The sequence below is a fragment of the Schistocerca americana genome, chromosome 2 (genome assembly GCF_021461395.2).
Source record: "Schistocerca americana isolate TAMUIC-IGC-003095 chromosome 2, iqSchAmer2.1, whole genome shotgun sequence".
Lineage (NCBI taxonomy): Eukaryota > Metazoa > Arthropoda > Insecta > Orthoptera > Acrididae > Schistocerca > Schistocerca americana.
This window is the reverse complement of record NC_060120.1, coordinates 916,937,244-917,009,332: the sequence shown is the minus strand read 5'-3', so window position 1 is coordinate 917,009,332 and position 72,089 is coordinate 916,937,244.

Here is a 72,089-nt window from a genome sequence, read left to right as displayed (position 1 = left end):
TGTTAAAGACTGCGATGGAGCTCCGTATGCCACGGCAAACTGGCTGACACTGACGGCGGCGGTGCACAAATGCTGCGCAGCTAGCGCCATTCGACGGCCAACACCGCGGTTCCTGGTGTGTCCGCTGTGCCGTGCGTGTGATCATTGCTTGTACAGCCCTCTCGCAGTGTCCGGAGCAAGTATGGTGGGTCTGACACACCGGTGTCAATGTGTTCTTTTTTTCATTTCCAGGAGTGTAGATATATACCTGGTCAACGTTGGGTACTCAGCTAGTGTTTAATAAAGCGAGGACTGTCACAACTAAATTCAGTAACTGTAGGTATAGACAACGTAATATAACGAATAAATAAATTGCCTGGACTAGTGTATACAATATGCACAGCTAGCCATTAAAATTGAAACACTGTGGAGGCGGTATGTAACGGACATCAAATTCGCATGAAGTGTACAACACGTCTGAATATGCAAATTATTAGAATTCCAGTGCATCTGTATTAATGAAGAGTATTGTCATGGAAGGAAGCAAAAAGCATCATCTTTCTCATTCATAGCCAACCGAATTTTAATTGGTTGCGCATGTTATGCTGCTTGCACGTGAAGGAATTCTGCAGCAACATGACCACTGCCTATTGAAGTTCAGGAGCCCCATGCTCCACTCCATTCAGAATCTGAAGGTCACCACACGACTAGCGCCCGAGAGGATGTGTAGGATCATACAGGCATGTCTGGAAATGGACTTGTTTCAGCATCACAAATGCTCACAGGACAGTATAACGACGATTGAAACACCAAGGACTGTCAGCATGACGACTACTGTCGCGGCTTTCTTTGATATGGAAGCTCAGAAAGGTTTAGTAACAGTGGCGCAGCCTTTGAAAACACTGGACACAGAGTGGCACCGCATTCTTTTTTCAGGTGAGTTCCAATTCTGTGTGCAGTATGATGATGGGTGTATACAGTTGTGGAGGCTTCATTGCTAGATTCCATTCGTCATCACAGTTCAGTCCCAGCATCGGGTGTGACGGTAAATGCGTTCGCAATGTGATCACCTAAGGTTTACAAAGTAGGTAATTTGGACAGCAGACAGAACATTCATGACTTGTTAATACTGGTAGTTTTGTCCTATCTTTGAGCTTTCTGTGGTGTTACCTTTCAACAATATAACACATGGCTGTGTGTGCACTATGATGTCCTGACCTCGCTAGATACAGAGGATTTTCGACTGCTCCTCTAACCACCTGGTTCTTAAGACATCTCACCAACTGAAAACATTTTGTTACGGATTACCAACGTACAGGAACGCCACCATTTTTCAGCCCTATGATTAACCAACTATGACACAGGTATGAAGCAGCTTGGAATGACGTGCACGTTTCTGTCAAGCAAGCCGGTTTAAAGCTGTTGTGGTACCAGACGTGGCAATTCAGTGTACTACATTTTGGACCCTATGTGACCACCACATCACTTACAAATTTAAAGGAGTACTCTCCTGACTGTATTGTTAATATATATAAGGAAAATTTCAGTATTTGCGCCGGCCGAAGTGGCCGTGCGGTTAAAGGCGCTGCAGTCTGGAACCGCAAGACCGCTACGGTCGCAGGTTCGAATCCTGCCTCGGGCATGGATGTGTGTGATGTCCTTAGGTTAGTTAGGTTTAACTAGTTCTAAGTTCTAGGGGACTAATGACCTCAGCAGTTGAGTCCCATAGTACTCAGAGCCATTCAGTATTTGCAATCCTCGCTGAATTTGCAGTTTCTATGGCTAGTGTGTAGAATGGCAGATGCCCTGGACGTAGAAAGCTGTCTCCCATCACCGTCATCGATTATTTTAATACTAGCTGAAGAACCCGACATTGCGCAGGTATTCATTTTGCCAAGGAAAACAAAAAATAAAATAACCGAGATCAACCAGAAAAGTAGTGCGCCTCATTCTATCCGTGCAAACCAAATTGACATTCGGTACGTTAGCTGATGAGAGTGCAGCTCGGTTTGTATGAATATTGTCTACACACAGATTGTGTACTGTCGTAGCAGTCCTAGTGGAAATATTCAGTCACGCAGGAGTAGCAGTTCAAGGCGGATTGACTAGGCAGGCTGTACTGAATCTATCAGCGGGCTGCTGTTTGTCCACATCTGCCCCTAAACAGCCGGTATCAGCACCAGACTTCAGCTGGATAAGACCACCTCTCTGCTACGGTCTGGACTAAAATGCCTAGAATCGCTTCCCTCGACTCTCCACTCTCTGCTTTAAAAAAATTCTACATGTTGGGGACGACTCAAAGCTGTTGCCAATGTGGTGAATGGGAATATATGCTTTTTGCACAAAAACAGGGGATAGTTGCAGAAACTTCTCACTCTTGATGTATTACATGCACATTGGTGCTGGCCTCGGGCAGTTCTCCTCGACTGGTCGTGCTCTTCTCTCCAAGTGAGGAGCAGGGAGACGGTCTGATTGGATAACGAAAGGTTTGGAGCAAAATCAATCACTCTGGCATATTGCTGCCATGGAATCCAGGCTGTTGATGTACACGCAATAAAGGCAAAAATGATAAACTCTGGGGATGTATTTGACGACAGGGTGTCAACCGGCCGGTGTGGCCGAGCGGTTCTAGGCGCTTCAGTGTGGAACCGCGCGACCGCTACGGTCGCAGGTTCGAATCCTGTCTCTGGCATGGATGTGTGTGATGTCCTTAGGTTAGTTAGGTTTAAGCAGTTCTAAGTTCTAGGGGACTGATGACCTCAGATGCTAAGTCCCATAGTGCTCAGAGCCATTTGAATCCTTTGACACGGTGCCTCCTGCCCTCGGCAGATCCAGTACGCTTGCTTCTCCCACAATAGCATAAAGTAGGCATTGACCTCAGATCCACAAAAAACTGCCCGTTTCCTGTGGAGTCGTGCCTCTCCTAATGAGATTCTCTGAGTAACTTCTGCCAACAAAAGGTCCCTGAGACCACACCGGTAGTGAACTGTCCCAGCACAAAAAAGCAAACATTTTCTCTCAAGCACACAGGCTCAGTATTCATCATGTAATAACCATGAGGTTGTAGCAGATAATAAACAATTTCATATAGCAATATGTGACAGTAATCTCACAACCTTGAAGGACGACTCCACTGACCATTGCTCCTGCTGCGACACGTCAGCGCCCATAATGTATTACGGGACTCAAACTCCACTTGTCCCATGGATCTAGTTTTGGAGAGCCTCACATTGTCTCACAAGATGTGCATCGTCAAAAAGGGCACTTACATTCATTTCAGCATTGATAATGGCTCATCCTTAGCCATTGACCTCTCTTTCTGCTCTCCACCTGTCACAAATTCCTCTGAGGGGGCCGGCCGGTGTGGCCGTGCGGTTCTAAGCGCGTCAGTTTGGAACCGCGTGACCGCTACGGTCGCAGGTTCGAATCCTGCCTCGGGCATGGATGTGTGTGATGTCCTTAGGTTAGTTAGGTTTAAGTAGTTCTAAGTTCTAGGGGACTGATGACCTCAGTAGTTAAGTCCCATAGTGCTCAGAGCCATTTGAACCATTTGAACCTCTGAGGGGGATGTTAATGATCTCCTAAACGATAGTTTGTAAATGATTAATGTAGAAACACAATACAGCCGCTTTCCATCCTTCTTGTCGGTACACACGACTCAGCCCTTGTGTAACTTGGGTCGCATGCGTCATGTCCCGCGCGGTCTCATAACAGCGTTCTGCCAGTTTAGCCAAGTTCGTTGCCTTGTCATCTCCCTCTTATGGCACCTACATTTTTTCCGATTTCTTCCGTTTTTCGTTGTAACTGAGATATGCCCTTATTTTATAAGTTGCTTTTCGGACCCAATTATTTTAATTTAGACCACCGCTTTACAGCGAGTTACATATACTTTTTGGTTTGAGATGAACTGTGGGACTTGGCTATAACTGTTTCTCCTGTATGATATAAAGTATAATGTAAGCACACTATTCTTAGCGGCCTTATGTGATTATGAACGCTTTTTAAAAATTAAGTTTTGTTTAGAAATTGCATATTCCGAAGACTAAATATATTAATCCCCCAATGTACAGATCACCTGATGATGCATTTTAAGAATGCGAAACTGGTCGTTACCTTCCAATAAAGGGCTTTAGCAGCCGAGCGGAAGGCTTTTTATTCCAAATCGTGCTACTGCGTCGACCCATGACCCAATACAGTACAGCATGCTGCGAAATTAGCAGATAGAATAAAAACAAAATCCTTCTAGAATGTTTTAATTAGATATTGCAGACAGGACACTTTTCTAACTCCTGGAGGGAGGTAGAAACCTCTTCTTACACCTATAAAGGACGCGGAAGTGCCCAGATAGTTACAAAGGCCGCCGTAGCTAGCCTGTAGGAAGACCTTCAAGCGAATGGTCAACCGCCGTCTAATGTTAGATATCAGGTTCTCAGTGAGAATTCAGGAGATGTCGACCCAATGCCAACAATCTAACCCTGCTATAGGTGGGTATCTAGCAGGCTTTCTACGTAGACGCCGTTGCATAGGGATCGTGGGATAGTTTTTTACATCAGTGAATCACAATACTCTAAGGCAACTCTATCGTTTGGGCTTTCGTGATCACCTACCCATATTCATTCGATCCTTTTAATTAGAAATCTGTTCTAGGTACCTAGTTGGTGATGTCCTGTCAAATAGTATTGAGCAGGAGAATGGTGTTCCCTAGGGAAGTGTTCCACGTGTTACCCTCTTTGGTGTAGTCATAAGCAGTACAAATTCTACAGTAAGGAAGCCTGTGCAATCATCCTTATTTGTGAGTGGTTTTGCAGTTGTTTGCTCTTCTTCAAATCCTGCAACAGTGATGCCAGTTACAACTTACAGTTAAGAAGTTGGAGGAGAAGGCTACAAAGATTAGTGTGTGTGTGTGTGTGTGTTGTCAATTTTAACCATTCCACTTCCCAGACATCCTACATTTTAAAGATTAGGTGTGGTTTCTGGGCCTTATTTTTAATTCATAACATTTGTACCTGTAGGATCTGAAGGCAAGCATACCAAAAGCACAGGGTATGTCAGTGTCTTAGCCATGGGTCTTGGGGAACAGACAAGGTGCGTCTGCACTAGTTTCATAAGACTTTCGCGGGATCCCGGCTAGACTGTGAGTGTACAGTGTACCGGTCGTACGTGACTTTAATTGATACTAAACACCATGGGGGGTATGAGACTGACTACGGTTCAAATGGTTCAAATGGCTCTGAGCACTATGGGACTTAACATCTTAGGTCATCAGTCCCCTAGAACGTAGAACTACTTAAACCCAACTAACCTAAGGACATCACACACATCCATGCCCGAGGCAGGATTCGAACCTGCGACCGTAGCAGTCCCGCGGTTCCGGACTGCAGCGCCTAGAACCGCACGGCCACCGAGGCCGGCTGACTGACTACGGGTGTTCAGGGGTACAGTCCTTAGCCAGTCATCGTGTTGAGGCTGAAGAACTGCCGGTAACCATCTGGCGATAACTCCTTGTGGTACTTTAAGCTTATAAGATCCTAGCAGTTCCAAATTCACCACACCATTGCTCTTCCGGTTATGGAATACCTATTTTCAAATAGACCAAGAGCAACGAAATCGTCTGTGCTGAGAAACTCTCCTTTGAGCGCCCGTATGCTCCAACGAAACCAATTGGTATCCACGTGAACTATGAAGTAGAGTACAAGCCCAAATCCGGAGTTGAAACCTATTGTTACTGTGGTTATTGCATAGATCCAGACCGTGACGTGAACAACTACTCAATTAAACTCAGAAACTGAGTGCAGAGTGATATTTATTATGACATCAATATATTTGTCTGGTAGGTTAACAAAATCCTCATAACAAAACCTTCATAATCAAGATAATACGATCAGGTTCCGGAGAAGAAACAATTTATGAGAAATACGCCACTACAGAAAGACAAGTTTATGATTTCAGCTCCACTTAAATTCAAAGGAAACACTACACGAGTTCCCTAAGACTTATAAGTTATCCCACATTTCACAATGAGAATAACAACCTCGTGATACTAATAGAACATATATGGATCCAAAACGAGCTCTGCTCAGAATTATTACAGCATAAATTTTAGTGTGAACCTTTCATGTACTCCAGGTTGTTCTATATTCACGCATCTCTGTCTTATGATTTTCTAAAGAGGGCCTCCACCCTCTTAGCGGCGAGGGGGGGGGGGGGATACGGGGTGTTGCGGCAGGAATGGCATCCGGCCACCCCTTCGACTAACATTGCCAAATCCGATTAACCATGCCGACCCTGCCTAACTGCGGGAAAAGGCACAAGCGAAAGAAAGAAAGAAAGGAAGGAAGAGGCTGCAATGCTGTGTGTTTTTAATACAATATTTCACATTTTAAATGAACACCTGCAACTATATCGCTTTATTCGCAGATGCTTCTAAACAGGGGGACTGTCTGGGCTGATCTGTAGTTCTCCCTGACCGTGTTCACAAGATGTATCACCTTAAGATTTCACTGTGTTCAGTGCAATATTATACGCGATCTTCAGGGCACTAGAAATGGAGTTCCTCGTCTGTTCCGGCTCCGTGAATGCCCTTCACTCTCAACACATGTACTCAGCAGATAAAGCAGTCCAGCATACCTGTGACTACACAGCCTGGGGAAGGTGGTGGCAGGGTACTTGGGTTTTAACACAAACGGAATAGCAGATGCAGCGACCAAGAAGGCGTCATCAGATAGTTCGGCGTGCCGTCGAACACCAAGCTATCTGTTTAGGTACAGAGTCTTGAGTATAAGGGAAGAAGAATGGCTGCGGGTGATGTAAAATAAGCTGTGTATGTTGAGGTCAACAGCTCGGTCAGAGCGTATCTCCTTGCAGCCATACAGATTCTTCTTAGTCGCCTACACATTGGACACATCTGTAGCATGCTTGGCTTCTTCGTCAACCAAGGGGACACTCCACAGTGGCGTAGAGGTCACGACGCGCCACGTTTTAGTTGTTTCATGTTCATACAAGAGGGCAGCAGTTGATTTACCTACAGATTTGCCATCCATTTTTCACTGACAATGAGACGAATGTGGTGTATGACTTTTAAAATACTGTGAAATGTTCGCTTTGTTTCCGAAAATTTTCGGAAGTAATTTTCAATGTACGAGGGCAGTTCAATAAGTAATGCAACACATTTTTTTTCTGAAACAGGGGTTGTTTTATTCAGCATTGAAATACACCAGGTTATTCCCCAATCTTTTAGCTACACAACACTATTTTTCAACGTAATCTCCATTCAATGCTACGGCCTTACGCCTCCTTGAAATGAGGGCCTGTATGCCTGCACGGTACCATTCCCCTGGTCGATGTCGGAGCCAACGTCGTACTGCATCAATAACTTCTTCATCATCCGCGTAGTGCCTCCCATGGATTGCGTCCTTCATTGGGCCAAACATATGGAAATCCGACGGTGCGAGATCGGGGCTGTAGGGTGCATGAGGAAGAACAGTCCACTGAAGTTTTGTGAGCTCCTCTCGGGTGCGAAGACTTGTGTGAGGTCTTGCGTTGTCATGAAGAAGGAGAAGTTCGTTCAGATTTTTGTGCCTACGAACACGCTGAAGTCGTTTCTTCAATTTCTGAAGAGTAGCACAATACACTTCAGAGTTGATCGTTTGACCATGGGGAAGGACATCGAACAGAATAACCCCTACAGCGTCCCAGAAGACTGTAACCATGACTTTACCGGCTGAGGGTATGGCTTTAAACTTTTTCTTGGTAGGGGAGTGGGTGTGGCGCCACTCCATTGATTGCCGTTTTGTTTCAGGTTCGAAGTGATGAACCCATGTTTCATCGCCTGTAACAATCTTTGACAAGAAATTGTCACCCTCAGCCACATGACGAGCAAGCAATTCCGCACAGATGGTTCTCCTTTGCTCTTTATGGTGTTCAGTTAGACAACGAGGGACCCAGCGGGAACAAACCTTTGAATATCCCAACTGGTGAACAATTGTGACAGCACTACCAACAGAGATGTCAAGTTGAGCACTGAGTTGTTTGATGGTGATCCGTCGATCATCTCGAACGAGTGTGTTCGCACGCTCCGCCATTGCAGGAGTCACAGCTGCGCACGGCCGGCCCGCACGCGGGAGATCAGACAGTCTTGCTTGACCTTGCGGCGATGATGACACACGCTTTGCCCAACGACTCACCGTGCTTTTGTCCACTGCCAGATCACCGTAGACATTCTGCAAGCGCCTATGAATATCTGAGATGCCCTGGTTTTCCGCCAAAAGAAACTCGATCACTGCCCGTTGTTTGCAACGCACATCCGTTACAGACGCCATTTTAATAGCTCCGTACAGCGCTGCCACCTGTCGGGAGTCAATGAAACTATACGAGACGAAGCGGGAATGTTTGAAAATATTCCACAAGAAATTTCCGGTTTTTTCAACCAAAATTGGCCGAGAAAAAAAATGTGTTGCACTACTTATTGAACTGCCCTCGTATTATCTAGGTGGTCTTTTTTTGTAAGATTACCTCATTTGATCAAAGTTACCGCATCTTAAAGGATGAGTGGTGGTGTGTTCGGAGATTGAAAGAATGGCTGCAATTTTATGTTATAATAAGATTTACATGTTTCATGATTTAGAGGTTCTAACCATAATCGTTTCTACTAATTTTAGTATATGGTATATGACTTTTAAAATACTGTTAAATGTTCGCCTTCTTTCTGAAAATTTTAGGATGTAAATTTTAATATATTTTTCGTCGCCTACGCATTGGACTCATCTGTAGGACACTTGGTTTCTTCCTTAACCACATTTGCACAAATGGATAGACTTTTCCTTGCATTTCAGCTGAGACTGCACAGATGCGACTTTTAAAATACTGTTAAATGTTCGCCTTCTTTCTGAAAATTTTAGGATGTAAATTTTAATATATTTTTCGTCGCCTACGCATTGGACTCATCTGTAGGACACTTGGTTTCTTCCTTAACCACATTTGCACAAATGGATAGACTTTTCCTTGCATTTCAGCTGAGACTGCACAGATGCATCAACAGGACTGGCCCCACGTATATCAAACGCTTCTCATTCTCTCTGTATTAGCATCGTCATTTGTATATATTTGCACAACAATTGACGCACTTTATATGCACAATGCTTCATAAATACCAATGTGTTAATAGTAATTTTATTTCAACGTATGATGAAATAACGGCAGCTTTTCAATAAATAATACGAATTAGTAATACATGACTGCGAGTTTCACTGACCGTCCATTGGGACATCAAGATTTACAGCTCCTGGGATGCAGCAACAATTACCTCAGCGCAGTGGAATATGAGCTACATGCATAAGTGCCCGCAAGAGTGTGCGAGAAGGGAGGGGGGGGGGGAGACTTGTTATTCATTACATAAATCTCTCGAATTTTTAGCAATAATTGTCTGAGACTCTAAACAGATTTGCATGGCTAACCGCGACGAGAAAACCTACAGCCTTAGCAATCATGAAGTGCATTGTCCAGTTAGATTTAATATGACCGGGACGTTCTGGAAGAGAGTCTGTGAGGCTCTGGAAGGTACAGACAGGGATGTGGAGCCATGCCGACTCCATTGTCGTGGCCAGCTGCGCTAGGCTGAGGATCCATAGTGCGAACATCCCGATGCTGGTGATTGCACAGAGTCTCGATTGGATTTAAATCTAGGGAGTTCGGTGGCCATGAGAGAACAGTAAACTCAACTTGGTGCTGTTCTGTCCATTTACAAACCCTGCGAGCTGTGTGAAACGGTATATTGTCCTGATGGCAGATGCTTTAGTGCCGAGGAAAAACAAAATATGTAAAAAGGTAGGGAATGCGCCAGACCATAACGCTCCACCCTGGGTTCTTCCAACGACTGTCGCAGGGTGTTTTCTCATAGATGATTCATACCAATGGAGAATAAACCGTGATTCTTGTGGAAAGGCCATCTGTCGCCATTCAGTGATCGTCCAGTTGCGTTATTGGTGTGCAATTTTCAGCCTTCGTCGGTGACGAACGGCAGTTATCATGGGTGAGTGAACCAGGCACCTGGTGCAAAGGTCCATACACAGCAATTTCCGCTGATCAGTCGTTGACTAACACTGTTGGCAGTCCCTTGGTTCAATACGATGGTCGATTGCTCAACAGTTGCACGTCTATTTCCCCATACACATCTTCAGAACCGTCGTTCACACAGTCATCTGTGGCTCATGGTGCACCACAGTTACCTATGGCCCACGGTGCACCACAGATGCCTCGGCGCCGATTTTGGATGGCGCCATTTTGCCATGCATGATGTGCTTTAACTATGGCGGCCTGCGAACAGTTCAAAAATCGCTTCGTTTCCGCATTACGACAACGATTGTACAGAATGAGATTTTCACTCTGCAGCAGAGTGTGCGCTGATATGAAACTTCCTGGCAGATTAAAACTGTGTGCCGGACCGAGACTCGAAATCGGGACCTTTGCCTTTCGCGGGCAAGTGCTGTACCAACTGAGCTTCTTTCAGGTGTGCTAGTCCTGCATGGTTCGCAGGAGAGCTTCTGTAAAGTTTGGAAGGTAGGATACGAGGTACTGGCGGAAGTAAAGCTGTGAGGACGGGGCGTCAGTCGTGCTTGGGTAGCTCAGTTGGTAGAGCACTTGCCCGCGAAAGGCAAAGATCCAGAGTTCGAGTCTCGGTCCGGCACACTTTTAATCTGCCAGGAAGTTTGATATCAGCGCACACTCCGCTGCAGAGTGAAAACTCATTCTGGAAACATTCCCTAGGCTGTGGCTAAGCCATGTCTCCGCAATATCCTTTCATTCAGGAGTGCTAGTCCTGCATGGTTCGCAGGAGAGCTTCTGTAAAGTTTGGAAGGTAGGATACGAGGTACTGGCGGAAGTAAAGTTGTGAGGACGCGGCGTGAGTAGTGATTGTGTAAGGTCAGTTGGTAGAGCACTTGCCCCCGAAAGGCAAAGGTTCCGAGTCTCGGTCCGGCAAACAGTTTTAATCTGCCAGGAAGTTTCAACGATTGTACAGTTCCCTCCCCTCTCCTTCCCCCCGACATGCTGTATGTACTCTCCACTTCTAGTGCTGACATCTGCCGTCTTGTGAGTGGTCATTGATCATTGACGTTGAACATAAGTAGTGGTCTCATTAGTGACTGGATCGTGTATTTTTCTTATCTTAATGATAGTCTGTAATGGAAATACATGAACCGTGCAAGGGTAAGTTTTTACACAGTAACTGCAATCAGTCAAGTATAGTCCAAAACAAATATATTATCTGTAAATAAAGTGAATCCTATGTATTTTATATACATCTCTGCAGCTGGAGCAACTAATCCTTTCATACATTAAAACTGGATAAGTTAAATTCCTTCGTTATTGATAATATTGATTAACATCTAATAGCTCCCCAACATGGGCTGCCTAACTGCACACCATAAGTCTAAAAACGTTTAGAGATAGAACGTCTGGTTTTTTACTGTTTAATAATTCTGGAATTTAAAAGAGCTTTGGAGGACTTACGGTCAAATAAGGCAGAAGGGATAGATAACATTCCAACAGAATTTCTAAAATCATTGGGGGAAGTGACAACAAAACGACTATTCACGTTGGTGTGTAGAATATATGAGTCTGGCGATATACCATCTGACTTTCGGAAAAGCATCATCCACACAATTCCGAAGACGGCAAGAGCTGACAAGTGCGAGAATTATCGCACAATCAGCTTAACAGCTCATGCATCGAAGCTGCTTACAAGAATAATATACAGAAGAATGGAAAAGAAAATTGAGAATGAGCTAGGTGACGATCAGTTTGGCTTTAGGAAAAGTAAAGGGACGAGAGAGGCAATTCTGACGTTACGGCTAATAATGGAAGCAAGCCTAAAGAAAAATCAAGACACTTTCATAGGATTTGTCGACCTGGAAAAAGCGTTCGACAATATAAAATCTGTTCGAGATTCTGAAAAAAGTAGGGGTAAGCTATAGGGAGAGACGGGTCATATACAATATGTACAACAACCAGGAGGGAATAATAAGAGTGGACGATCAAGAACGCAGTGCTCGTATTAAGAAGGGTGTAAGACAAGGCTGTAACCTTTCGCCCCTACTCTTCAATCTGTACATCGAGGAAGCAATGATGGAAATAAAAGAAAGGTTCAGGAGTGGAATTAAAATACAAGGTGAAAGGATATCAATTATACGATTTGCTGATGACATTGCTATCCTGAGTGAAAGTGAAGAAGAATTAAATGATCTGCTGAACGGAATGAACATTCTAATGAGTACACAGTATGATTTGAGAGTAAATCGGAGAAAGACGAAGGTAATGAGAAGTAGTAGAAATGAGAACAGCGAAAAACTTAACATCAGGATTGATGGTCACGAAGTCAATGAAGTTAAGGAATTCTGCTACCTAGGCAGTAAAATAACCAATGACGAACGGAGCAAGGAGGAGATCAAAAGCAGACTCGCTATGGCAAAAAAGGCATTTCTGGCCAAGAGAAGTCTACTAATATCAAATACCGGCCTTAATTTGAGGAAGAAATTTCTGAGGATGTACGTCTGGAGTACAGCATTGTATGGTAGTGAAACATGGACTGTGGGAAAACCGGAACGGAAGAGAATCGAAGCATTTGAGATGTGGTGCTATAGACGAATGTTGAAAATTAGGTGAACTGATAAGGTAAGGAATGAGGAGGTTCTACGCAGAATCGGAGAGGAAAGGTATATGTGGAAAACACTGATAAGGAGAAGGGACAGGATAATAGGACATCTGCTAAGACATGAGGGAATGACTTCCATGGTACTAGAGGGAGCTGTAGAGGGCAAAAACTGTAGAGGAAGACAGAGATTGGAATACGTCAAGCAAATAATTGAGGACGTAGGTTGCAAGTGCTACTCTGAGATGAAGAGGTTAGCACAGGAAAGGAATTCGTGGCGGGCCGCATAAAAAAAAAAAATAAATAAAAAAAAAATTGGAAACTTTTCGGACATGCTGTGCCGTACTGCACATTTGTACAAATGTATAGATTGTGATGTGCTACACATTCGTACAAATGGGTAGACTTATCCTTGCATTTCGGCTAAATCTGAACAGATGCATCAACAGGTCAGTCCACCTATCAAGAGGATAATGTCTCGTTCTTTTTTCTTTCAGGGCGACTGACATATACTGCTGGATAATGGGCTTGGAAGGGGGGGGGGGGAGGGGTGAAACCAGCAGAGGCTTTTAATATAAAAAGAAAGGTACAACTAGTGCTCAAACGTTATTCAAAATCAATAGTACTGTTTCGGAATCTGCATCAACATCCTCCAATACTGGGCAAAAATTTTGTCTTATGTTCGTAGTAAAGTCTGATTAGTCTGCTAGTGGTAAGAATGTAGTTTACTAGGGTCATGCTGAAAGTAGTGAACAACAATTTTTAAATCTCTTAGTATTTGTTTTTTAGAGAAACCAAGTACATCGTCGTAATCTACAGCCTTTTCTCTCACTTTTAAACGTACTCCCGACTTCTTTGAACACATTTTTCCAACGTTTTCAAAATTTGTAAACACCCTTACGACAGAACTCCATCCCAGCTGCATGAGGATACTGAATCCAAATAGTGCTATTTCATACTCTGGCGTTTTGTTACGGGTTCCAAGTGAAGCAACCAGCTTACATCGCCTGCCACAATACCCGTCCAAAAATAATCACCTTCATTTCGATTTTCCGGTAGAAAAGATTTTGGCTGATTGTTCTTCTCTGAAGTTTGTGGTCTTTGGTCAGTGAAAGTGCGGCACAAGGGTGCTACCTTCTCTATAAACTAAGCTACTTCTTGGACTGCACTGTGTTCTCCTACACGCCTAGCAGCGGCTTCATTCGCTGTGGCACGCCTGTCTCCCCTAACGAGCTCACCAACTCTATCCGTGTTGCGTTCTGTGGAGGCAGTTTGTGGGCGATTGCTACGAGGCCCATCTTTGAAGCGCTTCACCCATCTCGTAACACTGGTAGCACCTATGCACTGAAATCCGAGGTGATTTTCAGAAGCAGATTTACCCTCTTTAACAAGGAAATCAATGGCACCGCAGGTACATGATGTAGCTGTTTGATTCCGCATGTCCTCTCAGGCGCTAGTCACGTGTTGCCTCAACATCAGTGCACGGTGTGCAGAACGGTGCACGTGAAGCCAATGAGTCGATTTTCACTTGACTGTTTTGGGGTTTCGATCTATGAGTCCAGCAATATCACGCAACGATAAACGGCAGTCTCGATAGACAGCGAAATCCGACCCTTAGTTACATGCACAGCCAACTAACATTCACACACGACTTATGAATAAGAAACAAACTGTGTATTCTTTCTTTCCACACAAAAAGTAGATGGCGTTACTCACTGAAATCCTAACAACTTGCATATTCGAAGATGTTAATTTGACATCCATTGCATTTCGCCTTCACAAAGTTCATATTGCACATACAAGTTAATGCAACATTAGCATGTGTCCGTAATATCTGCAGTTACCCAGTTTTGTTACGACATTCCCCGCTTTATTATACATTCATCCCCCGACCGCTGTGGCTGAGCGTTCTGACGCTTCAGTGCGGTCGCAGGTTCGAATCCTGCCTCGGGCATGGATGTGTGTGATGTCCTTAGGTTAGCTAGGTTTAAGTAGTTCTAAGTCTAGTGGACTGATGACTTTAGATGTTAAGTCCCATAGTGCTTAGAGCCATTTGAATTTGAAACATTCATCTTTAGTTGCTACTACTTCAAAAATAAGGTGGTGTACCTGTGGTTTTCGAGCCAATCTATCTGCACAGTCCATTCGCATTAATGTGACGATTGCCTAAGTTGGATGTCAATGCGCAATACCACCTACAATGGCAGGTGACACCACTAGCAGCGAAGATATATAAAGAATGGGCTAGACAGAGCAGCAATCAGTCGTAGAATTAAGTTGCTTTAGTATGACATTTATAGTCACAACGCCGATCAGATTTCGACCTGTGTCAGGTCATTATCAATGCTAAAACAAATACAAGAGTATATATTACAATGTGATTTACAAAAGTTATAAGTCCATCACATCGTTGTCTTTTAATGTTAACATTACATACCAGTGCGGAATTATCATATTATTCTTATTTCTCGGCAACTAAGTGCGACATATTGAAATGATGCTTACAAGCGCTACTAGCGCCAACAAAGTGCATTTTGTAAATAAAGTTCACGTTATACCTTTTGTCAAGTAACAACTAATTAAGCTAAGACAGGTCCCAACACGGCAAAATATGCAATACTTCCTATAACGTACTTTACGTATCCATATCAGTTTTATAATTAATTTTAGCCCATGAGGCGTAAACTGTCACTGTTACGGGGTATAGTAATTTTAAACATCTAGCACATTGCAGACATGAGAAAAAGTGAGAATTGTAATTTTACATAGTTTTACTCATAATAATTTCATGTTACTACTTAGTTACTATACAACATAAATATTACAAAAAATGTCGTCAAAACTGTAAACTTCAGGTGCAGCTCATGGAGGGCGCCATACGCAAAACCGATGTGTACTGTGAAACCAACATATAATTTTACGGCGGTAATGGTTGAACTGTGTAAGCATTCACTTGAGCACGAACAACTGCTATAATTCCGCACTGGTATGTAATGTTAACATTAAAAGACAACGATGTGATGGACTTGTAACTTTTGTAAATCACATTGTAATATATACTCTTGTATTGGTTTTAGCATTGATAATGACCTGACACAGGTCGAAATCTGATCTGCGTTGTGACTATAAATGTCATGCTAAAGCAACTTAATTCTACTACTGATTGCTGCTCTATCTAGCCCAATATAACCACAGTCGTTGCGTGCACCCATCCCATGGAGGGCAAGCTGATATATAAAGAATGTCTGTGGGGGGGGGGGGGGGGGGGGCTGCAGATAACCTCTGTGGTGCACCATGGGTCATATATGACAGGCGTTAGTGGTTAGTGACGGCTGCAGAGATATGTATGGACGAATAGATGTATATGTTTTGAGGAACTGACCGCCGAGATGAACCAGAATGAAGCAATGTCTCCTCAATGACCATTCAGCAAACATTCCTGCATATGAGCATGTGCAGCAGCCACAGGGTTCATGCATCCATGATGACTGCTGTTCACCGGCGACAAAGGTTGCAACTTGCACGATAATACCGTAACCGGATGACCACTGAGTGGCTACAGGTGGCCTTTTCAGATGACTCACCTTTTGTACTCAAATAGACAGATGGCTGTTGTCGTGTACGGTCCTGCAAAGATCGTTGGAAAGGTCCAAGCTGGAAGAACGAGCGTTATGGTCTGGGGACTGTTTTGGCGGCATTCTTTGGATGATTTCGTCACTCTGCAGAGCACAGTAGATCAACACATGTATGCATCTATCCTTGGGGACCATGTCTATCCCTACATGCATTTTGTTTTTTCCTTGGCGCGATGGCACCTACCAGCAGAGTAATGAGATGTGTCACACAGCTATGGTCTACCTGCGGGCTTCGAAGAGCAGCAGCATGCGTTTACTGTACTCCCCTGGCCACAAAACTCCGCCGAATTAAACACGCTCGAGAAGCTGTGGGAACGCCTATATCAGGCTCTTCTTGCTATGGATCCTCAACTTAGAGACCTAGTCCAGCCGCCCATGGCACTGGAATTAGCATGGTCCCACACTCCTTTTGGTATCTTCCACATCACTGACTCTGAGTTCAAATGGCACCAAGCACTATGGGACTTAACATCTGAAGTCATGAGTCCCATAGTCTTAGATCTACTTAAACCTAACTAACCTAAGGACATCACACACATCCATGCCCGAGGCAGGATTCGAACCTACGACCGTAGCAGCAGCGCAGTTCCGGACTGAAGCGCCCAGAACCGCTCGGTCACAGCGGCCGGCTCACTGACTCTCTTCCTACACTTCCGCGCTGCTAATGTGGGTTATTCAGGCTTTTGACAGGTGATCACATTAATATGAGTTGACTGCGTATTATGTTAAAAATTGACAGAAGGAATAACTGCACGCGGGGTTTTATTTGTAATACGTTAGCTGTTAATACATTCACAAGTTGCAAATTCATTCACACCTTCTAAAAATGTAGCAGTTGTATTGTTGAGCTCATCAGTCCGAAGGCTGGCTTCATCCAGGTCTGCACACTAGTCTTTTCAGCAGAAGCCTACTCATCTATGCGTAACTATTGAAACATACATCCGCTTGAACCTGTTTACTGTACTCAAGCCTTGGTCAGACTGTACAGTTTTTACCTACTGTCTTCCCTGCAATATCAAATTAACTATTGCTCAACATATATCTTATCAATTGAAGGTTTCTATTAGCTAAGTTGTGCCGTAACGTTCCTTTCTACCACATTCGTTGCAGTACTTTCTCATTAGACGCTACATCTACCCATCCAATCAGCCGTCTCCAGTAGCATCGCATTTCAAAAGTTTCCACTCTTCTCTTGTCTGCAGTGCCTATCGCTGACCTTTGACTTCAGTATAAGGTTATGTAAGTTGTGTCAGCTACCGTGGGAGTCAGTAAAGACACAAAAAAAGGGAGAGATGATGGGATGGCTGGTTGCAGGAATCCAATATAACAGTTGTAAATTGTCGTAGCTGTGTTGCGAAAGTACCAGAGCTCCAAGTCCTAATAGAAAGCACTGATGCTCAAATCATTGTAGGCACTGAAAGCTGGCTAAAGCCGGATATAAGCTCAGCCGAAATTTTGCGAAAAACCTGACGGTGTTCCGAAAGGATATGCTAAACACGGTTGGCGGTGGCGTGTTTGTTGCTGTCAGAAGTAGTTTAACTTGTCGCAAAATTGAAGTAGATAGTTCCTGTGAGTTAGTATGGGCAGAGGTCATTGTTGGCAACCGGAATAAAATAATAATTTGATCCTTTTAGCCGTGCGGGATTAGCCGAGCGGTCTATGGCGCTGCAGTCATGAACTGTGCTGCTGATCCCGGTGGAGGTTCGAGTCCTCCCTCCGGCATGGGTGTGTGTGTTTGTCCTTAGGATAATTTAGGTTAAGTAGTGTGTAACCTTAGGGACTGATGACCTTAGCAGTTAAGTCCCCTAAGATTTCACACACATTTGAACATTATGGATCCTTACTAACCTCCCAATTCAGATGATACATTTACTGAAAGGTTCAAAGAAAATTTGAGTTTCATTTTAAACACGTACCCTACTCATATGATAATACTTGGTGGTAACTTCAATTTACTCTCGATATGTTGGCGAAAATACATGTTTAATTCCAGAGGCACGCATAAAATATCATCCGAAATTGTGCTAAACCTTTTTCTGAAAATTATTTCGAGCAGTTAGTTCATGAGCCCACGCGAATAGTAAACGGTTGTGAAAACACGCTTGACCTCTTAGCAACAAATAATCCTGAGTTAATAACGAGCATCAAAACAGATTCAGAGACTAGTGAACTCAGGGCTGTCGTAGCAAGACTGAATATTTTAATCCCCAAATCCTCGAAAAATAAGCGAAAAATATATCTATTTAAGCAAGCACCTGACGCCTTCCTGAGAGACAATCTTCACTCATTCCAAATTAATAACATATGTGTAGACCAGATGTGGCTTGGATTCAAAGGAATAGTATCAGCAGCAATTGAGAGATTTATACAAAATAAATTAACACGCGACGGAGCTGATCCTCCTTGGTACACAAAACGGTTAGAACACTGTTGCAGAAACAACGAAACAAACACGCCAAATTTAAACAGACGCAGAATCCCCAAGGTTGGCGATCTTTTACAGAAGCTCGAAATTTAGCGCGGACTTCAATGCCTATAACAGTTTCCACATCGAAACTTTGTCTCGAAACCCGGCAGAAAATCCAAAGATATTCTTGTCGTATGTGAAGTATGTTAGCGCCAAGAAATAATCAATGCCTTCTCTGCGCGATAGCAATGCAGATATTATCGAAGACAGTGTTGCCAAAGCAGAGTTACTAAACACAACCTTCCTTCACAAAAGAAGACGAAGTAAATGTTCCAGAAGAACAGCTGCCAACACGATTAACGTAGAAGTAAATATCCTCGGAGTAGTGAAGCAACTGAAATCACTTAATAAAAGCAAGTCTTCTGGTCCAGACTGTATACCAATTAGGTTCCTTTCGGAGTATGCTGGTGCATTAGCTCCATACTTAAATATCATCTAGAACCGTTTGCTCGACGAAAGATCCGTACCCAAAGACTGGAAAGTTGCACAGGTCACACCAATATTCAAGAAAGGTAGTAGGAGTAATCTACTAAATTACAGGCGCATATCGTTAACGTCGATATGCAGCAGGATTTTAGAACATATATTGTGTTCGAACATAATGAATTACCTCGAAGAAAACGGTCTATTGAAACACAGTCAACATGGGTTTAGAAAACATCGTTCTTGTGAAACACAACTAGTTCTTTATTCACATGAAGAGCTGAGTGCTATTGACAATGGATTTCAGATCGATTCTGTATTTCTGGATTTCCGGAAGGCTTTTGACACTGTACCGCACAAGCGGCTCGTAGTGAAATTGCGTGCTTATGGAATATCGTCTCAGTTATGTGACTGGATCTATGATTTCCTGTCAGAGAGGTCACAGTTCGTAGTAATTGACGGAAGGTCATCGAGAAGAACAGAAGTGATTTCTGGCATTCCCCAAGGTAGTGTTATAGGCCCTTTGCTGTTCCTTATCTATATAAACGATTTAGAAGTCAATCTGAGCAGCCGTCTTCGGTTGTTTGCAGATGGCGCTGTCGTTTATCGGCTAATAAAATCATTAGAAGATCAAAACAAACTGCAAAACGATTTAGAAGAAATATCGGAATGGTGCGAAAAGTGGCAGTTGACCTTAAATAACGAAAAGTGTGAGGTCATCCACATGAGTGCTGAAAGGAACTCGTTAAACTTCGGTTACACAATAAATCAGTCTAACCTAAAAGCCTTAAATTCAACTAAATACCTAGGTATTACAGTTACGAACAACTTAAATTGGAAGGAACACATAGAAAATGTTGTGGGGAAGGCTAACCAAAGACTGCATTTTATTGGAGGGACACTTAGAAAATGTAACAGACTTATTAAGGAGACTGCCTGCACTACGCTTGTCCGTCCTCTTTTAGAATACTGCTGCACGGTGTGGGATCCTTACCAGATAGGACTGACGGAGTGCATCTAAAAAATTCAAAGAAAGGCAGCACGTTTTGTATTATCGCGAAATATGGGAGAGAGCGTCACAGAAATGATACAGGATTTGGGATGCACATCATTAAAAGAAAGGCGTTTTTCGTTGCGACGGAATCTTCTCACGAAATTCCAATCACCAACTTTTTCCTCCGAATGCGACAATATTTTGTTGACACCGACTTACATAGGGCGGAACAATCACCAAGATAAAATAAGGAAAATCAGAGCTCGTACGGAAAGATATAGGTGTTCATTCTTTCCGCACGCTATACGAGATTGGAATAGTAGAGAATTGTGTAGGTGGTTCGATGAACCCTCTGCCAGGCACTTAAATGTGATTTGCAGAGTATCCACGTAGATGTAGATGTAGAATATGATTCATACGTAACACTTTTAAATTAACAGAATTGTTTATTTATAAAAAAATAACTTCTTGTTATGAAGTGGCTTCCTGTACCACCTACATTCAGCCGTGTTGACATACGATTACTACTCACAGAAAGCGGGCTTGTTACTGTCTTGCTGTTAGTCAGTGCTGATGCTCTCGAAGACTGTGATCGAACTGGAGCCGATCAGCGTTGACAGGGAGAGCTGAATTCTTACTCACTGTAAGGATGGCCGGAAGGGGGCGGGGGGGGGGGGGGGGGGGGGGGGTTGGCGCTGCTCGCTGTTTCCGTTGGTTTGGCGGTCTGCGCCTTCTAGGTGAGGTTAGGCGGCGCTGCGCTGGTCGATGTGCAGTCGATGCTTTAGGTCTGCACACTTTATAACAGTTAATAGAGGTCATTGAAGAAAACAGAAAGAAGACAGAGATATCCGGTTAGGCGAATTTAGGTAAATAACAATTGGACCAGAAAACATTATAGTGGTAGTATGAATCGGTTTGAATAAATAGCGAAAAGAGTGAGTTGCTGTTAATAGTTCAGAAATAGAGTTATTTTCATCAGGTATAAACGCCGACAGCAGAAACAGATTCGACACCGCCGAAAAAATCGAAGACCCAACGGTCGTAGGGCAAGGCGATGCTGACCAGGAGAACATGACAAGTGCCACAACCTGAGTTTCCAAGGACTTCGCATGGTGAAAAAGGAGTCAGAATAAGCGAACAAGTGTCTCGCAATATCTGTAGATACTTGGCTTTTCTGAGAAAAGGACGTTCACAATTTTCGATGTAATTTAGACACGTTTCAGTGGGCGATAATCTCAGCCAAAAGGCGTAGCAAACTGTGTAGCGTCGCGGCATCTCTGTTTGGCACCACGTGTACCAAACCCTGTTATTGTTTTCATTTTATTTTATTTATTTATTGTTTATTTTCATTTATTGACCCATTTCCGTAGAAGATTATTACACGAATTTTTTTTATGAAGTTAGTGGATACAAATGCGTGATGTTAACAGTAAAATTATTACTGGATATCACGATAAGTGTCATACATTTATTGTATAATAAATGTGTGTTTGGTATTGTCAGGGGTTAGTCTTTTTAAATTCTCGTATTTCGACCTGCTATCAATTCTTACAGTAGTGCTTGTTTTATTCCTTTTTTTTTTTGTCAGGAAAATTTGGTGCGTTCTTTTGAATGATACGATTGGCCGGCCGGGGTAGCCGAGCGGTTCTAGGCGCTACAGTCTGGAACTGCGCGACCGCTACGCTCGCAGGTTCGCATCCTGCTTCGGGCATGGATGTGTGTGATGTCCTTAGGTTAGTTAGGTTTAAGTAGTTCTAAGTTCTAGGGGACTGATGACTTCAGCAGTTAAGTCCCATAGTGCTCAGAGCCATTTGAACCATTTGATAGCGATTTTAGAAACATTCGAAACATAGAAAATTTGAATACAACGAGCATTGCACCAATGCAGGCTTCCTACAATGACATTTCTTCGTATGAATCTCATTCCGGAAAGAAAAATCGTTAACATTGCTGAAGCTTTCATCTGCTGGCAAAAATTTCGCAACAAACCACGCATAAAATATAACTCTAACGAAAACAGGACCTCTCGGCTGATTATGAATCAAGATACACTACACAAATTTCATCGAAAAAATTTCAAATAATTTTTCTCATTCATTTATCGATTTTTTAAAAGTCATTCACCAAATATACAGTGTCTCCATAAATGTTTACCCTGGCTTCAAGATTAAAAACTGTATTTATTATACTTACGATTGTAATGATCGTTTCTTGCTGCAGGTCTACTAGGGAGGCCAGGAAGTTTCTGTACAGCTGTGTGTAATTCAACACTTCCTCCTTAGGGAGCGCTGTGTAAGCCTTATCGTAAAAATGGCTCCCCCCCAAGGAGAAAGCTGAAAGTGTTGTGAGAATAGCGGAAATCAAATCAGCGATTACTGTGCAGCGGAAGTCTGTGTCCCATTATGGAATGAAAGCACCTTATGTCAAGTTAATCAGAACATGAATGGGAACTTTTTTAGTAGTGGGTCGATTCAGGAGAAGACAAGCAACGGCAGACAATATGTTTCGGAGGAGACTGTGGAGGCGGCTCAAATTGCATTCACGATGTCTCCACATAAATCGATGAGACAAGTTTCGTGGGAGCTTCAATTGCGAAAGAGTACACTGCATAAAGTGGTAGACGTCTTAAATTCCATGCGTGCTATGTCCATACTGTCCAGGCACTACAATCAGCTGACTGCCCATAGCGCGAACAGTTTTCACTGAACATGCTAAACCGTTTGGATGGGGACAATGATTTCTTGAAAATTTCATATTTGTGGGTCAGTTAACCGCCATAATGTCCGTATCTGCGGATCAGAAAGCCCTCATGTCGTACGAGGACATATTCGGGACAGTGCAAGGGTTAATGTATGGTGTGTGATAATGTGTGATCGGGTGACTGGTCTGTTTTTCTTCCTTGAAAGCAATGTCAGTGGGTATGTTTACCTACACACATTGGTGAGTTATGTCCTTCCACAGCTACAGAATATGCAGGACACTCTCATCTGTCAGCAAGATGGCGCTCCCACTCATTGCGCTCTAGAAGTCCGCGATTCTCTTAACGGAATCTTCCCCATCAGGTGGTCTGGCACAGGCGGCCCATTTCCGTGGCCCTCGAGATCACTTTAGATTACGCCCTTAGATTTCTTTCTTTGGGGGTATGTGAAAGATATTGTGAACAAAACAGCAGTTCCTGATATTGTGAGGTTGCGACAAGGCATCAGAGGTGCCATTACCATAATCACAAAACACATGGTACAGATTGTGTGCCAAGAGATTGAACACCGGATTTATAGAATGAGATTTTCACTCTGCAGCGGAGTGTGCGCTGATGTGAAACTTCCTGGCAGATTAAAACTGTGTGTCGAACCGAGACTCGAACTCGGGACCTTTGCCTATCGCGGGCAAGTGCTCTACCATCTGAGCTACCCAAGCACAACTCACGCCCGGTCCTCACAGCTTTAATTCAGCCAGTACCTCGTCTCCTACTTCCCAAACTTCACAGAAGCTCTCCTGCGAACCTTGCAGAACTAGCATTTCTGGAAGAAAGGATATTGCGGAGACATGCCTTAGTCACAGCCTGGGGGATGTTTCCAGAAAGAGATTTTCACTCTGCAGTGGAGTGTGCGCTGATATGAAACTTCTTGGCAGATTAAAACTGTGTGCCGGACCGAGACTCGAACTCGGCACCTTTGCCTTTCGCGAGCAAGTGCTCTACCACTTTCTTTCAGGAGTGCTAGTTATGCAAGGTTCCCAGGAGAGCTTCTGTAAAATATGGAACGTAGGAGACGAGGTACTGGCAGAAGTAAAGCTCTGAGGAGAGGGTGTGAGTCGTGCTTGTGTAGGTCAGATGGTAGAGCACTTGCCCGCGAAAGGCAAAGGTCCCGAGTTCGAGTCTCGGTCCGGCACACAGTTTTTATCTGCCAGGAAGTTTCACCAGCTTGATAAATTGCGTTTTAACAGCAGTGTATATGTTGAGGTGATTTAAATGTTGAAGCGTATTACTGTAGTAAATGCTTATGTAAGGCTCAACACTTAATGCTCAACACTTAATCAGTAGAGGTATATGTGGTAAAAGGCATGTTTCATTCACTCTATCCAATAAATACTTACATTGCTTTGGGTAAACTTTTATGGACACCCTGTACGAGTAGTAGACGAATAAGGGCAAATTCATTCCATTATACAATGGAGAACATTCGTGCAGTAATTTTGTACGCAGATGAGTAAATAAGTGAAAAACAGAAATAAAAATAATAATAGAGAAGTGAGAAGCCGCGACGCTATCAACTGTATCACCGTTTCAACTGAACTCTTCACTCGCTAAAGGGCGCATAAGGCACCTCGAAAACTTCTACCGCCTTTTCTCAGACACGAGCGAGTGTGTACGGATAAGGCGAGATACGTGTTCGCTTATTTCGACCACTCTTACACCGAGCGAAGTTTCTGGGAAATCAGGCTACCTCACTTGCTGTGTTCTCCTCGCGAGTGATTTTTGGAAATGTCACTGTGCAATGTCGGCAGATAATGCTCGTAACGAGAAAACCGTCACAGGACAGTATTGCCGAAATTTCGGTGGAAGGCTACTTGACGCTGTCAAGACGAAGCGTAGCGCGGCACTGTAGAAGAGGCTGTTTTTGCTCCACGACGACCACCCAGCGACCCAGCTCACTCCCCACGGGATACAGTATCACACTCTGCTCCTCTGGGTATCAGATTTCCCCTCTCCTTCCCCTCCCCTACTCTCTTGACATGGCACGCAGTATCTTCTTGGCTAAACAAACCATTTAATTACGACAAGATGGTTTTATAGCTGGAACTCATCCTGAACAGACTTGGAAAACCAAGGTCTTACCCAAGTCATACATTATTGGGAAAACTTTGAAGGGTGAATATACAGAGGACACTGACACCATCCCCACCAAACCTAATTTTTAGCAGCTATAATTAAAACTTCGTGAACGACCCTCGTGTATGCCTCTGTACGCTCCCTAATCGCACATAACTCGTTATTATGACCCTATGCTAGAAACAGGGTGGTTCAGCTGCGCCTACTGCTGTCGTTTTACACAACCCGCAATATTATCTCTGTTATTCAAAATCACGCGCAAGATTTTCATATTTTCTCGGCTGCTACGTGCCAGCTATTAGTCCTACAGTGAAAGCGAACACAACCTTTTACTGGGATTGGTTTTCACTGGAGGCCATTGTTTTCCTGTTATTCGAGAAAAATATACAAAAGTGGCCTCCAAAAGCACCTCCACCCCCATACTCATTCCGCATGAGCCAGAATTTCTAGTGTGTTGTTCGTGGCACTCGCTCTTAAAACCGTACAAAAACTTCCGACTGCGTGACCTATTTCCGATATTCGAACTTTTTCGGTCTCTACTGATTGAGCCCCCAACGTGACCGACGTACTCGGCTACTTCGTTAACATTATTAATTTTAACTTGCCCGTTAGGGTAATGAATGAAAAATAACTTTTGTAAACGTTACGCTAAATTTAACCACATTTACAATTCGATCCAAACTTTGCCCTTAGAAACAGAAAAGTCTTGTAATCAGAAGGCATGGCGAATATAGCTATGTAATTGTTTATTTCATGCTGTTAAAATTTTAGAAAAATGTTAGATAAAATTTACACAAGCGTCAACGACTCAGCCAGTAGCATAATAAGGCTAGTCGGTGAGGATCAAGAAAGGTCGAGTGTGGGAAATAATTCGTGGAATCGGAAGTTTCTCTACAGTGATTGGAGGGAGTGCCGTGACCAACATACCTGATATTCTGACCGGTGGAGGCTGAGTGTCGGGGTGCAGGCGATTGAAGGTCGCTTTTGTACGTTTTTCTTCAATAAGAAGAAAATTGCAGCATCTAGCGAAAACAGATCCCAGTACAAAATTTAACTACATTATATTTCCTGTTCATTTTTCATTTGGGACTAATAGTTTTTAGCCGAGCGGTCCAAGGCGCTGCAGTCATGGACTGTGCGGCTTGTCCGGGCGGAGGTTTGAGTCCTCCCACGGACATGGGTGTGTGTGTTTGTCCTTAGGATAATTTAGGTTGTGTATAAGCTTAGCAACTGATGACCTTAGCAGTTAAGTCCCATAAGATTTCACACACATTTGAACATTTTTGAACTAATAGTTTGCGCCTAGCGAGCGAGAGGTTATGAAAATCTTGTGCACGGTTTTTGAGTGCAAGATATATGGTTTTTGAATGCCAGGTATAACATTTCAAATTGCATGAAACGACAGCATTTGGGGGAGCTGGATACTCTGTATAGGATGGTAGCAGCTGAATTTCCCCACCGTCTTCCTCAAATACACGTTGTCAAATTTACCCAACAGGGTTTCACGGAGACTCCGTCGCCGTTCTTCGGCGAACCTGAATTAATTCTTCCAGCCTGCCTGTACTGCTTTCGTGTCTGCTCTATCGACTAGCAACGATCCAAGCGGCACTTCTCAGAATTCATCCGATGACTGTTGTCATGTCTAATACAGAAAACGGTCGCACTAGTGTCTTGTATTCCATTTCCTTTACAGATACATTGAACATTCGTAGAACGCTAACAGCAAAGCCAGGTCATCGGGTCACTATCCCTGACACGGCCGTTATGTACAGTCCCTATTCATACAGCTCGCTAGAAAAACACATAAATACACGGTGTGACATGTTCAAGATATTTATCACCGATTTTCGTCTGGAAAAAAGCGCAGATGACTCCTGTATATCAGAAGGCTAAAAGAACGGGCCCGCAAAATTACAGATCAATACCCTTAACACCGCTTCGCTGCAGAATTCTAGAACGTCTTCTGAGTTCTAAAATAATGCAAGTGTCATTTCAAAAGTTCTCCACAAATTAAGACAGAACTGAAGAAAATTATTTGTTCTACAAAATAGCTCTACAGGCCTTCAGTATAAACCCCATTCTTGCGTGTGACAGATTCCCGCCGTTTTGGCAACTTCCATTTTCCAGACAGGGCACCTTCACTGTTAAGCTCTCTGATAACTGGGATCACCTCACTGGGAGCTTCATCAGTTGTACTAAAATGTCATAACGTTATTCCTTCAATTTGGGAAACAAATGAAAGTCTGATGGGCTCATATGAGCACTGTTTCCTAGGGCAATACGAAGTCTTGCACTATCGTGAAAATTGAGGATGCCAGCAGCAAGCATGTCAGACCTTCTTTAACGCATTTTCGGGAGCAAAACATTTTGCAGGAACAGCTTGCAGTACGCACTGTTATAACCGTCCTCTGCGGAACTCGATTTGTAGCTATGACTCCATTCATCCTATCCGCAAAGTTTATCATCAGTTTGGTCTTTGATTGTTGGCAGCAAACATTTTTCGGGATAATCGGAATTTTTCCATTGTGACTTCAGTTCTGGCTCAAAATCATGTATCTAGATTTCATCGAATGCAACAATCCTTTTCAGCAACTGTTCTCCCTCTGTTCGATAACTTTGAAGCAGTTTTTTGCGATTATTTTCGGACTTGCTTTCTACTCTTCACTCAGATCATGTGGAACACATTTGGCAGCAAGTTTTCTCATCTTTACCTTCTCACTTACGGGTCTCTACAATAAAGTGACAGACTTTCTGGCCTCATATCCAATTTCATCACATGTTTTTCGTCAGTCCTTTCCCATAATGTCACTAACAATAACAGAAGGGTGTATTCCGTTGCAATTGATGGCGTTCCACTTGTTCGGAGTCCTCCCGACCTTAATCGAAACGAGCAATCCACCGTGACACTGTTCAAATGTTCAAAAGTGTGAGTTCCTAAGGGACCAAACTGCTTAGGTCATCGGTCCCTAGACTTACACACTACTAAAACTAACTTATGATAAGAACAACACACACACCCATACCCGAGGGAGGACTCGAACCTCCGGCGGGAGTGGCCGCGCAGTCCGTGACATGACGCCTCAAACCGAGCGGCTGCTACACGCGGCACGTGACACTGTGCTACGATCTGCTACACTATTCCCACACAACTATTTCAAAATGTTGTAAATTTTCGTTCGTTTCTTCCCAAGTAGGGATTCGGTTTTGATGTAGAAACGCCACTCACTAGGTATAAGCTGACCTTACTCGATTTCAACTTCCATTTGAAAACTGAATTACTCACGAAACAGCCATGCGAACCAGCAAACACATATAAGACCTCCGCGCCTAAAGTCTCGCTCACAACTGACACGACTTTCAACTTTGTCATGCCACAGTAAGAGTCGCGCATGTGGCATTTGCAGGAATTCTCAACTCGCCCTCTAAATTTCTTAGATATCAAAAACATTATCTCCACCAATCAGCACGGTTTCAGGAAGATTCGCCTTTTCTCGCGTGATAGACCTCGAACCATGGACGAAGGACAACCAGCAGTTTCTGTATTTCTACATTTCCTAAAAGCGTTTGACACGGTGCCCCACTGAAAGCTGGTTACGATGGTACGAGCGTATACAACAGGCTTCCAGATCTGTCAGTGGCTCGAAGACTTCGTAGGTAATAGTACCCAGTAGGCTGCCCTCGATGACGAATCTTCATCAGAGACAAGGATATCGTCAGATGTGCTCCTGGGAAGTGCGATAGGAGAGCTATGTACGTAAATGATCCGGCAGACACGGCGGGCAGCAGTCTGTTGATGCTGTGTTGTACAGGAACGTGGCGACTTAGACATATGTACAGTTGTTGTTAGAGAATTTTGTTAATTTTTATGGTATTATATGTGAAATGTGCGTGAACTGTGCACTACACAACTATGTTTCTGGTTACAAACAGTCGAAATAAAGTAGGTTATTTTTCGTTGTTGGAAGGTCTCTCTAAAGTGGGAATTTCAAATGTGATGACAGCTACTAACGTTTACGTTGAGGAATCCTTCATATTACTTGATTCTCAAATTTGTGATACAGCTTCCTTACCTTCGCAATTGTCTTTGGACAATACTATGATTTGTATGACTAATTTCACAAAAGTATTCACGGGATTTTCGTAATTTACTTTACTTGGGTTTTGTTTGTTACTTACAAACATGACAGTTGCAGTAACTATGGTACTGAAAAAAGTTATTCAGATTTGAAGGGGTTAAAAATTTTTTCATTATGGTTTTGAGCTAAATGTTTAAATAGTTTAATCTGCTCAGAGTTAATTTCGTTACAGATCCAGGTAACAAACATTCGAATTTTTTTAATTACATTCAGCCTCAGTTACCACATGAAACGAAAATGGATCTTTGGTACTGCAACCCAAGGAAAGCAACAGCCACAAGAAAAGTTTGTCCGAAGGAGAGGTTGTTTCAGTATTCTACATCATTTGTAGGGGCTCTTATTAAAGGAATCAGGAATAAACATTGGTAGATCTCAAGACGACCCCTGCGCGTTCCTAACACAGCCAAAAGATATTGACAATTACAAAAGCAGTGGGCATAGAATCACTGTGACTGGACCACGGATCAAAGGAAACGGATTTCATATGCGGATGAATCACGGTTCACTAGATCGATGGTTGCCTCCGGGAACACGATCATCCACCTTGAAACATGCACTGCACCGCGTTCGTGGACCAGTGGGGGCAGTGTTATGCTATGGGAGACAATAACATGGTCCTGTGGTAGTAATCGAAGGCACCATCACGGCTGTGGTCTACGTGAACAGTCTTGGGGACCACCTGGGTATCTTCATGCTAGACAACTTCTCTAGTGCCGTGTCATCTTCCAGTAAAATGCGTGTCCGGCAGACAAGGGCTGAATCCTGTTACAGTGGTTTGAAGCCACGGTAGTGAATTCACAGTGAAATCATTGCCACCACGTTCACCTGATATGACACCTCCAGAGATCTACGAGTACTTTTTGAATCGCTGCAGTTTTGCATTCCAAAGAATAACCATCACCTTATTAAGCGGCTCGTTGTAATGCTTTAGTTGATCTTTCCTGGGGCTACCTGACGACAGTCTTCTAAAAAGAGGAGATCTCTAGATTCACAGAAAAATGTTCACAGTTGTTAGAGTTTCCTCGACATATGCCTGAGTATCATGAAGATAAATTATAGCTCTTACAACTATACTCTTATGTCGTACTATGTATAATATATTCCATTTTTTGCAACTGAAACATACAGGGTGTTTCAAAAATGACCGGTATATTTGAAACGGCAATAAAAACTAAACGAGCAGCGATAGAAATACACCGTTTGTTGCAATATGCTTGGGACAACAGTACATTTTCAGGCGGACAAATTTTCGAAATTACAGTAGTTACAATTTTCAACAACAGATGGCGCTGCAAGTGATGTGAAAGATATAGAAGACAACGCAGTCTGTGGGTGCGCCATTCTGTACGTCGTCTTTCTGCTGTAAGCGTGTGCTGTTCACAACGTGCAAGTGTGCTGTGGACAACATGGTTTATTCCTTAGAACAGAGGATTTTTCTGGTGTTGGAATTCCTCCGCCTAGAACACAGTGTTGTTGCAACAAGACGAAGTTTTCAACGGAGGTTTAATGTAACCAAAGGACCGAAAAGCGATACAATAAAGGATCTGTTTGAAAAATTTCAATGGACTGGGAACGTGATGGATGAACGTGCTGGAAAGGTAGGGCGACCGCGTATGGCAACCACAGAGGGCAACGCGCAGCTAGTGCAGCAGGTGATCCAACAGCGGCCTCGGGTTTCCGTTCGCCGTGTTGCAGCTGCGGTCCAAATGACGCCAACGTCCACGTATCGTCTCATGTGCCGGCGTTTACACCTCTATCCATACAAAATTCAAACGCGGCAACCCCTCAGCGCCGCTACCATTGCTGTACGAGAGACATTCGCTAACGATATAGTGCACAGGATTGATGACGGCGATATGGATGTGGGCAGCATTTGGTTTACTGACGAAGCTTATCTATACCTGGACAGCTTCGTCAATAAACAGAACTGGCGCATATGGGGAACCGAAAAGCCCCATGTTGCAGTCCCATCGTCCCTGCATCCTCAAAAAGTACTGGTCTGGGCCGCCATTTCTTCCAAAGGAATCGTTGGCCCATTTTTCAGATCCGAAACGATTACTGCATCATGCTATCTGGACATTCTTCGTGAATTTGTGGCGGTACAAACTGCCTTAGACGACACTGCAAACACCTCGTGGTTTATGCAAGATGGTGCCCTGCCACATCGCATGGCCGACGTCTTTAATTTCCTGAATGAATATTTCGATGATCGTGTGATTGCTTTGGGCTATCCGAAACATACAGGAGGCGGCGTAAATTGGCCTCCCTATTCGCCAGACATGAACCCCTGTGACTTCTTTCTGTGGGGACACTTGAAAGACTAGGTGTACCGCCAGAATCCAGAAACAATTGAACAGCTGAAGCAGTACATCTCATCTGCATGTGAAGCCATTCCGCCAGACACGTTGTCAAAGGTTTCGGGTAATTTCATTCAGAGACTACGCCATATTATTGCTACGCATGGTGGATATGTGGAAAATATCGTACTATAGAGTTTCCCAGACTGCAGCGCCATCTGTTGTTGACAATTGTAACTACTGTAATTTCGAAAGTTTGTCTGCCTGAAAATGTACTGTTGTCCCAAGCATATTGCAACAAACGGTGTATTTCTATCGCTGCTCGTTTAGTTTTTATTACCGTTTCAAATATACCGGTCTTTTTTGAAACACCCTGTAGATGAAAGGTAATAATTCATATCAGTTCATTTATTCATGCAACGTTACCACAATTTGTGGCAGGCACTAATATAATCTAAAAAAATCATAATTAGTAAATCAGTTATCTTCATCTATATAATTATTCTGTGAAGATCTCAGATATTTATTTGATGACTCAATTTCTTAAAGTTCCAGTAGTTCCTTGTTTTGCAGTAACTAATCATGGAAATGTACACAAGAGAAATCCTTATATTTATATTGCACACTGACAATTCACTTAACAGATTCAACACTGAGACTATTTCTTTCTTTGGTCCAATGACTATGCACTAGTGAAATAATCCTTTCTACACTAACGTTGTAACTAGATTTAAAAATGAAAAACTCTGCAACTTCTAGTATCTCTGAGAAACAAGTAACATTCTTTGTCTCTTGGAAACATTTACACAAGATATCATTTAAAACAACAACTGATGACCTCCATTAATTAATATTAGCCTGTTTCATCAGAAACTTTCCCAAAAAGGCAGGGCTGGCAAGAACACTTTATTCCCTCTAAAATATTAAGCTAATCATTTAGATATAGAACTGTTTGCTCCATATATTCCCAGTTTGGAAGATTCTTCAAACCCATCCATGTAAATGGGAAAAATCCTTGGTCCAAAAATAACCATTTCTTAGGATACTTAACTGCTGCACCATGCACATGTGCGATTTCTTCTTCTAGTATATCGCATTTAGAACGAAACCTTAATCCTCTATTTCCTCAAAATCTCATTTAGTTTCAAAGATCTGAAGGTTTGGAATCGATTTTCTTCGAGAATATTCAAGACACTCTCAACAATATATAATATAATTTCTACAGTTGGATTTTTCTCTTTACTACGGCTAAGATACAATGGTGAAACAGTGATGTAAGAGTGTGAACAATCATAATCGTGCTTCACAAAGCTCATCTTGCAAAATATTTTAATGAAAAATTAAAATTTTATCCTGAGAAATTAAATATGATTTTAGTACAGGATACATTTCAAGTAAACGTGTAACACAAGAGAAAACAGACAGCCACCTAGTCTTAGAATGACTGAATTGTTGCCTGTGTAGTAAATCTACAAATTCACAAAAGTGAGTGTGTACTGTGTAAATAGAAAAATAATAAAACATTTTAATGATATGGAATCAACATCCAATGTGAATCCTGCATCACTACTGTATTGAATACAGTTATGTAAAACGTGAACAGGGCAGCAAACCCTTACCAATAATTTGAATTGATTTTCAAGTGTGTGGAAACGCTTTTTCCGACCTCTTACTACTTGTACTAATTCCACCAAAATTTGTGTGGTTTATCCCTACAAAAGCAACATATTTACTATCAATCTCTCCGCTTCTAAGAGCATCGGATATGTGGGACGTCATCGTTTCGATATTTTACATTTGGAGTGCTTTTAAGAGCTAATGAGTTTTTTCGAGTTCTCCCAGATTTAAAATCGTAGTATTGAATTAGAATTAGTAATAGTTTCATAGAACCATGGTAAATGCAGCCTGTTGCAATCACGAAAACACGAAGCACTAGGTCGATGTTGTTGCAGTCTTCAGTCCTGAGACTGGTTTGATGCAGGTCTCCATGCTACTCTATCCTGTGCAAGCATCTTCATCTCCCAGTACCTACTGCAACCTACATCCTTCTGAATCTGCTTAGTGTATTGATCTCTTGGTCTCCCTCTACGATTTTTACTTCCACGCTGCCCTCCAATGCTAAATTTGTGATCCCTTGATGCCTCAAAACATGTCCTACCAACCGATCCCTTCTTCTAGTCAAGTTGTGCCACAAACTTCTCTTCTCCCCAATCCTATTCAATACCTCCTCATTAGTTACGTGATCTACCCACCTTATATTCAGCATTCTTCTGTAGCACCACATTTCGAAAGCTTCTATTCTCTTCTTGTCCAAACTGGTCATCGTCCATGTTTCACTTCCATACATGGCTACACTCCATACAAATACTTTCAGAAACTACTTCCTGACACTTAAATCTATACTCGATGTTAACAAATTTCTCTTCTTCAGAAACGATTTCCTTGCCATTGCCAGTCTACATTTTATATCCTCTCTACTTCGACCATCATCAGTTATTTTACTCCCTAAATAGAAAAACTCCTTTACTACTTTAAGTGTCTCATTTCCTAATCTAATCCCCTCAGCATCACCCGATTTAATTTGACTACATTCCATTATCCTCGTTTTGCTTTTGTTGATGTTCATCTTATATCCTCCTTTCAAGACACTGTCCATTCCGTTCAATTGCTCTTCCAAGTCCTTTGCTGTCTCTGACAGAATTACAATGTCATCGGCGAACCTCAAAGTTTTTACTTCTTCTCCATGAATTTTAATACCTACTCCGAATTTTTCTTTTGTTTCCATTACTGCTTGCTCAGTATACAGATTGAATAACATCGGGGAGAGGCTACAACCCTGTCTCACTCCTTTCCCAACCACTGCTTCCCTTTCATGCCCCTTGACTCTTATAACTGCCATCTGGTTTCTGTACAAATTGTAAATAGCCTTTTGCTCCCTGTATTTTACCCCTGCCACCTTCAGAATTTGACAGAGAGTATTCCAGTTAACGTTGTCAAAAGCTTTCTCTAAGTCTACAAAATGCTAGAAACGTAGGTTTGCCTTTTCTTAATCTTTCTTCTAAGTTAAGTCGTAAGGTTAGTATTACCTCACGTGTTCCAACATTTCTACGGAATCCAAACTGATCTTCCCCGAGGTCCGCTTCTACCAGTTTTTCCATTCGTCTGTAAAGAATTCGCGTTAGTATTTTGCAGCTGTGACTTATTAAACTGATAGTTCGGTAATTTTCACATCTGTCAACACCTGCTTTCTTTGGGATTGGAATTATTATATTCTTCTTGAAGTCTGTGGGTATTTCGCCTGTCTCATACATCTTGCTCACCAGATGGTAGAGTTTTATCATGACTGGCTCTCCCAAGGCCATCAGTAGTTCTAATGGAATGTTGTCTACTCCCGGGGCCTTGTTTCGACTCAGGTCTTTCAGTGCTCTGTCAACCTCTTCACGCAGTATCTTATCTCCCATTTCTTCTTCATCTACATCCTCTTCCATTTCCATAATATTGTCCTCAAGTACATCGCCCTTGTATAAACCCTCTATATACTCCTTCCACCTTTCTGCCTTCCCTTCTTTGCTTAGAACTGGGTTTCCATCTGAGCTCTTGATATTCATACAAGTGGTTCTCTTCTCTCCAAAGGTCTCTTTAATTTTCCTGTAGGCAGTATCTATCTAACCCCTAGTGAGACAAGCCTCTACATCCTTACATTTGTCCTCTAGCCATCCCTGCTTAGCCATTTTGCACTTCCTGTCGATCTCATTTTTGAGACGTTTGTATTCCTTCATTTACTGCATTTTTATATTTTCTCCTTTCGTCAATTAAATTCAATATTTCTTCTGTTACCCAAGGATTTCTATTAGCCCTCGTCTTTTTACCTACTTGATCCTCTGCTGCCTTCACTACTTCATCCCTCAAAGCTACCCATTCTTCTTCTACTGTATTTCTTTCCCCCATTCCTGTCAATTGTTCCCTTATGCTCTCCCTCAAACTCTCTACAACCTCTGGTTCCTTCAGTTTATCCAGGTCCCATCTCCTTAAATTCCCGCCTTTTTGCAGTTTCTTCAGTTTCAATCTGCAGTTCATAACCAATAGATTGTGGTCAGAATCCACATCTGCCCCTGGAAATGTCTTACAATTTAAAACCTGGTTCCTAAATCTCTTTCTTACCATTATGTAATCTATCTGATACCTTTTAGTATCTCCAGGATTCTTCCAGGTATACAACCTTCTTTCATGATTCTTGAACCAAGTGTTAGCTATGATTAAGTTCTGTGCAAAATTGTACAAGGCGGCTTCCTCTTTCATTTCTTCCCCCCAATCCATATTCACCTACTATGTTTCCTTCTCTCCCTTTTCCTACTGACGAATTCCAGTCACCCATGACTATTAAATTTTCGTCTCCCTTCACTACCTGAATAATTTCTTTTATCTCGTCATACATTTCATCAATTTCTTCATCATCTGCAGAGCTAGTTGGCATATAAACTTGTACTACTGTAGTAGGCATGGGCTTTGTGTCTATCTTGGCCACAAGAATGCGTTCACTATGCTGTTTATAGTAGCTAACCCGCACTCCTATTTTTTTATTCATTATTAAACCTACTCCTGCATTACCCCTATTTGATTTTGTATTTATAACCCTGTGATCACCTGACCAAAAGTCTTGTTCCTCCTGCCACTGAACTTCACTAATTCCCACTATATCTAACTTTAACCTATCCATTTCCCTTTTTAAATTGTCTAACCTACCTGCCCGATTAAGGGATCTGACATTCCACGCTCCGATCCGTAGAATGCCAATTTTCTTTCTCCTGATAACGACGTCCTCTTGAGTAGTCCCCGCCCGGAGATCCGAATGGGGGACTATTTTACCTCCGGAATATTTTACCCAAGAGGACGCCATCATCATTTAATCATACAGTAAAGCTGCATGTCCTCGGGAATAATTACGGCTGTAGTTTCCCCTTGCTTTCAGCCGTTCGCAGTACCAGCACAGCAAGGCCGTTTTGGTTAATGTTACAAGGCCAGATCAGTCAATCATCCAGACTGTTGCCCCTGCAACTACTGAAAAGGCTGCTGCCCCTCTTCAGGAACCACATGTTTGTCTGGCCTCTCAACAGATACCCCTCCGTTGTGGTTGCACCTACGGTACGGCCATCTGTATCGCTGAGGCACGCAAGCCTCCCCACCAACGGCAAGGTCCATGGTTCATACCCCTGCAAAATACTGAGTGTACACCGTACTGTAAATTATTCACAAGGGAACCTCCTCATCGCACCCCCCTCAGATTTAGTTATTACTTGGCACAGTGGATAGGCCTTGATAAACTGAACACAGATCAAATGAGAAAACAGAAAGAAGTTGTGTGGAACTGTGAAAAAATAAGCAAAATATACAAACTGAGTAGTCAATGGTCCACATAGGCAACATCAAGGAGGACGTGAGCGCTAGGGCGCCGTGGTCTCGTGGTAGCGTGAGCAGCTGCAGAAGGAGAGATCCTTGATTCAAGTCTTCCCACAAGTGAAAATTTTACTTTCTTTACTTTTGCATAGTTATTATCTGTCCGTTCGTTCATTTACGTCTCTGTTCACTGTAATAAGTTTAGTGTCTGTGTTTTGCGACCGCATCGCTCGTGCGATTAGTAGACGAAAGGACGTGCCTCTCCAACCGAAAACATTTGATCGCAAGGTCATAGGTCAACCGATTCCTCCACGGGAAAACATATCTGATATATTCTATACGACACTGGTGACGGCATGTGCGTCACATGACAGGAATATGTTGTCGACCCACCTAACTTGTACACTTGGCGAATGCGTAAAAAGATTCTTCTACCTTGCCCGATTTAGGTTTTCTTGTGGATGTGATAATCACTCCCAAAAAAGTGATGAAAACATAAGAGTTTGTCACATAAACTGAAAATAAAAAATTAAAGGTTTCACTCGATGGAAGATTTGAACCAAGGACTTTTCGTTCCGCAGCTGCTCACGTTACCACGAGACCACGGCGCTCCTGCGGGCCCAGTGTCCTTGGTGTTGCCTATCTTCCCCTGAACTACTAAGTTTGTATATTTTGCTTATTTTTTCACAGTTCCATACAACTTCTTCCTGTTTTCTCAATTGATCTGTGTTCAGTTTTTCAAGGCCTATCCACTGTGCTAACTTATAACTAAATCTGAGGGGGGTGCGATGGGGAGGTTCCCATGTCAGTATAACAAATGGTTCATATGGCTCTAAGCACTATGGGACTTAACATCTGATGTCATCAGTCCCCTAGACTTAGAACTACTTAAACCTAACTAACCTAAGGACATAAGACACATCCATGCCCGAGGCATGATTCGAACCTGCGATGGTAGCAGCGGCGCTGTTCCAAACTGAAGTGCCTAGAACCGCTCGGCCACAGCGGCCGGCTCAGCATAACACACTCTGAAGCATTATTGGCGACGTTCTGATCCGGAGTGTAGTCTTTCCTACGTCGAGGTGATGAAATCGTTTTTGTAAATCCTCACTAAAGAACATTTGCTTTTTGGCAAGATTTCGACTAAACACTGCTTCACTTCACAGAAAGCAAAAAGGAACTGAGAGTAGAGCAAATGAAAGTAATCGTTCTAATCTGGAATTGTTAGAAGCCGAAGTATTTTACACTGTTGCATATACACACATCAAAAAAGTTTTGCATCACCCCAATTCCCAGAACTCTTGAAGACAGACGTTGACTGTGGATATTGCATCACGGACATGATCTCTTTGACTGTTCAGAGATGTCACTAACCCGCCCAAAGATGTGAACAACCATGTATGAGCAAGGCCTATTAAACAGGGGGGTCCGACAGCCGATCAGTTCCATGCATTCCCCCAGGAAGGAGATACACGGCTCGTGTTGTCTGTAGTTCAACCATGCCTAGACGGTCAATTCCGCGGTTCGATCGCGTCCGCATTGTTACTTTGTGCAAGGAACGGCTCTCAACATGGGAAGTGTCAAGGCGTCTCAGAGCGAACCAAAGCGATATTGGTCGGACATGGAGGAGATAGAGAGAGACAGGAACTGTCAATAACATGCCTCATTCAGGCCGCCCAAGGGCTACTACTGCAGTGGATGACCGAATTATGGCTCGGAGAAACCTTGACAGCAACGCCACCAAGTTCAGTAATGGTTTTAGTGCAACCGCAGGACGTCGTGTTACGACTCAAACTGTGCGCAGTAGGCTGCATGATGCGCAACTTCACTCCCGACATCCATGGCGAGGTCCACCTTTGCAACCACGACACTATGCAGCGCGGTACAGATGGGCCCAACAACATGCCGAATGGACCACTCAAGACTGACATCACTTTCTCCTTACCGATGAGTGTCACATATGCCTTCAACCAGGCAATCGTCAGAGACGTGTTTGGAGGCAACTTGGTCAGGCTGAATGCATTAGACACACTGTCCAGCGAGTGCAGCAAGGTGGAGGTTCCCTGTTCTTTTGGGGTGGCATTATGTGGGGCCGACGTACGCCGGTCAGTGAAGGCTATACGATACGTAAATGCCGTCCTCTGAGCGATAGTGCAACCATATTGGCAGTGTATTGTTGAGGCATTCGTCTTTATGGATGACAATTCGCACCTCCATTGTGCACATCTTGTGAATGACTTCCTTCAGGGTAACGACATCGTTTGACTACAGTGGCCAGCATGGTCTCCAGACATGACCCCTATCGAACATGCCTGGGATAGACTGAAAAGGGATGTTTATGGACGACGTGACCCACTAATCATTCTGATGGATCTACGCCGAATCGGCGTTGAGGAGGAGTGGGACAATCTGGGCCAACAGTGCCTTAATGAACTTGGGGATAGTATGCCACGACGAATACATGCATGCATCAATGCAAGAGGACGTGCTGCTAGGTATTACAGGTAGCGTTTGGACCACCATCTTTGAAGGTCTCGCTGTATGGTGGTACAACACGCAATGCGTGCGTGGTTTTCGTGAGCAATTAAAAGGGCGGAAATGATGTTTATTTTGATCTCTATTCCAATTTTCTGTACGGGTCCCGGAACTCTCGAAACCAAGGTGATGCAAAACTTTTTTTTGTGTTCATATAATACTTTTAACTGGACACTGCGCAGCTCGTATTCCGCGATAACTACCTCGGAAGTCTAGAAAAAATATTACATTGTTGGAAAAAGGCTTAAATTCTGTACAGTTTGCAACTGTGGGAGTTGAGAAAATAGTATGTTTCAAGTTGAAGTAGTTGTATAACTCAAAAAAGAGGATTTTGTCACATTTTCCTAAAAATAAATCTGGACCATTTCTAGAGTCCAAAACAGAGACGTCTGGGTAAAAGAGAACGTCTGGTAACGCTGTTCTCTCCAGGGAAGTAGAGATCAATTTTCAGCTTGGAAAACTCTAAAAAATTGTTCAGAGTTAATCTGTATACAGGACTTAGATTGTTCCTTCAGGTGCAATTGTAGGAGTCTCCCTCATGCGTTTCTTTGCTGTACGTTGCACGGAGACAACAGGAAGTAGTAATACTTACTGAAAACGTGAAAGCAAGAAGACCTAACTAGCTTATTGCTGTTGTAATGTTGCCTGTCATTCGTATTATTGTCCACAGCCTTTAGAATTGTGGCCTCGTAATTGAAAAGGTTCATTTCATATGCAAGAAGTAATCCTCTTTACAATAGATCGAAGTTTAATATAAGGCCAGTAATAAATCGTACAAACTAATGCAGCAGAGTTATAAAAAATGCACAAACAGCCTCTGCTGTCAAATAAGTGATATTAGTCACAACGAAGTTGACTTGAAGGGAGCAAGACAAGCAGTTCCTTCTTTGTCAATATGGGGATGTGCTACGCAAGTGAGATTTTAAGTTTTCACATCATTTCTCCGGTGTTATACTCAGCTTGGATCGTTACTGGATTGGCACCAATGGAAAGAGAAATAAGACACGAAACCTGCTGGGTTAAAAAGCGGTGGTGCCAAGAGAAGTTGTCTGTATTACGTTCGACCATATGGCCTTTAATTACTGCACTTTTGATAGCAATGCTGAGCTATATTCACGATAACTGGAACTTCCATGAACTGGATCTTGCATTGGTGGCTCATACGTTTCAGAAGTGGATGGGAAGAGCAAGTCTGTTGGTTACATACGGGATATGCGCCATAACTGGACTACGACATCTCCGATCTTTCATCAGGGCCTTGAGATTCGCAGATCACTGTCTAAATGAAAAAGATGGACAGTATTGGAAGAAAACGTTGGGTAATACAGTCGTCGTATCCTACTGTATAGTGACGAGCAGCATAAGTCTGTTAGCACAAAAACGGTATCGCGAAATTTATTCGAGGTTGATTCTCGTTGTCGTAGTTTTATTCAAGTCAATAGTAACACTGCAGTTCGTCTTTCTCGTTCTGGAGCTACAAGAGAGGTTCCAGAGTGTTAACGAAAGTCTACGTGAGTTGCTGCCACCTCTCAAAACGCCCGAGCTTCGGGCAGTGTTTGGGGAGGGTTTGTGGGGTGTGTCACCAAGGGCTGCCCCTGGGAGGCTGCGCCAGCTGAGGGAGGCGTACGTGGTGCTGATCCACGCAGCAGAGACCCTGCAGTGGCACTTCGGCCTTCCACTGGCCCTGAATATCGCCTGCTGCGTGGGTGGCGCCACGTTCTACGCCTATGGGATGTTCAGCCCCGCGGGAAAGCGGCTGTCGAGCTACCAGTGGGCGGGCATGTCTGCGCTGTGGCTGGTCGACCACTCTTTCCGGCTGGTGGCGCTGTCGCTGGCGTGCGCTGCAGCTGCGGACGCAGCAGCCGACACCGGGCCACTGCTGCTCAGGGCGTCCGCTGTCTGCGACTGGCGCGATCCAGAGCTGGAAGCCTTCATGCAGCTCACCCTGCGAGGACCGCGACTTCGCTTCACCGCCGGCGGACTGGTCGTTGTGGATAGGCGCCTGTTGGTGTCTGCACTAGCCGTGGTCGTCACCTACCTAGTTGTCCTGGGGCAGCAGTGAGAAGGGACCTTTAGTGGTGCAGTACAGAGCTGTGTCCTGAGTTGGATGCAGCATTGGGCTGCCATGAACTGCATCTGTGGAGTGTTTTATGGCGTTGGCATTAAATTAATTTTGGCTGCAGTTCACACTCCATAGTTAGTTTGCTTTAGCATAGACATATTTCATAAAATTGATGTACATGTGATTTGTGTCCCACATATGGCTGATGGAATTTCCTTTACTTCTGCCATCCTCACAAAGTTTCAGCAAAAATTAACATATACGACCAATATTCCTCTGTCAACCAGTGACCAAAGTCTCTCATCTTCTCCCAGTTATGCTTCTTTCTCTTTTCATTTATCAATCAGCCATCTCACTTTCTTTCCCTAGTCTGCGTTAATTGAGTTTTTCACAGCGCTCTTTTACTCCCCCTTCCACTCCTTCTAGCATAGTTTAAATCTACCTTCCTGTAATTTGTCTCTGTTGTTGTATTTCTCATATAGTAATGTTTATCTTTTTTCTTATGGTTTAATGTTGTATATTAAGTGTAACTAATAATATTATTATGGAATGTTAAATATGTAGAAAGCATGGTTAGATGTAAGAGTGGACCTGATAGCTCTAATCTCACAAGTTAAATAAATATATAAATATTGAACTGAAGGCTTTTACCAGTTACGAAACATCCTTAATTCATCCTAGCTCTCTCATATAACACGTTACATGAGTAGGCATAATGAGATCCTTTTACAAGTAGAACAAGTATAGCAGTTAAGTTAACAAACAATGCCCAGTCACTGTACCGTCCATGACAGATGCATACACGTAATGATAAAAAAAACGTGCTACTTCTGCAACAGCGTTTACCCCGGTTAATATTTCATCCTGCAAATGCCATAACTTTGATCTGAAAGTAGTAGGAATAACCAAGAAGAAATATTTCCATTTTGGTGTGTGTCAGGCAGTTTACGTCATTACCAAGCAGGTCAAGCATTTGGTAGGACGTCACTGCATTGTATGGTGCCTTAATCATAGACGCTCTGAAATGAGAAAAAGTTATCATCTACGACAAATCTCATTAGTCAGTACGTGTAATTGTGGTGTCACTATCCCAATGGTATGGATAATTACCGCTTCCCCCGAAGTCTTAGCTATCTTGTCGCTGGAATAACATGTCCACGGTAATGTTCATCTTTGTAATGGCGTACAATCTATAATTTAAATTTTGATTGAAATGTGTTATATTAAACTCAACTGAATTTATGAATACCCCACACTATACTCAATGGTCAATGACTACATCACATATTTCCACTTACAGGATGACACACAGCTATAAATAAAGAACATTTTAGATATAATACGCAGCTTTTGAATAAGTGCAGGGAGCAGAGTCAATATTTTGGTAAGTAAACTATATAGCGATCACGTAATTCACTACACACCTACGATAACCACTGGTATGTACTGGTAGAAATGCATAAGTACTGCATCAATTAAGATATTAGCTAAAGTATTGGAAGTCAAACGAAATAAAGTCTACTACGCAGATTATGCTTGACAATATAAGCTAACACTCCTTCGATGTCAGTCTTATGTAAACTTACTGCTAACCTGCAGTCACCGATGTGTCTTGCAACACTGTGTACTGTATGTATTCATGTACTGTATGCATTCACCCAGTACAATTCCAACGTTTTCTCTGCTGAAAGTGGGCGAGGAACAGAAATGAACCGTTTATTTCTGAAGCATCACTTTTCCACTCAGTCACATTTCCCAGGAACTGAAAAAATCATTCTGTAAAAAATTATCTAGTGAGAAGAGTCATGCATCTTTAGTTTAGCTGCTACTGAGTGCAAATATAATTTTCAGTTCGTTCGATAGCATGAGACCAATACAATGACCTTCAGAATTTTTTAAAAGTGATGGAGAAGAGCTGTTTCTGAAGTAAATGGCAATAACTTAGCAACCAAAAAATATTAAATCAGTTTTAATAGTCAAGGTTTTAAACTGTTAAGCAATTACTGGAACCATTCTTCCTATGTTGCGCCAGGGTTTCGGCGTAACAAAAAGAGATTGTTATTTTTTGAAAAAATGGCTCTAAGCACTATGAGACTTAACATCTGAGATCATCAGTCCACTAGACACAGAACTACTTAAACCTAACCAACCTAAGATATTGTTTGAAAAAATGGCTCTGAGCACTATGGGACTTAACTTCTAAGGTCATCAGTCCCCTAGAACTTAGAACTACTCAAACCTAACTAACCTAAGGACATCAAACACATCCATGCCCGAGGCAGGATTCGAACCTGCGACCGTAACAGCAGCGTGGTTCCGGACTGAAGCACCTAGAACCGCTCGGCCAATGCGGCCGGTGATATTGTTTGACTCACGAGTTTCGGTAAGGAATATGTTGTTTGAAGTAAAAAGAAATAATTTTACGACATTTATGTTACAACATAAAGCTGCACTGTTAGAAATTTGCTGAGGAATGAGAACATAAAAAGTAACAATTTTATATCTATGTATGGGACTTTATCAACATAAATTGTCCCCAGCCTTGTGGAGGGTGCAGCTCGTAGTACAGTGTAAAAGTCACGATATTCTGTCGGCATGTATGGCTAAAAATATTTTTGTGTCAGCTAGTTTCTTCTTATTCACTTGCATGTAGGCCTATGTATAAGTACGAGCACATGATAACAAAGGACGGTTGATTGCAGAAAGCAAGAGTTGAGAATTATGAAGAACCAGTCCTTCAGTGAAATTTTTTCCTACAAGATCCATTTCACACTGAAACTCAAAAAATTCACTTACATGGAATGTTCCGCTTTCGTCGTTTTGCATCCTTCTTTCCAAATACTCCACTTAAAGTACAGATACCTTGAAGTATGTTGTCTACAGTTATGAACATCAGAACTATGTGCTAGCTGTACCATTTTAACAGTAAAACGGTTGTTATTGCTTGAAGCTGCTATTAAACCTACGTAGTCACGCAGTGAACAGATCCTGTGTCATGTACGAAACTTTCTCTACATAACGACGAAATCGCGATCAGATGACATGAAAGAATGCTCACACAGGGGCTAAAAACGGTGTAGATTTTGTAATCTTTTAACAGTAATGAGGATTTGGAGAAATCTAACAACAGTGCTATTTTGTTCTGTCCTGGACATCCATCAGAAAAAATGTAGAATGTAGCAGAACTTGATAACTCAGTGTTACTGTAGACTAAGATAAAAGGGAAAACTTAATCCGAACTTTTCTCAGCCTCCCACTCATAAAATTTCGCATTATTGCTCCTCCTGTTGTGAATAACTAAATACATTAAAGGTGAGCTGCCTACAGTAAAACACTTCCTTTACTGGTATATCACGCACACGTTTAGAGCACAAACAGCACCTCTTCACTACAAGTGTCGTTTGTGCCTAAACCAATATTTTAGGTTCTGTCTGTAGGCAGCGCATATACTTTAAAAGTGTTATTTCTACGTAAAACTATAGGTATTGCCTATATGATCACAAAAACATTAATAGCTCATTCAGTGTCAAAAAGCGGAGAAGTGGTGTTTGTGCAGTTAAAGACACAGATGTGCTTCCTCGAGAAATACTTTTGCCGAAAATACCGGGCCTCACAGGTCAACATTTTGGAGCCTTTATTTTTCCATAGTAGTCTAGGAATATTTCTCTCCAAGCATTAATTAACATTCACTTTTAACAAAGTAATTAGAGAGTTTCTTGGTGAGCCGTCACGTACAGTACACCATCCATCCATAAAGTTCCGGAACTGATTTTATTCCTAGTGTGACACCAGTGCAGTAACTACATGGCAGCTTCAAATAACAACAGTAAGCAGTAGATGTGCATCAGGCCAGATAGTCGCGAGTAGACGGTCTTAAGCAGTGGACGTGCGATCGTAGTGCGCAACACCACAGCCTCGAGTCACCAAGGTAAGAGTCCAAAATGAGAAAATTTTAAGTGCCCCTATTTGGCGCTTTTAATGAAATTACATTAAAGAATAATCAGTTACCTTTTTTAAATTTGTTTTTAGTTAATTTGCCTTTCTTTCCTTCTGTACGTACGAACTTTGTTGTAGAACCTCTTATTTACGTGTGGTAATAAAAATTCATTTACACAGAATTAAGTACATTTAAAATTACGTGAATTCATATTAACTGATTAAGAATATTTAGTTGAGAATTAAATCCTTTACATAATTCGGCCTTGACACACATTTTCTAAATGCAGTGTTTTTTTTAAAAAATATTTACTGAATTTTTTCCCGGCGTTAGCTATGGAACACAAGACTGTCTCTATTAGCAGAAAATGGTTAAATATTGCCAAGCCGACGTTTAATTATCATTGATAAAACACCCTTCACTATACATTTAAGTTATTTGAAAGAACCAAAATTGTTAAATTTCAACGTTAACTATCCGCCTATGAATGCACAAATGTGAAACTAGTAATAAATTCCGTCAGTCTCAGGATCGCTGTCAAAGAAAAACATTTTCTTAATTCACTGCTAATTTTTATCTGCTCCCGATTTACGGGTTTGGTTAATTTTTCTTAGTGGAACAATTTTTTAAATGTGCCGCCGCTGCAAGTCGTTCGGTCGCGGCACAGCTCAGCAACACCGCTAAAAATGCTGAAAATTCTTTAAAGAAATATTATAGATGACATGGGCAAGCTAATTTACATTAGTAATACACACTTTTGTTAAATTATAATGTATTTAGACACAACAGTAATTCAACTTACATTAGATTGTAATTTCTCCTCTAATGGCGGCTAAATCTAGATACAGACAAAAGAAGTCTACCCATTCATAAAATGCTACGTCACAGGTTCCTTTCACTTTCAGCTCTCCAGGAAGACGACAAAGAATACACACTACGTGATGCTTTTTATACTACTGCTGACCATTAACATCTCTTTGTAATCTTAGAACATTATTTTCCTCTGTGGCTGAATTTTACATTTTTGTTATCGCAGATATTGACACATTTCGCAATTACATTATGAGTATAAAAATATTACAATCATAAATACATCGAGAATATTACTACAGAAAATATTACAATAATAACGAATGTCCTTTACATAAAATTAAATATTATTTTTTGTTAAATAATTACAGTATATACAAATTGCTTCATAGCGGCGTATATAGTACAATTAAATTTTAGTTTATTAGTAGTGTGAGTGTTGCCAGGGAACGTTACACGCTTGATTGTTGTGCAGAGGTGATTTACAAACATGAATGCTTACACAAGCAAACAATTATTTGTGGTATCGAAACATTTAATTTATTTCATCAACTAATATTATCTAAATAAGCAGCCACTCAAATTTTCGTCTTTTTCAGGTTATTACAGTGATTTAACGGTTCTAGTCTCCATACCTATTTCGCGTTGTTGTTTTATTCTATTTGTGTAATCCCTATTTTTAGCTAAACAACAGCCACAGTGATACGAGACAAGCTAATGTGTACAGGGCTTACCTTTAAATTAGAGGCTTCGTTAATGTGAAACAACCAGGGAATAACTATGACCAAATTGAACCAACTGGGAGTAGCTGTATACTGATTTTATGCTATGTACATATAGGTGAAGTTTTGTCTGTTACATTGGTTTGTCGCTGTGTTAAACTGACTTGAAATTGAAAATCTCGATCATCAGGCGCTCTTTGCTTTTATTGGCATTGCATCACCAACATTTACAATCTAATCGTTATTAACAGATGAGTCTTTTCGTTTCTTTGGTTTTTATTTATTGAATGACAGTTTTCCTTAAGAAATACATATTCGAGACATTACTGTGGGTTTAGCTTTCATCGTTCCGCATTCGCGTCACAACGGCTTTACCCTTCATATTATCAGTAGCTTGAACCAAAATTGTACTGCACTCATTCACTTGACTCATTCTCTTTACAGCTTTTTCAATCTTTATTTTTCGATTTCTGCGCAAGATTTCCTTGCACATTTTGATTTTCTGATTTGGAGCTTTGTATTTTCCGCAGCTTACGAAATTTATTCGTGAATGTTCACGTTTTGTAATCAGTGCTATGCAGTCTTCTCATTTGTGTTTTATGTGTTAGAGGTGGTGCTAATGAAAAGAATTTTAAGGAAAACTGTTTTTAAGTGTTTAATATAAAAATGTCATTTACTCATAAAGCTAAAAGTGTCTGGTGATGCTAGAAAAGACAATCGCTTCTGGTGGATGAGCTTTTCAGTTTGCAGACAGAAAAACGAAAACTGCCGTGGCAGCTACGGAAGGGAAGACCTGCCTGAAACGGATCCCAGCTGTGGTGGTTACTTGGGGAGGGGAGGACTGGAGCAGGAAAGCTTAATATCAAGCACCACGGCAAAACAATTTGTTGTTCTCTGGTGTGGCATTAACCACAAAACAAAAAGTTCAGTAATAAGACAGTAGGTACAGAATGATCGAGCTATCATCACCTGTGAGGCTGATGACCAGTGGCACCTCTTGGGACAAGACTCAAACCCGAGCGTCGCCCAGCAGTGTGGACGCGATACAGTACTCACTGAGAAGATAACGCGAACATCGGATACTTATAGAACATACACAAAGGCTTCTTAAAGAATAAATCTCAACAAACAAAATGTTAAAAAGAAACAAGTAAATATGGGTCGACTCGGCCAGTTAATAATCACTTCAGGCACAAGCTAAATTCCTTATTAACTGATAAGATCCAACAATTTTACGCACAAAGAAATTTTCATTAGGAATAATAAGATTCATGCAGTTAAACCGCAAGTCAGTTGCTCCAAACAACGAGATCTAAACAACTTACGCACAAGGTAAATAACAAGAAGTAAGATTAGAACACTCTACACTCCAGGTAATGTTCGTTGGGAAACGCTGAGCTCGCTAATCTCTCCTCTTTAGATTAACATACCACAATAAGAATGAAGAGAGATAACAACTCCTGCAGACTTCATGCGTGGCCGCAGCCGATCACCATAAAAGTTACAACAACCACCTCTTAATATAGAAATTTTTTTCTGATTAACAAAACCAGTCATCGTCTAGCAGAACAATCTGTCCACCGGCCGATTTGCAGTTAACGGCAGAGATAAGTAATGTCCAAAACACGTAAGTAAAAAGCGTAATTAAGAAGCATTATACCTACTCACACCATAACATCCGCATCACCAAAACGATAATGTTTGGCAATGTTCCTGGGTGCATTACGTATTCCCAAATCTCATCACAAGAGGATACGTCCGGCATTATCGTACATGATGGTTTTCTGTGTTGCGGGTGGCAAAATTGTTTCCAGCTGCCATTGTTACCTGAAACACTCTATTAAATCGAAAGAGCACAAAGTTTCACAAATGTTAGCATTTTATCCTCCGTACACTCCACTTTTTAACGCTTAAACAACGGGCATTATAACCTTCAAATGTGTAACATTCAATATTTCTCCACAAGAACAAATCTAGAACCTCCCAAAAATTTACGATTGATGAATACACTGTAAGACAGTAAAAAGGCGCACCACGAAGGTGTTATCAGAAAGGGACGGAAATCGGTAGATGTGATGTACATTACAGACAAATAATTGATTTCAGTTTCAGAATAACTGGGTGATTTATTCCGCAGAAAGATCTTCACAGATTGAGGAAGTCAGTAGTGCGCTGGCCCTTATGGAAGCAGTTTTGTGGCTATCTGCTGATTGATAGTGTTGTTGGATGTTCTCCTGACGCAGATCGTGCCAAATTCTACCGGATCGTTGTGTTAGTTCGTTAAAATACGTAGATGGTTTAGGGCTCTACTCATAAGACTCCAAACATTCTTAATTGAGGAAAGGTCCGATGACCTTACTCGCAAAGGTAGGGTTTGGCAAGCACGAAGACAAAGAGTTGAAACTCTCGTCATGAGCGGGAGGGAATTATCTAGCTGAAGTGTAAGCCCAGGATAGCTTGCAGTGAAGGCCGACGAAAAGGGGCGTAGAGTATCGTGGACGTACCGCAGTAGTGTAAGGGTTCTTCGAATGACAACCAAAGAGGTTCTACTATGAAAAGAAATGGCACCCCGGGCCATCACTCATGGTTGTCGGCGTCGATCAAGATGGTGTCCCACTTCTGTCCGGAGCGTCTCCAGACACATCTTCGGCCTGAAATATCATTGACTGGAGAAGGATTATCTTTAGTGATAAATCCCACTTCGAAATGAACTATGATGACAGGCAAAGACGCCTCGGATAGCGGTGTGGTACCAACCCGACTGTAGCCCGCCATACGGCCTGACAACAAGGAGTGATCGTTATTTGGTTGTCACCCTCTGCACGCTTACAGAAGAGCGCTACGTTGACGATATTCTACGCTCCAGTTGACAATGTTTGGAGCTTATGGGTACGGCCCTGTAGTCATCTAGGTGTTTTGACGATCTGAGACGTCAATTGGACAGAGTTTGGCACAATATCGCTAAGAACGTCTTATAACTCTATCAGACAACGGCAAGCCGAAGTACTGTTTGTATAAGGGCCAAAGAAGGACCAACGTATTATGGACTTGCTCAATTTGTAAAGCCCTTTTTTTGTAAATAAATTATTATTTCTTCTGAAATTGTAAACATTTGCCTGTCTGTACATGTACATCACAAAAAATGGTTCAAATGGCTTTGAGCACTATGGGACTTAACAGCTGAGGTCATCAGTCCCCTAGACTTAGAACTACTTAAACCTAACTAACCTAAGGACATCCCACACATCCATTCCCGAGAAGGGATTCTAACCTGCGACCGTAGCAGTCGCGCGGTTCCGGACTGAAGCGCCTAGAACCGCTCGGCCACCCCGGCCGGCCCCGCACATCACATCTACCGATTTCAGTCCCAATAGGATAATTTCTACATGGTGCGTCGTTTTATTCTTGTTTGTTTTTGTTTTTGTTTTCTTTTGCCTTAAAATGCGTACTTACAGCGACCTGTGTAACAACACGCCAAACAGAACCTCCACGAATTTATGTACCAATCTACTTTCGCAGGAAAATTTTGCGTGCAGTGGTAGATTACTTATTTACGTACACTTCACGTCATAAACTGCACGTGCAACAGTCACAACGCTGTGGCTTACTTAGTTATATCAGACAAAATGATATTTACAAAGTAAAGTGACGAATGTGCTCCATATTTCGTCATCGCATTTACACTGCGCTACGTTTTTCACTCGATCATTAATACATACAATACCATAGCAGTCCAATTTCAAAACCAGCAGTCCCTTTAGAAAATTTCGCATCTTGTCATATTGCTAACTAGTGCAGATGTCCATATTTACTATTAATGTACGATGCGTATTTTTCAAAACTCGCGTCATTGGTCCCTGTTTTATTGATAGCAAACCAAGTACATTCAAGTATCTCGAATTCCTAACATATGTTGCTGCCGCAGTTATTGGAAGTCATCCCACTGGATATAAGGCAATCAGTGTGGTACCAACATCACGATGTCCTTCCCATTCCGCACATGTTGTGACAGACCCTCTCAAGAGAGCATTAGAAAAGCATTGGTGTGGTGGTTCAAGTGAAGCAAAATGATCTTAACACTCACCAGACTTACCATTTCCGTACTTTCATCTGAGGAAAAAAGTAAAACAAGACGTCTATTAGGAAACACCGACGGCTCCTGAAGCCACGCTTTGCCTTATAATATGGGCCTGTGCTGCCGTTAACTCCAGATGAAATTCAGCGTGCAGTATTGTTTCTCAAGAATCACCTTACGGCGTGTCAACATTTTGGGCGCTTGGCTTGAGAGGGTGACAGTAAACACACTAACCGTACCTGAGTTACGTGTGTGGTTACATTTTGTATAATAGGGCAGACGTCTCTGGAACCTCTTCTGCTGTCGGCGGGACAGTGCTTTGCCGTGTTGTTATCTTGGTACTATCTCATATAGTCCCATATGTGTCATGTCGCTGAAGATCTCTTACAAGCTTTCCTCAGATGCCACATATTCATCCTGGATATATTTGAGGCGGCCTGTCTTAGCTGCCTCACCCTCTATGTAATAACATAAATTTTATTATATTGTTTATAGATAAATAAATAAAAAATCCCGTGTGGCTCATAGCTTGCTGCAAATATTTTCGTCTGACTCCGTTTCAGTGATGGGTGCATTAGTAGAAATTGGTACTGTCACCAGTAATAGAACTCAGGTCCACCACACGAAAAGCGTGAGCGCTACCATTCAGACAAGGAGAGTGATGATATTTAAGTCAAGAGTAAAATTATTATGACAGGATATTATTAACCTATGGCCATTTTGACTTATAAATTACGACCGCTCTTCACAGCAAAAGAATGAACACTTCGTCAGTGCTCAGTGATGAGGAATAAACAGTTTACGGACACAGAAACACGCGCCGTAGCATGCAGTGGTTACTCCTATCTTTCCTACTCCAAATCATCGCCTACAATGAATGAGATCCAGAGTGGTACCAACACTTGATGCCAGACTACAGTCTCCCATTGGTCCCCTAGAGTGCTCTTGTTCACTGGTAGTGTGTTGTTCTGAGTGCACTCGTCCAGCACTTTTTTTTTTGAGGCTATTAGGTTTATTTCCCGCATCACGATGAATCAGATCAAGAAATTACGCGTGGAAAAAAGACATTATGTGGCACATGTCATCAAAAAAGTCGAACACAACTAAGGAAGGAAAATGTAAGACAGTCTGAGAGTATGAAAGCATTTTTACGTCGTCTTCACAAACAGTAAAAAATCATTTAAAGATGTTATTTCTCCGAACAGAAGTACTGTGAGTCTAAGTAATAACGTCTCTACCGCTACAACTGTTTCTTCGAGAGTTGACCCACTGTCGTAGAGATAAAAGGTTACTTTATTTACTTGTTGCCAAGCTTTGTTTATTGTTTCTAAAAAAAAATTCAAATGGCTCTGAGCACTATGGGACTTAAAAGCTATGGTCATCAGTCCCCTAGAACTTAGAACTACTTAAACCTAACTAACCCAAGGACATCACACAACACCCAGTCATCACGAGGGAGAGAAAATCCCTGACCACACCGGGAATCGAACCCGGGAACCCGGGCGCGGGAGGCGAGAACGCTACCGCACGACCACGAGCTGCGGACTACTGTTTCTAAGAAAATGCGAAGGGTAGGTTATTGAGGTAAAGAGTTCGATAATACCACGGATTACGAAGATAAATTAACCTGGATGAAGTTAAGCTTGACATGTCGGTAAAAATTGGTAATCGGATACTTTTATAGATGACCTTAGTGAGGAGCTGTAGTGGTAAATCGCTTCAGAGAGAGAACTTCCAGAATATCGACAATAATTTTCCTAAGCGGCCGTTGTAATAGGAGATGACTTCAACTTGCCAGGAACAAAAAATGGTTCAAATGGCTCTGAGCACTATGGGACTTAACTTCTGAGGTCATCAGTCCACTAGAACTTAGAACTACTTAAAGCTAACTAACCTAAGGACATCACACACATCCATGCCCAAGGCGGGATTCGAACCTGCGACCGTAGCGGTCGGGCGGTTCCAGACTGTAGCGCCTAGAACCGCTCGGCCACTCCGGCCGGCTGCCAGGAACAGATTGGGGGGAGTCATGCTATCCAAACTGGTGCCAGGGGTAGGGATTCGTGTGACATTATTGTGAATGTCTTGTCCGAAAACAACTTCGAGCAGAAAATTGGTGGACGAACTCATGAAGGTAACGTCTTAGATCTCCTAGAAACAAGCAGACCTGAACTTATCGAATCAGTCAACGTAGAGGAAGGTGTCAGTCACAATAAAGCTGTGCTGGCAACTCTGGCCACGGGTTTTACAAGGAACTGCAGAGTATCTGAATAGATAGCATCAAATATTGAGTGCTGAGAACTGAGATATGCAGCACAAATAAGAAAAATTCGAAAGTGTCGATCAAGCATGTTCCGGGCAAGTCTTAAGGGACGGGAAAGACCAATCGTGGTTTAACAGCCGTAATCAAAGAGAGCTTCATCACGGATTCAAGAGAAGTCAAGACCTTGCTGACAGACGAAAGGCGAACGAAGAGAAAATAAGTGTAAGGAGAGCAATGAAAGAAGCGTTCAGTGACTTTGAAAATATAATTTTGTCAACCATAAGACGTTTTGGTCTTCAGCAAGCGGTTAAAAATCCTCTATTCATTCGCTCAGTGACGATGTTGGCACCGAAAAACAAGATAACAGAGAAGGCCGAATCACAGAATTCGGTCTTCCGACATTGTTTCACCGCGGAAGATCGTAACATCGTAACACAGTGCATTCTTACAATCATCGTACGAATGTCGAAATGGCAGGCACTAAGATAACCGATGGCCGAACAGAAAAGCAACTACAATCGCTTAGTAGTGGAAAGGCATCAGGACCAAGTTATATACCTATAATTTTCTATAAAGATTATGAGAGAGAATTTGCTCGCCTTCTAGCAGCAATTTATCGTAGACCATTGGAGCTACGAAGGGTACCTAGCAACTGGAAAAAAGCACAGGTCGTTCTCGTTTTCAACAAGGGCCACAGGGCAGATGCACACGGTTATACACTCCTGGAAATGGAAAAAAAGAACACATTGACACCGGTGTGTCAGACCCACCATACTTGCTTCGGACACTGCGAGAGGGCTGTACAAGCAATGATCACACGCACGGCACAGCGGACACACCAGGAACCGCGGTGTTGGCCGTCGAATGGCGCTAGCTGCGCAGCATTTGTGCACCGCCGCCGTCAGTGTCAGCCAGTTTGCCGTGGCATACGGAGCTCCATCGCAGTCTTTAACACTGGTAGCATGCCGCGACAGCGTGGACGTGAACCGTATGTGCAGTTGACGGACTTTGAGCGAGGGCGTATAGTGGGCATGCGGGAGGCCGGGTGGACGTACCGCCGAATTGCTCAACACGTGGGGCGTGAGGTCTCCACAGTACATCGATGTTGTCGCCAGTGGTCGGCGGAAGGTGCACGTGCCCGTCGACCTGGGACCGGACCGCAGCGACGCACGGATGCACGCCAAGACCGTAGGATCCTACGCAGTACCGTAGGGGACCGCACCGCCACTTCCCAGCAAATTAGGGACACTGTTGCTCCTGGGGTATCGGCGAGGACCATTCGCAACCGTCTCCATGAAGCTGGGCTACGGTCCCGCACACCGTTAGGCCGTCTTCCGCTCACGCCCCAACATCGTGCAGCCCGCCTCCAGTGGTGTCGCGACAGGCGTGAATGGAGGGACGAATGGAGACGTGTCGTCTTCAGCGATGAGAGTCGCTTCTGCCTTGGTGCCAATGATGGTCGTATGCGTGTTTGGCGCCGTGCAGGTGAGCTCCACAATCAGGACTGCATACGACCGAGGCACACAGGGCCAACACCCGGCATCATGGTGTGGGGAGCGATCTCCTACACTGGCTGTAGACCACTGGTGATCGTCGAGGGGACACTGAATAGTGCACGGTACATCCAAACCGTCATCGAACCCATCGTTCTACCATTCCTAGACCGGCAAGGGAACTTGCTGTTCCAACAGGACAATGCACGTCCGCATGTATCCCGTGCCACCCAGCGTGCTCTAGAAGGTGTAAGTCAACTACCCTGGCCAGCAAGATCTCCGGATCTGTCCCCCATTGAGCATGTTTGGGACTGGATGAAGCGTCGTCTCACGCGGTCTGCACGTCCAGCACAAACGCTGGTCCAACTGAGGCGCCAGGTGGAAATGGCATGGCAAGCCGTTCCACAGGACTACATCCAGCATCTCTACGATCGTCTCCATGGGAGAATAGCAGCCTGCATTGCTGCGAAAGGTGGATATACACTGTACTAGTGCCGACATTGTGCATGCTCTGTTGCCTGTGTCTATGTGCCTGTGGCTCTGTCAGTGTGATCATGTGATGTATCTGACCCCAGGAATGTGTCAATAAAGTTTCCCCTTCCTGGGACAATGAATTCACGGTGTTCTTATTTCAATTTCCAGGAGTGTAGATTCATGTCGTTGACGACAAGCTGTTGTAGACTTACGGAACAGATTTTATGCTGAAGAATTATGATAATTTTGTAGAACGAGTATCTCTTCTATAAATATCTACATTGATTCCGGAAACAGATATTATGTGAAATTCAGCTCGTGCTGTTCCTTCGTGAAATCCATAGTGGTATAGACAATGCCGCGTTAATTGACTTCAGGGAGGCATTTGACACCGTCACGCACTGCCGTTTAGTGAAAAAACTACGAGGTTATCAAGTATCGGACCAGCTTTCCGACTAGATTCAATACTAACTTGAAAACAGAACTCAACACGTCGCTGTTAACGGAACAAAACTGGCAGGTGTAAAAGTAATGTCCAGAGTACCCCAAGGAAGTGTCATAGAACCGTTACTGTTTGTAATCTATATAAATGATACAGTAGAAAGTGAAGGAAGCCCCTTAAGACTGTTCGCAGATGATACTGTTGTCTATAAGAAAGTAGCTACGTACGGCAGAAGGCATTTTAGATTCCCGGAAAGACCTGCAGGCAATTGATAAATGGTTATGCTGTGGCAGTTGACCCTGAACGTAAATAAATCTGACGTATTGGGCGTTTAGACTTAGAGAAAGCTTATGACAAGGTTGACTGGAATACTCTCTTTCAAATTCTGAAAGTGGCAGGGGTAAAATACAGGGAGCGAAAGGCTATTTACAATTTGTACAGAAACCAGATGGCAGTTATAAGAGTCGAGGGAAATGAAAGGGAAGCAATGGTTGGGAAGGGAGTGAGACAGGGCTGTAGCCTCTCTCCGATGTTATTCAATCTGCATATTGAGCAAGCAGTAAAGGAAACAAAAGAAAAATTCGGAGTAGGTATTAAAATCCATGGAGACGAAATAAAAACTTTGAGGTTCGCCGATGACATTGTAATTCTGTCAGAGACAGCAAAGGACTTGGAAGAGCAGTTGAACGGAATGGACAGTGTCTTTAAAGGAGGATATAAGATGAGCATCAACAAAAGCAAAACGAGGATAATGGAATGTAGTCGAATTAAGTCGGGTGATGGTGAGGGAATTAGATTAGGAAATGAGACACTTAAAGTAGTAAATGAGTTTTGCTATTTGGGGAGCAAAATAATTGATGATGGTCAAAGTAGGGAGGATATAAAATGTAGACTGGCAATGACAAGGAAAGCGTTTCTGAAGAAGTGAAATTTGTTAACATCGAGTAATGATTTAAGTGTCAGGAAGTCGTTTCTGAAAGTATTTGTATGGAGTGTAGCCGTGTATGGAAGTGAAACATGGACGATAAATAGTTTGGACAAGAAGAGAATAGAAGCTTTCGAAATGTGGTGCTACAGAAGAATGCTGAAGGTTAGATGGGTAGATCACACAACTAATGAGGACGTATTGAATAGAATTGGGGAGAATAGGAGTTTGTGGGACAACTTGACTAGAAGAAGGGATCGGTTGGCATCAAGGCATCAAGGGATCACCAACTTAGTATTGGAGGGCAGCGTGGAGGGTAAAAATCGTAGAGGGAGACCAAGAGATGAATACACTAAGCAGATTCAGAAGGATGTAGGTTGCAGTAGGTACTGGGAGATGATGAAGCTTGCACAGGATAGAGTAGCATGGAGAGCTGCATCAAACCAGTCTCAGGACTGAAGACCACAACAACAACAACAACGTTGTGTGTTAGTAAGAAATCCACTGCTCTACAATTACGCTGTTGATGACAAACTGCTGAAAACACCTAAAAATTTAGGAATATCTATCCAGAGCGACGTTAAGTGAACTGACCTTATAAAAAATATAGCAGTAAAATCAGACTGAGACTCACAGGAAGCTCTCGGATAGTCGCCATCGTGATGTGTGCCTGATGGTTTTTTGCTGCTACATTGTTAGTAAAAAGGATTTGTTGTTGGTGTTATATTGCCATGCTGCGACGCGATCCGGTGTTTGTCCTGCACTTTTACAAATACTAAAGCAGACTGTCAGGGCACTGCGTGCTCTGCAAGATGCTCCCATGATGGCGACCCGTATGGTAAGAAATTCCCGTTTACCACCGGCGCTGTTGACAACGGATGTTTGGTCGTTGGTGCATGTGGACCTATTGCAGTATGTCTCCCCAACTCACACTACTCGTGCCAGATTGAATTTAAGTAGGGGTGAACGGCCAGTGCAGTCCACTCCCCGAATAGCATCTCGTTCCAAAAGCTCTTCTACCTACGCTGTACGGCTGGGTCCCACTCACAACAACGTGTCATCCTGCTATGTTCGATGTGAACGTCTAATAACCACTCACAGACTATTTTAGCTGGATGTGTATATGTTGTGGAAGACTGTAGTTTTAATGGGTTATTCGGTAATGACAGGATGCAATAACGGTGTTGCACCAGTCCCACTCACGTCTGAGGGATACTCATTATTAATGCACATTTAAGTTTTCGTACCAAATACTGGCTGTGTACCATGTGTCTCTGGATTTCTATCGATCAGTCGAAATTACATCCCACAATCGGATTTTCCCTCGGTTAATATTCGAGGCTTACAGTTCAAATGATTCAAATGGCTCTGAGCACTATGGGACTTAACATCTGAGGTCATCAGTCCCCTAGAACTTAGAACTACTTAAACCTAACTAACCTAAGGACATCACACACATCCATGCCCGAGGCAGGATTCGAACCTTCGACCGTAGCGGTAGCGGGGCTCCAGACTGAAGCGCCTAGAATCGCTCGGTCGCAGCGGCCGGCCAAGTGCAATCATCATAAGCAGTAGTCATAACTTTGGAGTTGTTATGAACCTTTAGCGATTTGATTTGACTAGCTAGTGAGATCTGAGTATTAAATAATAAAATAGTTTACTGGGCAGTTTGGGAATAAACTGACCCAATAGTAATCTGATGTTTTCTAAAGTCATAGCATGATACTCATCGCCACTGATTCAACAAAATACAATGTAGTGAGCTGTGAGCTCAAACTGAAGACATATATCCACCTTCAAGTTCGTGAATTAGTTTATGTTTGTTTCATGGTGGTTGTACTGCGTTTCTTCCTCAATGTCAGAAAGTTTTTTTTTTACTTGTAATTTTCTACAACTATGTGGGGAGGGAACTGCTGATAGAAAATGCGTGTCTTCACTGACTGGCTCTTCCCTTCTTCTTCTTCTTCTGCTCTCTAAAATTATGATGATAAAGTAACTTTTAGGATGTGGACCAGGAGCTCACCATGGCTGAATGACTTCGGTCAATAATAATTTTTATGCAAACACAAATTAAATTATATTGATAAACAACACACTGTAAATGCTACCTGTATGATATACAGTGGTTAAGAAAAGATGGAGGTGGCGATGTGAAACGCTACGTCTGCGCCGTTCAATACTTTGTAGTTTCAGCCTCAGCGTTTACAAGATTCTATGAGTGGCTCCTTTTCTAACCATTACCACTGAGCACTGCTTACAGCTTCCACATCTTTGCTATGAGAGACAACGACCATCCGAGGCAATATTTCCATGAAGTTGTGTATGTTTCTACCTCGTATATTCGATCCGAGATGCGTTTGCTATGATGGCTGACTGTTGCGTGGTGCTTCACACTCAGCTGGTTCGTTCTTCATTCGTCTCCCACATTTCCATCGGCGCGCTCTTCCCTTGTTAGCACTAAGTTCTTCGTTACAGATCTGTCGACCTTATACATCGATTGGTAACGACACAATATTTTCCCAGGTTACCTGACGTGTATAAAAACGACAGTATCCTGTATATCAATATATTGGCTTGTTTTTAATGTAATTCTTGCGGAAAGAGTCCATGTTTCCACCTTGAGGGAGCTGATGTGCAGACTGTGGTAATAGTGCCACCTGTAAGCACTGCAATGCTTGTGTTGTGTGTCACCATGACAGTTGGGCGCTGATGACAGCGCAGTTGAGCGCCACACAATCCAAACATCATCATCATCATCACCATGACAGTTGTGTTGCTTCAGGATGGTTTAGACAATAGTAAAGTTCCAAACGGCTACAGGAGTGCAGATGTTGACGCAAATGATACGAAAAAGGCTCCACGAGCAGGATTTACATGCCAGAGGCCCTCTCAAGCCTCCTGCTCTAAACAGTGTTCGGAGAGGAGCTCGTGTGGTAAGGGCAGGAAACCACTCTTTGTAAACTAGGCTCAGTGGGACACAACACTGTCTTCTGAGACCCGTATCAGTATCCACCTCGACGAGACTGAAATTCATGAGTGGAGGCAACGAGGACTTCGCTTGCACGCAACGTTTACACCCCAACTGTGTTATAGGCCACCACCCTTATAAAATTATCAAGATGGTTGAGCTATGTTTGGGGTGGGATCATGTACGTCCGCAGGACATCCCTCGTGCCAATACACGGGAGGGTGACTAGTATGAAGTATCGGGACGACATGCTTGCACGCATTGTGGCTCCATTTGATGAACATATCTCAACGGGATTTACGCTGATGGACGACGATGTACGTCCTCATCGTCATAATATTGTAAACAGCCTCCTTGTGGATAACAGAAACAGTCGTTTGGAATGATCCTCATATTCTCTAAACCTCATCTGCATTGAAAATACATTGTCCATGTTCAGAGGAGTGGTTCGCAATCGTCCTGTCCCACCGGAGACTACATTAGGCCGCTGTGGAGGAATGTCATCCTCAGCCCACAGGCGTCACTGGATGCGGATAAGGAGGGGCATATCGTCAGCTCACCGCTCTTCTGGCCGTAAGTCAGTTTACCAGACCGGAGCCGCTACTTCTCAATCTAGTAGCTCCTCAGTTTGCCTCACAAGGGCTGAGTGCATCCCGCTTGCCAACAGCGCTCGGCAGACCGGATGGTCACTCATCCAAGTGCTAGCCCAGCTCTACAGCGCTTAACTTCCGTGATCTGACGGGAACCGATGTTACCACTGCGGCAAGGCCGTTCGCTGATTAACAATTAGGTTGATGGAAAACGACGATTTGGCAACCCAAATTATTACTCAACTTGCGCCGTGTTTCGCGCTTGGGACGTAAACTCGGCCGGAAGTTGGAAACAATGTGAAACAAAACTCATCTCACCAAATGACTGTCTTCCATTGCTTCGTAGCCTAGGTATTACAGCTCTTACGGTCATTTGCGTCACTGATGAGCTGGTTTGAAGCTCTAGCTCGCCCTTCAATTTACTGCTGCTGGAGCTTCCTTCGCGTTGTTCACATTCTGACAGTGTTTGCGAGTGCGACATTGAGTTCTGCAAAGACTGTTCCAGTTTATGACCTCTTATTTTTCCTCACAATCTTCTGTATGTCACGATGAGTCAAAACACATTTTCGTCCGCTTTGTGACTTAACAGACGACGTTTTTCCAGTTTCCCAATATGCATCATAAATCTACTATACGGTACCGCCTGAAACACCAGATTTTTTGGCTACGTCGGTCACAGAAACAATCACCATACAAGCACCAGCAATTTGCCTCCTTTCTAATTGCGCTGACGTTTACTCAGGTGATGAGCATGCATTGTCATGTACACTTCAATACATGGTATGTAATGTTAGCATTGAGAAACTGTTGGTTACGATCGGCGTTGTGGCCGTCACCTGCGACTCTTATTCAGATACAAATTTATATTCTTTTTATTTATGGAGAAAATGTTATGTACAGGGTATGTTTTATTAAAGTCATTTGATCATTGTACCTTGACATGAATACAGCCAGTATGTTTGTCAGTGTTAATATATTATATAGCATACGACCGATATGCAATAACGTATGTTGGAGGCCTGTGATTGAAAAAGTATAAAACTCTGTTGGGAATTATTTCCATGATTTATATATCAATGAAATTTTGAATCGCTCTACTCAAACATATTATCAGGAAGACAAGCATGAATGATACTTCGAGTGACGTTTACTATAACGAAATACGTCGTAATTTTGGAAAGTATTAGCTACGTGGACCACAAGTTTATGTGCAATATTATGCTATTTGGGAAGCCCGAAACCAGTCGTGTGATAATAAAAGAACTTTACAACTGAAGCGGTATTTTCAACCTCTGGTATAAGGCAACACAGACTTTTCTGAAAGCTGGTTTGTTTTATTCAAGATTCCAGTACATCATATTATTCCCTCTCTTTTGGTAACAAAATCCTATTTTTTCAGCATGATCTCCGTCCAATGCGAGGGGCCTGAACCCACTCTACTGGGAGGTTCTGTACGCCAGCATGGCACCACCTACTGGGCGACGTCGGAACCAAAGTCTTCCAGCATCAATAATCTCCCCATCATCCAGGTACTGCTTCCTGTGGAGTGCATTCTTCATTGGACCAAACACATGGAAGGCGGAAAGTGCGAGATGCAGGCTGCAGGGTCGACGAGGGAGAACAATCCAGTGAAATTTTGTGAGTTCCTCTTGGGAGTGCAGACAGGTGTGAAGTGTTGTGCTGTCCTGGATAAGGAGTCCGCCCCGATAGCTGCCTGTTAGCCGGCACGTTAACTGAACGTGTAAAGGAATCAACGATCAACTTGAACGGATGTCTAGTGACGTCCGCCCAGGCCAAACGCAACGAACAATACCGAACAAAAATGAAAAAAAAATTAAAAAAAGTGGTCAGCGTAACGGATTGTCATCCTACGGGCCCGGGTTCGATTTCCGGCTGGATCGGAGATTTTCTCCGCTCGGGGACTGTGTGTTGTGTTGTCTTCATCATCACTTTCATCCCCATCCGGCGTGCAGGTCGCCCAGTGTGGCATCGAATGTAATAAGACTTGCACCGAGGCGGCCGGTCCTGCCCCGCAAGGGGCCTCCCGGGGAATGACGGCAAACGCTTATTTCCATTTCATGGAGAAGGAGAAAGTCGTTTCCAATTTTCACAATAAACTTCAGAGTTGATCGTTGCCCCATGAGGGAGTGCAACAAAGTGTCCACACTACCAACTGAGATATTCAGTTGTGGAGCGTGATGTGTGATTGTGTCCCGTAGATCACCTGGAATGAGAATATCTGCACGTTCCAACATTGCAGGAGTCACATCCGTGTGCAGCGAGGTGACTCGCGGGAGATCGGTCAGATTTGTGAGACCTTGTTGCAATGATGGCAGACGCTTCTCCCAATGACTTACCGTGCTTTTGTTCACTGCCAGGCTTCCGTAGACGGGCTGCAAGCGCTTATGAATATCCTCGATGCTCTGGTTTTCCGCTAAAAGAAACATAATGGCAGCGCTCTTCTTGAAACACACCTCCATACAATGCCGCTTTGAAGGCTCCGTATAGCGCCTCCACATATCGGAACTACATGGAACTATAGCAGGTGAAGCGGCAATATTCCACACCGACCCTCAACAAATTCCTCACGTTTTCAACCTAAACTGACAGAGAAAAAAAAAGTGTTGCATTACTTCTTGAGCGCCCCTCATAGATGATGCCTTCATTTCGAATGTTGAGTTTGCTCCGTCGACGTTCTTAGTTTTATAGAACGGTCGTCAACAAACAAATTGTTTGGAACAAAGGCTGCTACGTATTTATTTATTTACCTACAGTTGCGGTCAAGTCGAACGTCGTTATGAATAAAACAAAAGCTGCACTTGTACTTTTTCCAGGTTCTAGAAGCAGGATGAAACCTGCGGGACCGTAATGCGGCTGTCCGCAGCGTTTCACTGAAGACGTCCATCGGACAAACAGATCTGTTTGCGCCCCGGCGGAGAGGAATATGGACTGCGATTGGGCGATAACGAGCTGCCCTGCCGGACTTAACGTGGGCAGCCTGCCCTCTGAAGGCTAACACCCGCCGCGCTAGTGGCTCCGCCGCCCCACTTGCTGTCAGGATGGAGCAGTACGCAGGTCGCGTTGCCCTGGTGACGGGCGCCAACTCCGGCATCGAACCGCCACCGCACGGGCGCTGCTCGAGAAGGGGCTCAAGGTCGTCGGCCTCGACAAGAGGATCGACATGATGAAGGTAATTAATCAACCAGCAGCCTGGGCGCACCATCTGAAAACCTCACAGTTCAAAAACTGTGCCAGTGTTTCTCTTTGTAGCGTTGCTTGGCTAACGTGGGTTTCAGTGCAACAGAAGAATGAATGATATATACCAGAAAGGGAATATTCTTTTCTATTTATCACCCACTTATTTCCTTATTATACAATCGGAACTGGTTTTCGGCCTTTATCAAATACAGCAATAGAGAATAGAAAACCTTAAAATAAGGTCTCAGACAACTGCAATCATTTTCTCTGGATTTATTTGTAAGCTTAGTAATGTGCTATAACAATGCATGTGGTACATACCTACGAGCGGAACTTGATGAACAAGTGTTTAGTCCGCAGCTCGTGGTCGTGCGGTAGCGTTCTCGCTTCCCAGGCCCGGGTTCCCGGGTTCGATTCCCGGGGGGGCAGGGATTTTCTCTGCCTCGTGATGACTGGGTGTTGTGTGCTGTCCTTAGGTTAGTTAGGTTTAAGTAGTTCTAAGTTCTAGATGACTGATGACCATAGATGTTAAGTCCCATAGTGCTCAGAGCCATTTTTGAACAAGTGTTTATTTCCGTCTCCAGAAACGGAATGCTATTTTTTCCAAAACGTATTAACAGTTCTTCCTGCTAACAAGTGAGCCTGACTCTAAGACTGTAACACTGTAATCAGCATTGCCTGAACTTATCTATAGTTTTAGAGATACTCCAAACACGTGACCTTGTGTTGGCAAGCAAAGAAACCAAGACTTTCCTAAATGTTGTGTGCGACTTACATACTTACATTTGTGAAACCCTTTCATACTGTTAGAGATAAAACAGCATTAGGTTGTGATAACAGACTGAACCGTAGAGTAGCTCACGGTCTAGATTGCAAACCAACGAATCCGTCTCGAGTGAATGCTTCTTCTTCTTCTTCTTCTTTTCATGTGAAGTTCTACATCTATATCTGTTTTCCGCAAACCACCGTACGCTGCAGGTTGATGGTACCTTGTACAATTACGAGACTTTCCAGTTCATCTTCCACTCGAAAACAGAGCGACTGAAAAAAGACTATCTACATGAAGAGGATGAAAAATCGTCCAAACAGTTGCAAATAAAGGTTTAGTAGCCCTTGACCGTGGTTTCGATATTTGTCAAAATATCTTTTTGAGAAGTAGTGCCCCTAACATCTATACACCAGTTACAAAATTATTTTTACAAACATAATCGTAGAGGGAGACCAAGAGATGAATACACTAAGCAGATTCAGAAGGATGTAGGTTGCAGTAGGTACTGGGAGATGAAAAAGCTTGCACAGGATAGAGTAGCATGGAGAGCTGCATCAAACCAGTCTCAGGACTGAAGACCACAACAACAACAACAATACAGTATTAATAGAAAAATATTTGCGAGGTTAAGGTACTCACTTATTACATCACATGATGGCACAATAGATTAGATAGAACCGAGCGGCTCTTGTCATAAACAAGCCATGCAAGCTATGGCAAGCCATGGCTTTAGATAGCGCCAGATTACATATATCATACTTTAGAATGAATAGTCATTTGTACATGTCCACAGGTAGAGAGAGGCTCTTGTCAACATAAAATTGTAATAGGCGCCACAGGATAAAATATTTTCATAAGTTACATGCCAGAGACTAAGGTCAACTTCTACAAATATACAGGCTCAAGTAATCAGGAAAAACTAGGCTGCAGAGGGTCCTAAATACATGCACGTAAGAACTGCCTCTTGGCTCTGTTCAACAACAGCATTTTATAATAAAGTAAGTATGAAATTTCCTCTACAACGCTATTAAAAATATAACAGATTTACATATATACATTACGTATAAAGTTGTTAATACACTTGCTGACAGAGTAATATTGTACATAAATGCAGTGTGCAAGAGGTAGAGTTCTGTTTACAAAATATCAATGTAACAAATGCATGGGAAAAGGACAGCAAATATAAGCTAAAACAACCTCACTAACAAGAAAAAACTTCCGATTAACACTGCGGCAGCTTAAGCGATAACAAAAATGGGAAAGCAGTGGGAGCTATCTACATGGGCATAAGCACTGCGTCTTGTCGGTGTTAAGCAGCACAATTTTACATTTAAGCAATATGACGATTTCTTACAGAAGGCCACTAACAAATGCAACAGTTTTAGAGGTATAAATTGAACATAAATTTTTTAATACATTTATGCAGCGTAATTATATAATACATTCATGTAGCACAGTCTACATGCGTCCAAACGAGCCCTAATTTATGTTACCTTCGTGCCCCATGTACTTTGACAGCAGCAGAATTATTTGGAAATCAGCCGTAAATGGCGGGTCTCCAAATATTGTCGTAGTGTTTACCGAAATGAACATCGTCTTCCGTCGATGGATTGACATTTACTTTCACGAAGCATCTCCGCTTGTTGCTCGAACCTATGGTGACAGATCTAGCAGACCGCCTCTGAATTGCTTTCCTTTAATCAGACCGGCTGGGGATCCCAAATACTGGAGCACTATTCAAGAATGTGTCACCCAAGAGTTCTATTCATGGTCTCCTTCATATATGAGCTAAATTTTCATTAGAATTCTTCCAATAAATTTAAGTTGATAATTCGCCTTCCCTACTACCGACACTACATGCTCTTTGCATTTCATCTCGCTTTGCAATGTTACGCGTATACATACAGAGTGTAATGGGTATAAATGCAAATATTTCTATTGGTGGCTGATTATGGTGTACTGAACAACATTACACCAGTATTTACAGGATGACAATTATTATTGAACTATATGAAATAAAATCGTCCTAACTTCTTAGCAGTTGTGTTAAGACGTCCAAACTGCAGCGGGGGATGATGGGAATTAGTACGCGCATGCGCACGCGCCTTGATGTTGTCGGCCATTTGCACGTGAAAATGTCGCGGTATAGCGTGCCTGAGCGTATAGCGTTAGTGAAGGCGTACTATGCGAGAAGTAACAGTTCAAGCTGATGATAACCGGTCCAAGTGTGCTAACAATCAAGAATGTTTAGCATGTTTGAGAGAGTTGGTAGTGTTCTTGATGACAGTAGTGGCAATGTCGGGCATCCAAAAATGGTGAAAACGCCTGGAAACACTGAGAAGACACGTGCTGTATTTCAAACCACCCCAGGAAATCGATCAGACGAGCTGCACAACAGCTGGGAACCAACTGTGAGACACTGCGACAAATTGTTGTTGAAGATCTGCATCTCTTCGAACACAAAATTCAAACCCATCAGCCATTAAGCCTCAGAGGCATGAACAGCGTTTGTGTTTCGCCAACACTATTGCCCACAGAATTCACGAACTGGACTTTGATGTGAATATGGTTTGGTTTAGCTACGAAGCCCACTCTCACTTGGGTTGGGTTCGTCAGTAAGCAAAATTGGCGCATTTGGGGGACTGAGAATCCGCCTATCGCGATCGAGAAGTCTTCTCACCCTCAGTGGTGACTGTGTGGCGTGAAATGTCGTCACGGAATAATTGGTGCGATATTCCTTCGTGGCATAGTGACTACCGAAGGCCGGCCAGGGTGGCCGAGCGGTTCTAGGTGCTACAGTCTGGAACCGCGCGACCGCTACGGTCGCAGGTTCGAATCCTGCCTCGGACATGGATGTGTGTGATGTCCTTAGGTTAGTTAGGTTTAAGTAGTTCTAAGTTCTAGGGGACTGATGACCTCAGAAGTTAAGTACCATAGTGCTCAGACCCATTTGAACCATTTTTGACTACCGAACTGTATGTGAAGATTTTGGAAGATGATTTGATCCCCACTATCCAACGCCACTCTGATTTCGACAAGATGTGGTTCATGCAAGACGGAGCACGATCGCATCGAAGCAGGAGAGAGATGTTCTGGAAATGGCATTCTGGCTCTGGGATACCCAGAGGCCACTGGCGAGGGGCCTCGATTGGCTGCTATGTTCTCCAGGTCTGAACACATACGACTCCTTTTTGTGGGGCTATATTAAAGACAAGGTGTACAGAAATAACGCCAAGACCATTGCTGAGCTGAAAACAACCAATCAGGAGGTCATCGATAGCGGGTCATGCAGAATTTCTCTATTCGTCTGCACCACTTGATCGCCAACGATGGCCGGAATATCGAGCATGTCATTGCCTAAAGCCGAATATTCGTAGTGCCTTTTTTAATATAGTATAAAGTGTGTATTCGGCGTAGTTTGGAACTAATTTACATTTTTTTCAGATAGTTCAATAATTATCACACTGTATGTCACTGCAAACTAAAAATTATAATCATTACAAGTCATACGTTCTTAGGGTTGGTTAGTACCTCGAAGTATAAGTGGCAGGACAAAGCCATTAATGTCTATTTTTCTCTTGGGCAGCAGGTCAGTCGTGAAGCATCGACAAGTGGACGCAAAACGGTTATGTATCATGACAGGCATAGTCCATTTAGCGGTGCGGTATGACCATGCAGAAAGAATCAGGTCGTAAAATTTGTGATGTGTTTGTGGGGAGACGCAGAGAGAAAACAACGAACACATCGATGTGTGTATACATCAAGGTACCGTGTATAATAATATGTGCACTTACACCTGTTACAGCCTGTATTATCTCGTAGTCTCTGTCAAGCAGCACAACACTAAAACTGTGTCCGAACATTATAGGATGGTTTTTCCTCCCCATCTGCGTTAACTGACAGTTTTATACATCTGGAGCAAGCTGTCAGTCATCACACCAAATTGAAATTATCTCCATCTCATCCTATAGCCTCTAACACACTTAAAAGAACACTATCCTCCACAATGCAGAGACATCGGCAAACAATCGTCGTACCTGCCACATCGTTTATGCGTATACTGAAAATAAGACCGGCCCCATAACTCGTCTCTGGGGTATCCCGATGATACTCTTGTCTCATTTACCTTCTGGGACAACGTACTGGGCACTATTACTTAAAACTCATCGTGACACATATCTGTGGACCTACTCCAGATTCATTAAGTCCATGGTAAGGCACTGTGTGGAGTGCATTCGGGAAATCTATGGAAATAAAATTTGCTTTTTGTCCTTCATCCATGGTCCGCAACATATCGTATGAGGAAAGGACAAGCTGAATTTTGCACCAGTGATGCTTTCTAAAAGTGTGCTGATTTCGGGACAGAAGCTTTTCTGTCCAAAGGAAATTTGTCATTTCGAACTTACGAGGGTGAAACAAACGAAAACTTTAAATATTTTTTTAAATATTATTCATTGTGCAGAAGTGGTACAAAGCTGGCAGACACTTTGTGAAACTGGAGCGCATCATGCACAATGTGGTGTGCTGAGCCATGAGTAATCTGTAAACATGCTGCAATGCCGTTCAGTGTCACTCCGCGGTTTTCCTGCACTATGGCTTCAACTGATGTAATGTTCTGTGGAGTCACAACTCGTTGTGCCTGACCTGGACGAGGAGAATTTTCCACTGAAGTCACACAATTTGCAAACTTCCTACTCCATTCATAGACTTACTGCTGTGACAAACATGCATCACCGTACTGAACCTTCATTCGTCGATGAATTTCAATAGGTTTCATACCTTCACTACGCAAAAACCGAATAACAGAACGCCGTTCTTCCCTGGTGCAAGTCGCAAGTGGGGCGGCCATCTTTATACTCATACTGCGACAGTACATGTGCATCTGCACTACTCTGCACCTACAGGCCATTCTGCACGCTGTTTGTAGCACGCTTACCAACTTACAGGGTAACGCCGCGAAATTTCGATTTGTTATTACAAATTTAAGGTTTTCATTTGACTCACCATCGTAGAAGATGTTCAACAATTCTACAGCGAACCAGCGTTAAGGATATTGGTCTTTTGTGGATCCGTCCTTTTATCCTTCTTGTACACAGGAGTCATCTGCACTTTTTCCACTCGCTTGGGATTTCGCTCTGGGCTAGAGATTATGCAAGCTAGGTAATGGACCAATGCCAAAGAGTACTCCCCGTAGCACGGAATTTTGGATTCCATACAGACCCGGCAACTTACTGCTTTTCAGCTTTTTGAGTTGCTTCTCTATAAAACTGATGGCTATTACTATGTTTTCCGTACTGGAGCCTGTGCAACGGTCAGACGATGGTCTGTACTATCTTCTTGCGTGAATCATTTTTCAAGCGCGGAACTTGAAACTACTGTTCCTATTACTACCTTCTGTTGTCACACCAGACTGGACTGATCGATGATTGACTGGACAGAACCCTTCGATTCGGTTACTGGTTTTATATACGGCCAGAATTTCTCCAGGTCTCGTCAGGATTTGATAATGTATGGATGTGGCAGTTATGTGATTCTTGGGTCATCTTAAAGACTCACTGATTTCTACTAACTTTTGCCTGTCATCAGTTGCGTTTCCTTTTTTGAACCTAGTGCAACAATCGCCGTTTCCTCGCAGTTTTCCGAATTTTGTTATTAAACCGCGGTAGGTCTTGTCGGTCCTCAATCCACTTATTAGGTGGCTAGGTGATTTGTGGTGACAGACTGGCCTGTAACGTGCCCCGAAGTCTTGGTTAAGGTTGTAAGTTAAGAGGTTTGCTGCCTAGTGAATAGCAGCAACCACACTCCCATTCATTACTCAGCCCACTTGGTATACCCTCTAAACTCGAACAGCATAGGCACTCGGGTTCGAATCCCGGCATTGGTAGAAATTTTCATTCGTCACTTCAGTCTGCATATACGCAATTTACATTAAATTAACAATCCCAATAAAATTAGTACTGGACAAGACTAATAAAAAGAGGTTGAAGAGGTATTACATGTCAAAGTGAGGTGGAACCAGATTAAAAGTAATCTATACACTGCAGTCAGTTCCCAAAAATTTCCTTAAATAAACAAATGAACTTTATTCTGAACACTGCCTTGTATCCCATAAACAATTTAAATAGACAATCTTCCACACATTGCTTTTCTACCAGAAATTGTTTAAACAATATTCCATATACTGCAATCAATATTCCACCGAATAGCCAATCAACTGAGTCTTTTTCTCACGAATTTCCAGGTGGGGAAAGAGAGGGTGAGTGAGGGAGGGGAGGGGGCTGGAGCATTTACCAGAGGGGAGGAGGCAATTCATTGATCAATTTAATTAATTAGTCAATTAATTTGATATGAAGGATGATATTGTATCGGCGAGGGAATTTCCAGAGGCGTGGTGGAGGAGGAGGGGGGAGAGGGATGGAGTTTTCTCAGAGGGGAAGATTATCCTCAGGGGGCGTAAATTAACCCCCAGGATATCATATATCAATTAACTGAAAAATAGGTTAAGGGGAGGTTGAGGGGGAGAGGTTACATAAAAAGCACTTAGCATAATAGTAGATTTAGGTAATAAATCAATCAGCTGTCACAATTTAATTAATTTACATATCAATTTGACATCAAAAGTACACCAGAACAAAGGTTGAACTACTACTGCTGTTACCTTCTATCGTGCCTGTTCACCCACAACATACTTGCTTCTGGTGTCTCATGTGAGGGGATCTCTTCTAACAAGTGTCAAAATTTTATGTAGTATGTTGACACATTTGTTCTCCCCCTAGTCAGAGGTCCGTTGCAGTGTGCGGCACACGGTTTTAATATGCTCTAATGCTTCAGCAAACACTTTGCTGCAGTGTTGAATTCATTGTAAGTCTAATTATTCAAGCTGTGGGTAAAACATTTCTCTGCAATAGCCTTCCTTCCATCAGTTCTGATCCAAGAAGGTACACAGGAGATGTATGATGTGTGAAAAGTATGAAACAAGTGCTCGCTGAAATACATATTTGAGGGTAGGTCATCAGCTACTGTAACAACAGAATTTATAAAGTAGATACACGATCACAATAAAATAAGAGTAAATACAAGAAACTGGAGGAATAGAAAAGACCACCCATCGTGAGATGGAATTGAAAACTGAAAGGATTAAGTGAAGTTTAGAGAAGAAGAAGTAGTGAGCTCAGTTTTCGCATTTAATGTTAAATCAGAATTGTGAGCGATGTTTGTTGGTATCCAGGGCTTCCAGTAGACTACGTTTTTGGCGTTAGTCTACGAAGTGACTTGGAACTATGACTGGCAGCTGTGATCTTTTCAATACTTGCTCAGCGAATGTGGAGTCATCATTTTGCGACCTCCTGTTGATTTCATGTTCTATCAGCCAAGTCGTTGTCTCTCTGCCTCACTGACCAATATAAAATCACTCCAATCAGGACAAGTAATTTTGTATATACTACTTATAGCTAGCAGCAGGGTCTTACCTTCACTGTATACTGTGCTGTGGTGTTCTTCACATAATAGCAAATTGTATAGTGGAAGAATTGTTTTCGCTAGTGTCTTTTGATATCTATCCTAGGTACAGTACTGTACAAAATTCCTGCAGTCAATGCAAAGAGCAGCAGAGGGAGCATAGAAGAGGAGTAGAATTTTCAATTCCTATTTCCGATGAAAGATGAGATCCGTCAGCCCTGGATTGTAGCTATCGATTGTGACAAGTAATTTGTGCCTCAGTCAAAATGAGTGACATCTTTTCCAGTTTTACAATATTTCAGTGCCTGTGTGGTTAAGGAGAACAATGCAATTTTTCATCGGACATGCATGCAAGTCAGGCATTGCGGCAACTGCAGCCGTTATGAAATACAGTATTTTATTCGCAGTTGAGAATACGAACAACCATCAGCTTAATAAGGGAGTGACAACAGTGAAAATTTGTGTCGACCTGGGACTCGAACCTGAACTTCCAGCTTTACATGAACAGTCACTATAACCGTTTTGTCAATCCATGCACGACTCATGATGGCCGGATCTAAACTTACATA